Below are 71,598 nucleotides of genomic sequence, written 5' to 3' on the forward strand. Positions count from 1 at the left end.
TGTATATTTTATTCTATTTATTGTACTGTATATAGTATTTTATTTTATTCTATAATTAATGGGAGGTGAAGAGGGACAGCAGACATTAGTCAGGTACAGACGCAGCAGCTCAGTGCTCTGTTATGTTGTTATTTTAAAAAGGTAGATGTGCCCTCTGATCATGGATAATCAGTCTAATGAAAGAAGTTTTATTCTGTCAGGATTTAATGAGACGATGAATTTCACAGTACCCCTCTTCTCAGTTACTTTACTGTATTACTGTGTGATTTTGTTCTTCAATATTTCTCTTGTGCTGCTCATTGTCTTGGATGAAAGCCTCCATGAACCTATGTACATTTTCCTGAGTAGCCTTTGCATTAATGCACTTTATGGAACCACAGGTTTCTACCCCAAATTCCTTTCAGATTTACTGTCGTCTTCTCACAGAATCTCCTATGAAGGGTGCCTTTTACAAGCTTTTATCGCGTATTCATTTTCTTTTTGTGATTTGTCTATTTTAACTGTCATGGCCTTTGACAGGTATCTGGCTATATGTCGACCTCTGCACTACTACTCTTTCATGACTAAGAGGAGGCTTTCACAGCTGGTGTGTTTCTCCTGGCTGACACCTTTCTGTCTTTTTTCCATTAATGTCCTGCTTACAGCAAGACTCAAGTTATGTGGTATAAACATTCAGAGAGCCTTATGTCTAAACTGGTTAATTTTTAAACTTGCTTGTCCTGAAGCTGACACTTTTCCAAATAACATCAGTGCATATGTGATAATTGCCATTTGTTATTTTCATTATGTTTTCATAATTTGGACTTACATATATCTTATTAAAACATGTGTGAGGTCCAGAGAGGACAGAGTAATGTTTATGCAGACCTGTGTGGCCCATCTGACTTCTGTGATCATAAATGTCACTGTAATGGCTGTTGATTGGATGTACTTGCGCTTTGGCTCCAGAGATTTACCCCAAAGCCTCCAAAACTTCATCACTCTTGAATTTCTCATCATCCCTCCAGTTATGAATCCTCTCATGTATGGATTTAAACTCAGCAAAATACGAAACAGAATCTTGAGTTTAATTTATTTGAAAGGGAAATGATTTCCATTAAGGTTAGATTTCCTTATTTAAAATAATTCAAAAATATTCAAAACAGATGCAGCAATATAAATACAAGTCTTTCTGAAGACACATGATTCAGAAACATTTAGTCATGTTTGCCTTGTCTAAGGCAAACATATATTTGGACTAGACTAATTTTACTAATATTCTTTGTTATATTTATCATAATATGACATAAATTTGTCATGTGTCATATTTGCTCAATCCAGCACGAACATTAAATGAAAACAACATTTTTTTCATGTTTTTGACTAGGAATTTCATTTGAAAAGGATTCTGCATGAGTTTTTAAGTACTGTTGTAAAATTCATCTATATACCATTCAGAAATCATCACAAATTGACATTTCATTTCTTTGCCTTGCTGTGTCTTGATGTTCAAGGTATATTAGCTGATATATGTGCAAGTTGATTAAACAGGTTTATTTCAAAGTGTTTTAGGTTTAAAGTAAACAAAATATTGTATGAAATATTCTGTTGTAAAGGGCTGGTTAGTGCAGGAATCCCTGTGTGTTACATCTCAGTTTATCACAAAGGTTAGTTAACAACGCTTAATGTTTCTTTTTTTTTTTTCCTATAAACACGTTCCATATATAAATATAAGGATCAGTGTTATTAGGTTGTATTTTTTCAGTAGTATTTATTTATTTATATATAAAGGTTTTTTTTATTATTATTTTGGAAAAATAGTAATTGAACTGTTACCTACTTTTATTTTGCATTTTTTTTGTTTTTAAATTTATATGTAAATTTCTCTCTGTACATTAATTAATGACACCATAATTCTGTACTTTTTGAAATCTGATCATATATCCCCATTGCTTGACATACTGTAGTATTTACTACTTTAAAAATTAAAGTTTTGTTTAGCATATCAAGCATAAAATTGTGCTGTTGTTGTTTTTTGAAGTTTTTCAATCCCATAGCATAAAAAAAACCCCAACAAAAAACAATGCAATAATAGTATTTCAACAGTAACTCCCTTCTCTTCTACTCCTTCCTCGCCTTAACTAGGAAGGAGGCTCTCTCAGCTGGTGTGTTTCTCCAGGCTAACACCTTTCTGCTTTTTCTCCATCAATGTCCTGCTAACATCAAGTTGTGTGATATAAACATTCTGTCACGGCTGTCGAGGCGAGCCATGTGGTATTGACGGGAGAAAGGACCCAAATCGCAGGCAGTAGATGATAATGCTGGTGATGTTATATTTACACAGTGGTGAGATGACAAAACAGGCAAGAGGGAAGACAAAACTAAAGACCTAAACTGGGAAAGCTAAATGACAAACCTGAGAGGGTACCAGAATGGGGTGAGAGGCAGAGAGACACTGACAAGGGACAGGAACGCAGACTGACACGGCGTAACGCAGACGAACCGGCAACAGGCAGGAGAACACACAGGGCTTAAATACACACACCAGTAATCAGGGGATGAGAGACAGAAGGGCAACACAGCTGGGAGAAATCAGAGCTGACGGGACAGAGGAAACGTAAACTGAACACACTCACATCAGACAGAGACCTTCACAATAAGACAGGAAACTCAGACACAGGGAACCAAACAAGACACAGAACTAAACAGACAGATTCGCATAAAGACGGGGTGACACCATAGACAGACAGACCGAATATAACACATAGAACTCGAACAATAATAATCATCATAATAATAAACTAAAAGCGCTGGGTCACCGACCCAGGACCATGACAGTACCCCCCCTCAAGGGCTGGCACCAGACAGCCCAACACAAGAAAACGAAAGAAAAACACAAAAACCGCCCAAAACAGAAAACAACCCGAACAGGGCGGGCAGCGGGGGTCCAGGAAGGAGGGCTCGAAACAAAAAACCGAAGCACAAGAAAGTCCCAAAACAAAAGAGGAGTCCAAAAAAGAACAGTTCAGGGGGCCGGCCGTGCGGACGGCAACGGCGGCGACGTGGAAACAGTTCAGGGGGCCGGCCATGCGGACGGCAACGGCGGCGACGTGGAAACAGTTCAGGGGGCCGTCTGTGCGGAAGGCAGCGGCGGCGATCCGGGGGCCGGCCGTGCGGAAGGCAGCGGCGGCGACTCAGGCGAAAGGGGTCCAGGGGCCGGCCGTGCGGAAGGCAGCGGAAGGCAGCGGAAGGCAGCGGAAGGCAGCGGAAGGCAGCGGCGGCGATTCAGGCGAAGGGGGTCTGGGGGCCGCCTACGATGGAGATGACGCCCGACCAGTGGCCTGGAAGGCGGCCAATAAACCACAGACCCAGACGAGGCTGGACCAGGCGACGCCGAAGGCGAAGACACGGAGGCTGGGCCAGACGAGGATGAAGCAGCTGAAGCGGAGGCTGGGCCAGACGAAGGCGAAGCGGAGGCTGGGCCAGACGAGGATGAAGCAGCTGAAGCGGAGGATGAAGCCGGAGCTGGCGACGCTGACGATGCTCCTCGGGCCCCCCAGCTGACGAGGCAGGAGGCTGGACGGGCTCCTCGGGCCCTCCAGCTGACGAGGCAGGAGGTTGGATGGGCTCCTCGGGCCCTCCAGCTGACGAGGCAGGAGGTTGGATGGGCTCCTCGGGCCCTCCAGCGAGAACAGTCTCAGGACCAGTGGGCACAGGGACCTCTGGCAGGCACAGAAGAGAACCAGCAGGTGCACGGGCCCCTGGCAGGGACAGAACAGAACCAGCAGGCGCACGGGCCCCTGGCAGGGACAGAACAGAACCAGCAGGTGCACGGGCCCCTGGCAGGCACAGAACAGGACCAGCAGGCGCACGGGCCTCTTGCTGGCACAGAACAGAACCAGCAGGTGCACGGGCCCCTGGCAGGGACAGAACAGAACCAGCAGGCGCACGGGACTCTGGCAGGCACAGAACAGGACCAGCAGGTGCACGGGCCCCTGGCAGGGACAGAACAGAACCAGCAGGCACACGGGCCCCTGGCAGGCACAGAACAGGACCAGCAGGCGCACGGGCCTCTGGCAGGCACATAGCAGGCTGCAGCTGCACAGAGCATTGACTCTGCTCAGGCAGCAACAGCCGGGTGCAGTCCTCAGCTGGCTTCTTAACCTCCAGGGATCCAGAGTCAGCTGGGGGCTGAAACCCAGCCTCAATGGAGGCCCTGGAGTGCATCTCAGTCTCAGAACTGGCCAGCCTTTGAGGAATGTTGACATTATTAGATTTGTCTCTCTGCTTGGAATGGATGGGCGAAGAACAGTGTTTTTCAGGTTGAATTGACTTGTATTGTTGTACAGGTGGAGAAACTGACACAGGATGCAGGGCTGGTGGCTGCTGAACAGGAGGCTGAACTGAGAGTGACTGACATAATGGTTGTGATGACAATGGTGGTGGAGTGAGAGACTGAATGGATGATAAGGCTGATGATTCTTCTGCCAACTGGGCTACTGACTGGGCTAGGGATTGCAACATAGTTTGCAGTAAGTCTGGCTGTGACTGTAACTGAGCTATGGGTGGTGAGGCTGAATGTGGTGGAGGTGGCGACTGAGCTTCTGGCCGGGCGGCTAACCGAGCTTCTAGTAGATAGTCTTTTTTATTTTCAGATTCCGGATTAAAAGTCCTGGTTAGTATAACACAGGACTCGGAAGAGGCAGAATGAAAGCAGTCCTTTAAATCCTCAGAGCATGTGTTAACGGACCTTGGAGTATCTGACAAAGAATTAACCGTTTCTGAATTAATCTTTTCACATTTGAATAAACCTGAGTTGACTGGCATTGAATTACTAGACTCAGGATCAACTGACAGAGTGGTCATGAATGCAAGCTCAGATGGAACAGAAAAAACACTGTGTTCCTGACTCACAGAATCTGCCGGTAACTGACGGCCGCGTGGACGTCGCTTCCACCTGGGAGAAGGGGCAAGAGCGGCAGGGGAAGCGGGCGGTGATATGAGCCAGCTCTGAAGTGGCTGCTCCTGCTGTGGGGTGGATAGGCTGGGTGGAATGAGGATGATTCCCAGTGCTTTGTAAAAAGCCTGGGCTGGTGTGAGCTGGCCACTGGGGGGCTGCATGTAAATGAAACAGTCACTCTCACTGACCCCGAGGGCTTGCTTGGCGAGCGAAGGATGACGGCGGCGTGACCGCCGTTTTGCCCGGAAGGAGGGAGAAGCCGACTGAACGGGCGGCATTTTGTCCGGCTGAGAGTCCTCTGGTGGACTGGGGAGAGGATCTTCCAGTAAGCCAGGCAGGTCAGCTGTCGCAGTTGGGGGGTGAAGATGAAGTGTGTTGAGGATGAAGTCCTGTACGAGTGGGTGAAGTGAATCCAGCAGCCAGGGGTGATTGGAAACTAGCCGCTGTAGTCGGGCCTCCAGAGCATGACGAAGTTCCTCCCCCTCATGCTCTAGCCACAGATTAGTCCATCTTGAAACTGAATCGGTTAATTCCTCCCGAACCTCCTTGGAAGGTGCGAATGCCGCTGGGTCCATGTTTGGCCGGTTCGTACTGTCACGGCTGCCGAGGCGAGCCGTGTGGTATTGACGGGAGAAAGGACCCAAATCGCAGGCAGTAGATGATAATGCTGGTGATGTTATATTTACACAGTGGTGAGATGACAAAACAGGCAAGAGGGAAGACAAAACTAAAGACCTAAACTGGGAAAGCTAAATGACAAACCTGAGAGGGTACCAGAATGGGGTGAGAGGCAGAGAGACACGGACGAGGAACAGGACACCATGGACCACAGAGTAACGCAGACTGACACGGCGTAACGCAGACGAACCAGCAACAGGCAGGAGAACACACAGGGCTTAAATACACACACCAGTAATCAGGGGATGAGAGACAGAAGGGCAACACAGCTGGGAGAAATCAGAGCTGACGGGACAGAGGAAACGTAAACTGAACACACTCACATCAGACAGAGACCTTCACAATAAGACAGGAAACTCAGACACAGGGAACCAAACAAGACACAGAACTAAACAGACAGATTCGCATAAAGACGGGGTGACACCATAGACAGACAGAGACACAGACCGGATATAACACATAGAACTCGAACAATAATCATCATCATAATAAACTAAAAGCGCTGGGTCACCGACCCAGGACCATGACACATTCAGAGAGTCTTGTATCTAAACTGGTTAATAATTAAACTTGCTTGTCCTGATGTTGACACCTTTAGAAAAAACATCAGTGCAAATGTAACACTTATTGTTTATCTGTGTCATTGGCTTTTTATAATTTGGACTTACATATATCTTATTAAAACATGTGTGAGGTCCAGAGAGGACAGGTTAAAGTTTACGCAGACCTGTGTGCCCCACCTGATCTCTTTGATGACTTTCCTGTTTTTTCTTGATCCAGTGTACATGATATTTGGCTCTACACGTTTACCTCAAAGCCTCCAAAACTTCATCACTATTGAATTTCTCATCATCCCTCCAGTTATGAATCCTCTCATATATGGATTTAAACTCACCAAAATACGAAACAGGATATTGGGTTTATTTTATTTTAAAAGAACTTCAAAATTAAGAGTTTCTTGTTCACCAAATAAAAATGGAGCAAAATAAAATTTCAAAAATGTACATTATTCTCTTGTACATGACAGCAAATGAAGGTCTCATAACATTAACTATAAATGCACCAAGACAACCAAGTCTCAGTAAAAAGCATTATTGTTTACTTAAATTTGACCTTTAGACTATCAAAGATCTAAAGACAGCTAACACATATTTTACCTTTTAAAAATTTATCATTATTGTTTTTTGTTTTTTACATTTTTTCAGATGTAAACTAAAATGCATTTCCACTTCTGGTTTTAGCTTTAATCCAGGTCATCTTATCGTTTGAACTTAAGGTGTCATAATGCCATATCTCTAACATGTTCCACTGAGATGTAAATTGGTAAATTTATTGTCATTTACAGTAAATAGGTTTATGTTTCTCAAATAACAGACTCATATTTATATCCTTTTTTCAAGCATAAAATGTTTGAGTCTCAAGAGTGACGTGTTTACTGTGGCTCAAAGTTTAGCCAGTTTTTCGGGTGCCTCTGTAGTCTCGCTCATTGTACACTTATATCACAAGGCTAATTCAGAAAATATAACTGACATGATGATGTCTATATTTAACAGAATATCAGTTTCACAGTTTGCAAATTAATTCAAAGACAGGGGAAGAAAGAAGTGATTGCTTAGTAGGTTATAGATTCATGCTGCTTTAAAACTACCTTCTTTCCACAGAGCTGCTGTTAAAAAATAAAGGCCTGACAGTACTATATACACAGCAAGTGTGTTTTTGTTTATGAGTTGGCACCACACATTGTACAAGGTTCATGTTAGCACAGAATTCTGGGCCCTATGTATAAACAGTCTCTATATATGTGACACAATGTAATGTGTGGAAGGAAGAGAGGACTCAAAAACAGGACTCGCAGGCTGGTGAAGGATGTGGATGATGTTTGTTGTGAAGCCAGGATGAACAGAACATGAGAAGACGGACTGACTATACCAATTGAATAAATGAATGAATGAGTGAGGGAGTGAGTGAGTGAATTAATAAATTAATGGTTGGCTGGCTGACTGGATGGACTGAACTGAAAACACACATGAGGAATGGACGGAATGACAAGACTGGGAACTGAGGGCTTAGATACACAGTGTGGAGTTGTGATATGATGTGATAACATTAGGTGGCTGCATTATAATGTGAATGTATGATATTGTTGTCAGGCCTCTGTGTAACTGTAGGAGAAAAATAGTTTGATAGAAACAGCATTAGAATAGAATAGAATAATCCTTTAATTGTCCCACAAGGGGAAATTTGCTTGTAACAGCAGCCAGAAAGACACATATAGAAACAAACAGGACACAGAACAGAAACATACACTCATCCCTGCTGGACAACCTCTCCCACCCCATGCAGGAGACTGTGACAGCACTGAGCAGCTCCTTCAGTGGCAGGCTGCGGCACACACGGTGTGGGACGGAGAGATTTTGCAGGTCTTTCCTCCTCACTGCTGTCAGACTCCACAACAAAGACTTTAACTGATCAAACACACACATCCACACACTCTGAGTGCAATACTCTTTTTCTGACAAAGTTGTATTTTTACTCAGTTGTATAAAGCATTTGCATTCTATTTCTACCCTAATGTATATTTTATTCTATTTATTGTACTGTATATAGTATTTTATTTTATTCTATAATTAATGGGAGGTGAAGAGGGACAGCAGACATTAGTCAGGTACAGACGCAGCAGCTCAGTGCTCTGTTATGTTGTTATTTTAAAAAGGTAGATGTGCCCTCTGATCATGGATAATCAGTCTAATGAAAGAAGTTTCATTCTGTCAGGATTTAATGAGACGATGAATTTCACAGTACCCCTCTTCTCAGTTACTTTACTGTATTACTGTGTGATTTTGTTCTTCAATATTTCTCTTGTGCTGCTCATTGTCTTGGATGAAAGCCTCCATGAACCTATGTACATTTTCCTGAGTAGCCTTTGCATTAATGCACTTTATGGAACCACAGGTTTCTACCCCAAATTCCTTTCAGATTTACTGTCGTCTTCTCACAGAATCTCCTATGAAGGGTGCCTTTTACAAGCTTTTATCGCGTATTCATTTTCTTTTTGTGATTTGTCTATTTTAACTGTCATGGCCTTTGACAGGTATCTGGCAATATGTCGACCTCTGCACTACCACTCTTTCATGACTAAGAGGAGGCTTTCACAGCTGGTGTGTTTCTCCTGGCTGACACCTTTCTGTCTTTTTTCCATTAATGTCCTGTTTACAGCAAGACTCAAGTTATGTGGTATAAACATTCAGAGAGCCTTATGTCTAACCCGGTTAATTCTTAAACTTGCTTGTCCTGAAGCTGACACTTTTCCAAATAACATCAGTGCATATGTGATAATTGCTATTTGTTATTTTCATTATGTTTTCATAATTTGGACTTACATATATCTTATTAAAACATGTGTGAGGTCCAGAGAGGACAGAGTAATGTTTATGCAGACCTGTGTGGCCCATCTGACTTCTGTGATCATAAATGCCATTGTAATGGCTGTTGATGTGATGTACTTGCGCTTTGGCTCCAGAGATTTACCCCAAAGCCTCCAAAACTTCATCACTCTTGAATTTCTCATCATCCCTCCAGTTATGAATCCTCTCGTGTATGGATTTAAACTCACCAAAATACGAAACAGAATCTTGAGTTTAATTTATTTGAAAGGGAAATGATTTCCATTAAGGTTAGATTTCCTTATTTAAAACAATTCAAAAATATTCAAAACAGATGCAGCAATATAAATACAAGTCTTTCTGAAGGCACTTGATTCAGAAACATTTAGTCATGTTTGCCTTGTCTAAGGCAAACATATATTTGGACTAGACTAATTTTACTAATATTCTTTGTTATATTTGTCATAATATGACACATATTTGTCATATATGACATATTTGCTCAATCCAGCACGAACATTAAATGAAAACAACATTTTTTTCATGTTTTTGACTAGGAATTTCATTTGAAAAGGATTCTGCATGAGTTTTTAAGTACTGTTGTAAAATTCATCTATATACCATTCAGAAATCATCACAAATTGACATTTCATTTCTTTGCCTTGCTGTGTCTTGATGTTCAAGGTATATTAGCTGATATATGTGCAAGTTGATTAAACAGGTTTATTTCAAAGTGTTTTAGGTTTAAAGTAAACAAAATATTGTATGAAATATTCTGTTGTAAAGGGCTGGTTAGTGCAGGAATCCCTGTGTGTTACATCTCAGTTTATCACAAAGGTCAGTTAACAATGCTTAATGTTTCTTTTTTTTTTTCCCTATAAACACGTTCCATATATAAATATAAGGATCAGTGTTATTAGGTTGTATTTTTTCAGTAGTATTTATTTATATATATATAAAGGTTTTTTTATTATTATTTTGGAAAAATAGTAATTGAACTGTTACCTACTTTTATTTTGCATTTTTTTTGTTTTTAAATTTATATGTATATTTCTCTCTGTACATTAATTAATGACACCATAATTCTGTACTTTTTGAAATCTGATCATATATCCCCATTGCTTGACATACTGTAGTATTTACTACTTTAAGAATTAAAGTTTTGTTTAGCATATCAAGCATAAAATTGTGCTGTTGTTGTTTTTTGAAGTTTTTCAATCCCATAGCATAAAAAAAAACCCCAACAAAAAACAATGCAATAATAGTATTTCAACAGTAACTCCCTTCTCTTCTACTCCTTCCTCGCCTTAACTAGGAAGGAGGCTCTCTCAGCTGGTGTGTTTCTCCAGGCTAACACCTTTCTGCTTTTTCTCCATCAATGTCCTGCTAACATCAAGTTGTGTGATATAAACATTCTGTCACGGCTGTCGAGGCGAGCCATGTGGTATTGACGGGAGAAAGGACCCAAATCGCAGGCAGTAGATGATAATGCTGGTGATGTTATATTTACACAGTGGTGAGATGACAAAACAGGCAAGAGGGAAGACAAAACTAAAGACCTAAACTGGGAAAGCTAAATGACAAACCTGAGAGGGTACCAGAATGGGGTGAGAGGCAGAGAGACACGGACGAGGGACAGGACACCGTGGACCACAGAGTAACGCAGACTGACACGGCGTAACGCAGACGAACCGGCAACAGGCAGGAGAACACACAGGGCTTAAATACACACACCAGTAATCAGGGGATGAGAGACAGAAGGGCAACACAGCTGGGAGAAATCAGAGCTGACGGGACAGAGGAAACGTAAACTGAACACACTCACATCAGACAGAGACCTTCACAATAAGACAGGAAACTCAGACACAGGGAACCAAACAAGACACAGAACTAAACAGACAGATTCGCAAACAGACGGGTTGACACCATAGACAGACAGACCGAATATAACACATAGAACTCGAACAATAATAATCATCATAATTATAAACTAAAAGCGCTGGGTCACCGACCCAGGACCATGACAGTACCCCCCCTCAAGGGCTGGCACCAGACAGCCCAACACAAGAAAACGAAAGAAAAACACAAAAACCGCCCAAAACAGAAAACAACCCAAACAGGGCGGGCAGCGGGGGTCCAGGAAGGAGGGCTCGAAACAAAACACCGAAGCACAAGAAAGCCCCAAAACAAAAGAGGAGTCCAAAAAAGAACAGTTCAGGCGGCCGGCCGTGCGGACGGCAACGGCGGCGACGTGGAAACAGTTCAGGGGGCCGGCCGTGCGGAAGGCAGCGGTGGCGATCCGGGGGCCGGCCGTGCGGAAGGCAGCGGTGGCGACTCAGGCGAAAGGGGTCCAGGGGCCGGCCGTGCGGAAGGCAGCGGAAGGCAGCGGAAGGCAGCGGAAGGCAGCGGCGGCGATTCAGGCGAAGGGGGTCTGGGGGCCGCCCACGACGGAGATGACGCACGACCAGTGGCCTGGAAGGCGGCCAATAAACCACAGACCCAGACGAGGCTGGACCAGGCGACGCCGAAGGCGAAGACACGGAGGCTGGGCCAGACGAGGATGAAGCAGCTGAAGCGGAGGCTGGGCCAGACGAAGGCGAAGCGGAGGCTGGGCCAGACGAGGATGAAGCAGCTGAAGCGGAGGATGAAGCCGGAGCTGGCGACGCTGACGATGCTCCTCGGGCCCCCCAGCTGACGAGGCAGGAGGCTGGACGGGCTCCTCGGGCCCTCCAGCTGACGAGGCAGGAGGTTGGATGGGCTCCTCGGGCCCTCCAGCGAGAACAGTCTCAGGACCAGTGGGCACAGGGACCTCTGGCAGGCACAGAAGAGAACCAGCAGGTGCACGGGCCCCTGGCAGGGACAGAACAGAACCAGCAGGCGCACGGGCCCCTGGCAGGGACAGAACAGAACCAGCAGGTGCACGGGCCCCTGGCAGGCACAGAACAGGACCAGCAGGTGCACGGGCCCCTGGCAGGCACAGAACAGAACCAGCAGGTGCACAGGCCCCTGGCAGGGACAGAACAGAACCAGCAGGCACACGGGCCCCTGGCAGGCACAGAACAGGACCAGCAGGCGCATGGGCCTCTGGCAGGCACATAGCAGGCTGCAGCTGCACAGAGCATTGACTCTGCTCAGGCAGCAACAGCCGGGTGCAGTCCTCAGCTGGCTTCTTAACCTCCAGGGGTCCAGAGTCAGCTGGGGGCTGAAACCCAGTGTGGAGTTGTGATATGATGTGATAACATTAGGTGGCTGCATTATAATGTGAATGTATAATATTGTTGTCAGGCCTCTGTGTAACTGTAGGAGAAAAATAGTTTGATAGAAACAGCATTAGAATAGAATAATCCTTTAATTGTCCCACAAGGGGAAATTTGGTTGTAACAGCAGCCAGAAAGACACATATAGAAACAAACAGGACACAGAACAAAAACATACACTCATCCCTGTTGGACAACATCTCCCACCCCATGCAGGAGACTGTGACAGCACTGAGCAGCTCCTTCAGTGGCAGGCTGCGGCACACACGGTGTGGGACGGAGAGATTTCGCAGGTCTTTCCTCCTCACTGCTGTCAGGCTCCACAACAAAGACTTTAACTGATCAAACACACACATTCACACACTCTGAGTGCAATACTCTTTTTCTGACAAAGTTGTATTTTTACTCAGTTGTATAAAGCATTTGCATTCTATTTCTATCCTATTGTATATTTTATTCTATTTATTGTACTGTATATATAGTATTTTATTTTATTCTATAATTAATGGGAGGTGAAGAGGGACAGCAGACATTAGTCAGGTACAGAAGCAGCAGCTCAGTGCTCTGTTATGTTGTTATTTTAAAAAGGTAGATGTGCCCTCTGATCATGGATAATCAGTCTAATGAAAGAAGTTTTATTCTGTCAGGATTTAATGAGACGATGAATTTCACAGTACCCCTCTTCTCAGTTACTTTACTGTATTACTGTGTGATTTTGTTCTTCAATATTTCTCTTGTGCTGCTCATTGTCTTGGATGAAAGCCTCCACGAACCTATGTACATTTTCCTGAGTAGCCTTTGCATTAATGCCCTTTATGGAACCACAGGTTTCTACCCCAAATTCCTTTCAGATTTACTGTCGTCTTCTCACAGAATCTCCTATGAAGGGTGCCTTTTACAAGCTTTTATCATGTATTCATTTGTGTGCTGTAATTTGTCTATTTTAACTGTCATGGCCTTTGACAGGTATATGGCTATATGTCGACCTCTGCACTACCACTCTTTCATGACTAAGAGGAGGCTTTCACAGCTGGTGTGTTTCTCCTGGCTGACACCTTTCTGCATTTTTGCCATCAATGTTGTGCTTACAGCAAGACTCAAGTTATGTGGTATAAAGATTCAGAGAGCCTTATGTCTAAACTGGTTAATTGTTAAACTTGCTTGTCCTGAAGCTGACACTTTTTCAAATAACATAAGTGCATATGTGATACTTGTCGTTTATCTGTCTCATTGGCTTTTCATAATTTGGACTTACATATATCTTATTAAAACATGTGTGAGGTCCAGAGAGGACAGAGTAAAGTTTACGCAGACCTGTGTGCCCCATCTGACTTCTGTGATCATAAATTTCACTGTAATGGTTTTTGATTCGATGTACTTGCGCTTTGTCTCCAGAGATTTACCCCAAAGCCTCCAAAACTTCATCACTCTTGAATTTCTCATCATCCGTCCAGTTATGTATCCTCTCATGTATGGATTTAATCTCACCAAAATACGAAACAGAATCTCGAGTTTAATTTATTTGAAAGGGAAATGATTTGAATTCAAAAATATTCAAAACAGATGCAGCAATATAAATACAAGTCTTTCTGAAGGCACTTGATTCAGAAACATTTAGTCATGTTTGCCTTGTCTAAGGCAAACATATATTTGGACTAGACTAATTTTACTAATATTCTTTGTTATATTTGTCATAATATTACATATATTTGTTATATATGTCATATTTGCTCAATCCAGCACGAACGTTAAATGAAAACAACATTTTTTTTTTCATTTTTTTGACTTCATTTTAAAAAGGATTCTGCATGAGTTTTTAAGTACTGTTGTAAAATTCATCTATATACCATTCAGAAATCATCACAAATTGACATTTCATTACCTTGCCTTGCTGTGTCTTCATGTTCAAGGTAGATTAGCTGATATATGTGCAAGTTGATTAAACAGGTTTATTTCAAAGTGTTTTAGGTTTAAAGTAAACAAAATATTGTATGAAATATTCTGTTGTAAAGGGCTGGTTAGTGCAGGCATCCCTGTGTGTTACATCTCAGTTTATCACAAAGGTCAGTTAACAATGCTTAATGTTTCTTTTTTTCCTATAAACACGTTACATGTATAAATATAAGGATCAGTGTTATTAGGCTGTATTTTTTCAGTAGTATTTATTTATTTATATAGTGTTTTTTTTTATTATTATTTTGGAAAAATAGTAATAGTAATTGAACTGTTACCTACTTTTATTTGGCTTTTTTTTTGTTTTTAAATTTATATGTAAATTTCTCTCTGTACATTAATTAATGACACCATAATTCTGTACTTTTTGAAATCTGATCATATATCCCCATTGCTTGACATACTGTAGTATTTACTACTTTAAAAATTAAAGTTTTGTTTAGCATATCAAGCATAAAATTGTGCTGTTGTTGTTTTTTTGAAGTTTTTCAATCCCATAGCATAAAATTAAAAAAAAAAACAACAACAAAAAACAATGCAATAATAGTATTTTAACAGTAACTCCCTTCTCTTCTATTCCTTCCTCGCCTTAACTAGGAAGGAGGCTCTCTCAGCTGGTGTGTTTCTCCAGGCTAACACCTTTCTGCCTTTTCTCCATCAATGTCCTGCTAACATCAAGACTCAAGTTGTGTGATATAAACATTCAGAGAGTCTTGTATCTAAACTGGTTAATAATTAAACTTGCTTGTCCTGATGTTGACACCTTTAGAAAAAACATCAGTGCAAATGTAACACTTATTGTTTATCTGTGTCATTGGCTTTTTATAATTTGGACTTACATATATCTTATTAAAACATGTGCGAGGTCCAGAGAGGACAGGTTAATGTTTATGCAGACCTGTGTGCCCCACCTGATCTCTTTGATGACTTTCCTGTTTTTTCTTGATCCAGTGTACATGATATCTGGCTCTACACGTTTACCTCAAAGCCTCCAAAACTTCATCACTATTGAATTTCTCATCATCCCTCCAGTTATGAATCCTCTCATATATGGATTTAAACTCACCAAAATACGAAACAGGATATTGGGTTTATTTTATTTTAAAAGAACTTCAAAATTAAGAGTTTCTTGTTCACCAAATAAAAATAGACCAAACTAAAATTTCAAAAATGTATATTATTATCTTGTACATGACAGCAAATGAAGGCATCATAACATTAACTATAAATGCACCAAGACAACCAAGTCTCAGTAAAAAGCATTATTGTTTACTTAAATTTGACCTTTAGACTATCAAAGATCTAGACAGCTTACACATATTTTACCTTTTAAAAATTATTGTTTTTTGTTTTTTACATTTTTTCAGATGTAAACTAAAATGCATTTCCACTTCTGGTTTTAGGTTTAATCCAGGTCATCTTATCGTTTGAACTTAAGGTGTCATAATGCCATATCTCTAACACGTTCCATTAAGATGTAAATTGGTCAATTTATTGTCATTTACAGTAAATAGGTTTATGTTTCTCAAGTAACAGACTCATATTTATATCCTTTTTTCAAGCATAAAATGTCTGAGTCTCATGAGTGACGTGTTTACTGTGGCTCAAAGCTTAGCCAGTTTTTCGGGTGCCTCTGTAGTCTCGCTCATTGTACACTTATATCACAAGGCTAATTCAGAAAATGTAAATCAAATCAAATCAAATCACTTTTATTGTCACATCACATGTGCAGGTACATTGGTACAGCACATGTGAGTGAAATTCTTGTGTGCGAGCTTCACAAGCAACAGAGTTGTGCAAAATACAATAATGTAAACAAGCAAAATACAAGAATGGCTACATCTGAAACTAATAAATATATGTACAATATATAATAGTATATGCATTTTTGGATGTGTATACTAAATATTTTTCTACGTGTGTGTGTGTGTGTACACATATTTTACAAATTAAATAGAGTAAACAATAAATACAATATATAAAAATATACAAAGTTGAGACATGTGCAAAACAGTGGCATTACTGTACAGTATGGAGTGCATAATGTTAAAGTTCCAGTAGTGAAGCTGAGGTGTCTATGACGTGTTCAGCAGTCTGATGGCCTGGAGGAAGAAGCTGTCTCTCAGTCTGCTGGTACGGGACCGGATGCTGCAGAACCTCCTTCCTGATGGAAGTAGTCTGAACAGTTTATGGCTGAGGTGACTGGAGTCCTTGATGATCCTCCCCGCTTTCCTCAGGCAGCGCTTCCTGTAGATGTCTTGGAGGGAGGGAAGCTCACCTCCAATTATCCGTTCAGAGCACCGCACTACTCGCTGGAGAGCTTTGCAGTTGTAGGCGGTGCTGTTGCCATACCAGGTGGTGATGCATCCAGTGAGGATGCTCTCAATGGCACAGTGATAGAAGGTCCTGAGGATGTGGGGGCTCATGCCGAATCTTTTCAGTCTCCTGAGAAAGAAGAGGTGCTGCTGCGCCTTCTTCACTGTTTTGTTTGTGTGTACTGACCACGTAAGATCCTCAGCCAGATGTACACCAAGGAACCGGAAGCTGCTCACTCTCTCCACAGCAGCGCCGTTGATGGTGATGGGGGTGTGTACTTCTCTGCACCTCCGGAAGTCCACTATCAACTCCTTTGTCTTTGCGACGTTGAGGGTGAGATGGTTGTCTTGACACCAGTGGGTCAGGGCGCTGACCTCCTCCCTGTAAGCCATCTCATCACCATTGGTGATAAGACCCACCACTGTAGTGTCGTCCGCAAACTTCACAATGATGTTGGAGTTGTTAGTGGCCGTGCAGTCGTAGGTGTAGAGTGAGTACAGGAGAGGGCTCAGTACACACCCCTGTGGAGCACCAGTGTTCAGTGTGATGGGGGATGAGGTGATGCTGCCCAGTCTGACCACTTGGCGTCTGTCAGACAGGAAGCTAAGGATCCAGCTGCAGAGGGAGCTACTCAGTCCTAGATCCTGCAGTTTCCTGTCCAGCTTCGAGGGAACGATGGTATTGAATGCTGAGCTGTAATCTACAAACAGCATCCTCACATACGTGTCTCTCTTCTCCAGGTGTGACAGGGCAGTGTGTAGTGTCAGGGCTATGGCATCATCAGTGGACCGGTTGTGGCGGTACGCGAACTGTAGAGGGTCTAGTGAGTCGGGTAGTGCAGAGCAGATGAAGTCCCTGACCAGCTTCTCGAAGCATTTGCTCACGATGGGGGTCAGGGCTACAGGTCGCCAGTCGTTCAGTGAGGAGATGGTGGAGGATTTGGGTACAGGGACGACGGTGGCCATTTTGAAGCAGGCTGGGACTACAGACAGAGAGAGGGAAAGGTTGAAGATGTGCGTGAACACTCCAGCCAGCTGAGCCGCGCATGACTTGAGGATGCGGCCGGGAATCCCGTCCGAACCTGTAGCTTTGCGTGCATTCACCTTCCTGAAGCACTTCCGCACATCCTTCTCAGACACAGTGTGCGCACTGATGTCATCCGTGGTGCGCACACTGTCCGGTCTCATGGTGTTCGCTGTGTCGAATCTAGCGTAGAATACGTTTAGATCCTCACACAGAGAGGCCGTGGTCTGCGGTGTGCTGGTTTTCCCTCTAAAGTCTGTGATCGTGTTTAGTCTCTGCCACATACTCCGAGAGTTGTCAAACTGTTGCTCCACCCTGTCCCTGTACTCACGTTTGGCTGCTTTGATCGTCTTCCGGAGTTGGTAATGTGCGTGTTTGTAGTCCGATGTGTTCGCGGAGGCAAAGGCGGTGCTCCGTGCCGTGCGAACATCTCCGTTAATCCAGGGTTTTTGATTTGGGAAGGATTTAACTGTTCTGGATGGGACGACATCTTCCACGCATTTCCTGATAAATCCGCAGACTGAGTCTGTGTACTCATCAATGTCCCTAGCAGCCACGTGAAACATTTCCCAGTCCGCGTGATCAAAACAGTCCCGCAGCGCAGACTCTGATTGGTCCGTCCAACAGTGCACCGCCCTCCGGGTTGGAGCTTCCTGTTTCAGCTTCTGCCTGTAGGCGGGCAGGAGCAGGATGGAGCGGTGATCTGATTGGCCGAATGGGGCGTGGGGGAGGGCTTTGTACGCATCCCGGAAAGAGGTGTAGCAGTGGTCAAGTAGCTGGTCTCCATGAGTGTTAAAATGGATGTGTTGGTGGAGTTTGGGTGAGACTTTCTTCAGGTTTCCCTTATTAAAGTCTCCGGCTGTGATAAACGCTGCCTCTGGGTGTGCGGTTTCCTCGCTGCTGATCGTGCTGTACAGTTCCCTGAGTGCTCGGTCAGTGTCGGCTTGTGGGGGAATGTAAACAGGCGTAATAATCACTGCTGTAAATTCCCTCGGTAGCCAGAATGGCCGGCACTTAATCATCAGGTACTCCAGGTCCGGTGAGCAGAAGGATTTGACCGGGTGCACGTTCGCATAATCACACCAGCTGTTGTTGATCATGAAACATACACCACCGCCTCTGCTTTTCCCAGTAAGATCCTGTGACCTGTCCGTGCGATGCACGGAGAACCCCGGTAGTTGTATTGCGGAGTCCGGTACCTTGTCCGATAGCCAGGTTTCTGTGAGGCAGATCACGCAGCAGTCCCGCATATCTCGCTGGAATGAGATCCGTGCCCGAAGCTCGCACAGCTTGTTCTCCAGAGACTGCACATTAGCCAGTAATAAACTGGGTAACGGTGGTCTGTTAGTGCGCCGTCTCAGTCGAACCAGAACGCCAGATCTTCTCCCTCTGCGTCGGCGTTTGCGGCCTCCAGGGCCAGAGAACAAAGGCGTCTCAGGTGAGATGAATGGGGGGTCTGCAAACGGAGCGTCCGTGTTGCAAAACTTGAACTACGGAAAGTTATAAGAAAGACCGTCTTTTATGTCCAGTAAGGTTTGTCGGTCGTACACAAGGAGACATGTGCTACTCGCGAAAAAATGAAGGAAAAGTAAAATTAAACACAGAAAAAAGCTGTTGCTTGGGGGAGCTCGCGACGAGGCTGCCATACTCGGCGCCATCTTGACTCAAAAAAAAAAAAAAAAAACCTGACATGATGTCTATATTTAACAGAATATCAGTTTCACAGTTTGCAAATTAATTCAAAGACAGGGGAAGAAAGAAGTGATTGCTTAGTAGGTTATAGATTCATGCTGCTTTAAAACTACCTTTTTTCCACAGAGCTGCTGTTAAAAAATAAAGGCCTGACAGTCAAGGCTGGACTGGGACAAAAAATCAGCCCGGGCATTTTGACTAGAGACCGGCCCACCAGGATAAAGATTGAAAATGTGACGTCATTCAGGGGTAAAACCGCAAAGGATTCTGGGAACTTGTGGCAAGAGGTACTAGCGCACGCAGGCTTTCAATTGAACTCAGTTACACAGCGATAAAAAGAAACACAAAAAATGGCAAGAAGCTGTTGTATTATTAACTGCAATAGCCGGTCGCATGACAGCCACGGGAAGCCGATCGTTTTTGTTTTTTTTTATCGGATTACATCGTTGAAGAGAAATTTTTTAAGCCATGTTTCCGAAGTAAGAGCCGACGGATGGTCTGGATATACCAAATATAACATCCCAGAACACTCCAGCTCACATGTTAGTCTGCTCCAAGCATTCCCACAAAGGTCAGAGTTTTGTAGTAGTTAATACGTCATTTTTCTTAACATAATTGGTGATATAAGTTACAAGCAAGTCTGGTGCTGAACAGAAATTGTCGCTCTATGCTCCTTTATTTATTGTGCATAAATAGTGAATTGTCCTGACACAATATTGCGTTTCGCTTCTGTTATTATGGTACATTGACAAAAACATATACTTTTATTCACAGGATAAAAAAGTTGTTTTGTATCACTAACTGTCCAGTGCGATTACAGCATACAATATTATTGCCACTACTAATTAATTACCGTTGAGCTCAAAGGTTATATTAATAAACGGTTAACGAATGTGTATTAATGACGACGATTTGTGAGACTGGTAAACTTACCTTTGTTCGTACGATGGTCTGTCGTTCTACACGGTGCGTTTCAAGGTCCTGTACCCATCCATCGGTAAACTGTACCTGGGCTTGTTGCAGTGACATGAAGTTACTAAACTTCATGAGTGTATGCACTCACTCCAAGAACCGTATAATTATAAATCTGCGCGTGGTGAAAGTTGGGCAGCACGCTAACGTATTTTGTCCCTCTGCGTGCTCGTAAGGGTCTGACCCAGTGGCGGCTGGCCCATAGGGGGCGCTCGGGCTCCGCCCCCCCAAATGTGGAGGAGTAAAAATATATATTTTTAAAAAATTCATCAATGATAGTTTTACTATGTGTGTGCCCATATACAGCCAGGCGTATTTTAACATTTTCACCAGCTGACTCATTAAAGTTCAACCAACAAACGGTGTTTTTCTTCTTCTGGGGCGCTCGTCAAAGCGCCCTTGATATGCAGCGAAATAGCCTATCATTAAATGGTTGCCAGGGGAAAATAATAAATATTTGACCTATCAGCGTCGCTGAATTAAATGGTTTGGGGGCGCTTAAAATTGCGCCCCTGCAGAAAACGCGCGAAGATTTGCTGTTCTAGAATTTTACCTCAGTCAGTAGCCTAAGTGAGCTATAAGGTCAGAGAGAGACGATGGCAGCGGTATTGTTAACGGTTGAGGCACAGCCTCCCCCAAATTCGGTTAGATCGCTTCTAACCTACCCTTTTGCCAGAAGGACAATGGCAGAAAAACCTCAAATCAGTCACTTTTTTTCCGACATAGCAGGATTCGCTTCTTTTTTTACTAAATCGAGCAAGAGGACTGCAGTGCTTGACGAGGTGGTGGCGCACCGACTTCCAAGTGCATCGGCAACCCGTTGGAACTTCAACAGTCGTGCTGTGAATACAGTGTATGAACATAAAGACGATCTGGTGAGGTGTTTTCAGACCATCCGTAACAGTGAAGGATTTGATGCCCCTACAAAGAGAGATGCCGGTGGTTTCGTGAGAATGCTGGAAGACGAAGCTTTCTGTTTTTTCCTGGCCTTGTTTCACAAGATAATGCCACATGTAGACATGCTGTATAACCACCTACAGAAGAGAAACATCGATTCTGTCACCATCGCAGGGATCACCCAGACATTCATCAGCCGCATGCAGGCTATCAGGTAGGCATAAAAGCATAAATATGTAACCTAGAATAAATGTTAATTATCTATGCATAGATTCTATCAAATTCTCTGCATATATTCTGTGTTCTGTGACTTAAATGTTTAATGGAATTCAGATAATTTTGATTTATATCAGCCTTTGAAGTAATTTTATGAAAAATATTTGATTAAGTATATTTGATGAAGTATATTCCCAGTAATGATTTGATGTAGCCTATACCATAGGCTATTTCCTGAAATTATGGCCAGGGCCTTTATTTACTTGCACTGGTTTTCCCCCAGCCATTAAACCAGGTCCGGTTATTAATTAAATCCGGTAATTCCCGGTAATTAGAACACAACCTTTGTTTGGTTTGTGTTTGGTTAATATATCCCTATTCAGTTTTCAGAAGCCATTAATGAAACTTATGTATTGGATCAGGGAGGCACTTCCTAATCTGGTTGTGGATGAGGAGTACAGGGGACCTGTTCAAGACCCACCCACAAAGAGACGGAGAACATTGGGGGAAGACAGGCAACACCATTTGGCACTGGAGGTAAGCACTAGCTGCTTGGTCTGATTTAAATCGGATCATCAGATAAAATCTAATGACGATGCTGTCAGATGTCATTTGATATAGTGGTCATGACTGTTTTGTTTTGTTATGGACAGATTTTTTTTTTCAGAATAATGATTAACATGAGACATGTGCCAAAGTCTTACCACTGAATCTAACTCTTACCAATTATATATTATTGGATAGGTGTGCGACACCATTATGAGCCATGCCAAGGAGAGGTTTTCTTTCACCAAGCACCTTGTCAGCGCCACTCTGTTGCAAGGAGACTTGTTCCAACAACACAGCAAAAATTTTCCAGATGCAGCACTACAAACCACAGTGGAAGCCTATCCCTCATTGGACAAAGCCAGACTTAAAACAGAACTGTCCCTGATCTACGACAACGAGGAGTTTCAGAGTTGTAGTGGTGCGCTGGCGCTCTATCAGGTTCTGATGGAAAACAACCTTCAAGACACATTCACCGAAACTGTAAGTCTTCTTAACATCCTCATCACCACACCAATGACAACATCAGAATCGGAGAGGTGTTTCTCTACTTTAAAGAGGATAAAAACTTTCCTGAGAAACAATATGGCTCAGGATCGGCTCAACGCTCTGGCTATGCTGTCCATAGAGAAAAAACTCACACAAGAACTTCCTGATTTCAACACCAGGGTCATCGAGAAATTTGCCACTCAGAAAGACAGACGAGCAAAGTTCTTGTACAAATAAGAACCCTTAACCATATTTACTCTCTTTCTCCATCCCTCTCTCTTTCTCTCTTTAGCCCACCCCCCCAATCAGTTTACAGTTGTTGTTTTCAATAGTTATTTTTCATTCATTCAAAAAAAAAAAAAAAAATCTGTTCATGTTCATTTTTACAAATCTATACAAATGGCCAGAATATGGTTGTTCATTTTTACAAATCTATACAAATGGCCAGAATATGGTTGTTCATTTTAAATTTAAATTAAAATTGTGTTGTTTGATGTACTCATTAAATGGGTCATTTTAGTCGATATCATAAAAATTGCCCCCCCTGAGATTTTTTTCAGGAGCCGCCACTGGTCTGACCCTTTCACTCCTTTGATTTTTTCCTCGTATCTTTTCTTTGTCTTTTCGTCGAGTCTGTCTTTGTACGGACCGGCATTGTTCTCCTTTTGTTTTGTACATTCCTTTTTTGTGCGGCAAAGAAAAAACAAGAAGGTATTGGAACCGGAGAATGAACGTTTTGCGGTGCTGCAAATGCTTGCATTTGATGCGGTACTTGGATTGTTTTGCCACTAATTCCCGGCATGCAATGCGCGAAAATCACGTGATTGCTAAACAAGGGGGCGGGTGCATTCAGCCTCCTCGGCTGTAATTGGTCCAGCCCAGAGTCGATCATGACCAATTGGCCAATCCAACACCTTTCATTATATATACCCTTCCTTAAAAAAAAAAAATCGCGAGCGGCCCACCGGGCAAGTGCCCGGTATGCCCGATGGCCAGTCCAGCTATGCTGACAGTACTATATACACAGCAAGTGTGTTTTTGTTTATGAGTTGGCACCACAGATTGTGCAAGGTTCATGTTAGCACAGAATTCTGGGCCCTATGTATAAACAGTCTCTATATATGTGACACAATGTGATGTGTGGAAGGAAGAGAGGACTCAAACTCAGGACTCGCAGGCTGGTGAAGGATGTGGATGATGTTTGTTGTGAAGCCAGGATGAACAGAACATGAGAAGACGGACTGACTATACCAATTGAATAAATGAATGAAGGAGTGAGGGAGTGAGTGAATTAATAAATTAATGGTTGGCTGGCTGACCGGTGTAGGAGTGTTTAGCTTATTTTAGAGTTTAGAAATGTGTTAACATAGAATGTAGAACTATTGTAGAGATACTGACACTGCCGTCAATATAATAAAGGCCTCACTGTGTCGTGAACTTAGGAGTAGATTGTAGGAGACCCCTCCCCCACTTGAACTGTGAAAGTAAAACAGAGAGGAGTGAATGCTGAGTGGAAATTCCCCAGAGAATGTTTGGGTGGGGGTCTCAACATTTGTAACTGGATAACTGTGGTCTGGAAGGGAGATGGTTTTATGACCTAGGGAGTCACCTACACCCACAGTGTTTTAACTGTCACGCACACACATCCACACGCACACTCACTCATGTGCACTCACACATCCACACGCACACTCACTCATGTGCACTCACACATACACACAGGTATGCGTACACAGTCACACACGAGCACTCACATAGACACGTGGGAACGCGCACATGTAGGCATTCATGTGCTCGTGCACATAGACACAGACACAGAGTTTGCAGCACACCGTGGGGGGTTTTATGATAGGGTCGCCCCTACAAAACTGTGTTTCACAGACAAAGGAGTGAAGATTTTTTGCAGAGGGACACACGGGCCTCGTCTTCCCTTCTAGAAGTGCATGCTTAAATGAAGATGAATAAAGATGAATAAAGGTTTTGTAAAATGACTACTGAGTTCCGGTGGCGTCTCTGGAAGTTTCGATGAATAAAAGAACTGGGGTAAAACTAATTTCGTAACAGTTTTGGTGCCGAAACCCGGGATTCGTTCGAGGCCCAGAGAGGATGAATTGGCAGAGCTGAGATCGTGAAACGAGGCGAACAGGTAAGCACGACCTAATTATTTTCGAACCGTGCATATTGTCCATCCATCCATCCATCCATTCGCTTCCGCTTATCCTTTTCAGGGTCGCGGGGGGCGCTGGAGCCTATCCCAGCTGTCATAGGGCGAAAGGCGGGGTACACCCTGGACAGGTCGCCAGTCTGTCGCAGGGCTAACACATAGGGACAGACAACCATTCACACTCACATTCACTCGCACATTCACACCTAGTGGCAATTTGGATTATCCAATTAACCTATCCCCACAAGCTGCATGTCTTTGGACGGTGGGAGGAAGCCGGAGTACCCGGAGAGAACCCACGCAAACACAGGGAGAACATGCAAACTCCACACAGAAAGACCCCGGCCTGATGGTGGAATTGAACTCAGGACCTTCTTGCTGTGCGGCAACAGTGCTAACCACCGTGCCACCGTGCTGCCCTGTGCATATTGTTTAAAGCCTAAATTATCTGTTCGCTAAGTTGAATGTATCTCAGTGTAAATAATAGCATCTGTGTTTCATCCGTGGCGGTGTGTGACCCGTCTTTAGTTATTAGGAAAAAGTGGCAGTGTGTGATCCGTCCCCGTGCGTTAAAGCAGGAAACTTGTGTTACTATTAGTTAGAAAGCGGGGCTGAAAGGTCTCGTCGCCAGCTGAGGGCTGTGTGTGTCACGGGTTTGGTTACCCCACCTAGTCTCGGACGTGGGGCTAGGACCTGAAGGCAGGAGATCCAGGGTGGTGACCTGGGGATTCGTGGCTCCTTAAATAACTAAGTCGGGGAGAGTTCCCTGTCACAGTCTGAAGTATGCATAAAAGCAGGATCGGTTGCTTTCGCCGGTTAGATTCCGAGCTGAGTGTAACCAGTGCCTGATGCAGAAGGAGGACGGTGTAGTGTGTGTGAAAGTGCCGTTAGAGTCGGCGTCTTGTCTGAAGTACGGGAGTCAATTAAAGTAACAAAAAGAATTTGTGTCTAAAAGTGTGTATGGTGTGCAGAAATTGCGGCAGGAGACCGTGTCGCGAATTGTTGCAAACTGTGAAGTCAATTGGGGGGTTTAATTTGGTTTTATTTTTATGGGGAAGAGAAACTGCGGTATCCAGTCTGTGGCGCATTTTGAATAATTCGTGAGGAAAATGTGGCGCGATCTGAAGATCGTGAGCCTAAATTATCCTAGTTAGGTTGAGGTGTATAAGAGCGGACGGCACCCGCTCTTTTTTCTGATTAGGGCGTTGTCCTGAATCAGCAGAAGTGTCTCGCAGAAAGTTTGAATGGGACTGCTAGAAGCATGAGGTGTGTGTGAGCCAGCCTCGAGGGGCGGGTTCACAGGTAGAACGAACGAAGAGTAAAATGTGCGTGTGTGTGAGAGAGAAAGAAAAGGTGAGGGCTAGTGACCAGCCTGTGAGTGTGTGTGAATTGATGACAAAGAGGGAGACAAAGTACATTAGTTGATTTTTTGTGAAATAATAAATAGTCAAGAAATCATAGTGATCAAATAGGAGAAAAATGAACTAAAGTAAATAAAAAATAAACAGTGGATTACTGTTAAAGTAATGATAAATAAATTGATAAAATTAACAGTGCCATTTAAAGGTGATCAAGTACTCAAGGATGAATGGAGAATTTGATTGTTGACGGTATGAGAGCTGTTGGGGTGAAAGGAAAATGAGGTTGGAGGAGTGAGTTAACAGGTTAATGTGTGGGTGTAAAACAATGGGGTAATAAAAAAAGAGAAAGAAAATTGTGAAAACAAAGAAAATAAAAAGTGTGGAAGTGTGAGTGGGAAATTGTCTCCAACTGGGGGAAGCAGTGACACTACAGGTCACCTTCTTCCCCTGCTGGACACAAAAGAAAACATAATTTGGAGTGTTGTGGATGAAAATAATTAACAGCAACATCAAGAAGGTTTTTGTGTTTGCGGTTAAGACCAAATAAAAATTTCATTTTTGGGGTTTAAAGTCAGTAGAGTTCAAAACAAAATAAGTAGAGATGTGTTGCTTTAGGAGTGATGAAAACATATGCAGTCACAGTGAATAATGAAAGTCTCTCAGTCTGTCGATTACAGGTGGGGAACGGACCTGGATCAATTCTCCATGGGCAGCAGTCGGAAGAAAATTATAGGTTAAAATTATTAGAAAAAAAATAGAAACACCCAGCCAGAATTTTTGGCTGAATTGTTTTGTAGCTTCCCGTTCTCATCCTGAACGAGCAAGCTCCAGGGAAGCTAATCTCTCCCTGAAGACACAGAGTGCAGTTTCAGAAGCACGAGCATGAACATCAACAGTGGGCAGGAGTCCAAGACACAATACCAGAGTTCTGAGCAGAGAGTTCCAGCAGCACTATGGGCAAACGGCATCAGAAAGAGAAGACCCACCATCTAGATTGGATGGAGATGCGTTTCCAGCAAGCTGCAACCTCACTGTGTGTGAAGGACTTTTGAGAAGACTGTCTGAGTTTGACATTTGCCATGTTTGGAGTGAGATGGCAATGAAAGAGATAGTGGGACAAAGAGATACATGGGACAAAGCTGAAGAAAACTGACTGCCATTGGACTGAAAAGTGGGAGAGAAGAAAAGGAGCAGAAGAGGGCTGAGGCTGCGGTTTTAGTGTGGGGAATCAAATTGGGTTAAAGCATCCGGGGAGACAAGCGACTGCCTGGAAGTGGAGGATTGACACAGTGTCCAGACCACCACAAAAGGGGGAGGAAGACAAGCACTGAGGTATGCAAGTGTACTGTTAGAAAAATGGAAAGGTGACACCACACATGCAGATAATATGCACCAGAGATAAGAAAAAATCATACACAAAGTGTTACACATTAAAAGATGGTATTTGTAGAAGGGGTTGACAACACTCAGCGTGGTTGCCTATGGTAACCTGCAAGCATTTGGGGTTTAGCTGTGCCTGCCTATGACAGAGTTTTTCATTTAGATGTTTCTGAAACAAAATTTGGAGTGAACGGAGTTTTGTTTCAGAAAAAAGGGGGAAGGTACATAAAAGGATACATAAAAACAGAAAATGTATTAACCCGACTAACACACAGACACACACACACGTAATGAAGATCAAACACAATTTTAAGTAGGTGACACTGTTACCGTCATCCTGTCTGGTTTATTGAGTGGGTTGAGAACTGATACATAGATGACTGAATTTGTATTATTTTGGGGAACATGATAGCAGGGGTGAACAGAATCCTGCAGCCAGAGTTTAAATGAGTGAAACTAGCAGATTTTTTGGGGGGTTTTTTGTTTTGTTTTGTTTTGTTTTTGTTTCTGAAGTATGGGGAAGGTTTTACCATGGCACCATGTTTTAGATTTGGTGTTTTCTCACCTATAAGAGAAAGAATATTCTGTGACAAGTCTTAAGACCGGGCTTCTGTATTTTTTATTTTCTTTTGTTTTTCAGTTTTATTTGTCATTTTTCAGTTTATTTTTATTTTTTGAACAGTGCACTGATTTCTGTTTGTGAATCTCTTTTCTTTAAGCAGATCTGCATGTCGAGAATTAAAAGTGCCACACGTCGTCGAGAAAATTGTTGCAAGTGAGTTTCTCCACATTAAAATGGGCTCTGGAGAAAGCCACTTATTTGGGACAATTAGAAAATGAGAGTCCCTGCCTAAAAAGGATTCAGCGTAGTAATCCGATCTAAAGTTCTTTTCTTTTGAAATGACGTCATTTTGCTGAGAGTGGAAACTAAATGCGACGATAGGTTCCACTATCAGCAAAGAAAGAAAGAATGGATGAATGAATGAATGGAAATAAAAACAAACTGACTGACTGGTAAAATCTGACAAGACTTGACCACGACTCAAGGTTAACCTCCACCTAGACAGGATAAAAGGGTGGATAAATTTATCTGTTTCCTTTTACAGGAGCAGAAAGATGACAGCAACATCTGAGGTTGTGTGACGGTTTAACCTTTTAAATTTTCTATGTTTGTGAATCTACCAGGGGTGTGTTGCTCACAGAAGTTACTGTGAGAAAGTGTGTACACACCTGCGCAGCGCTAACATTTGCATTCTCTTTTCTACAGCATTACAGTTCTTCATGTGATTTGATGATGTGATTTCTAACAGAACAATTGGTGGATGTTTGTTTCTCTACTACAGGTTATGAGTTGGTGATGCTGTTACACTGTGTTGTTGGGAAAATGTTGAAAGTTACTTTGACGATGTGAATAATGTGAGAAATTTCCTGTCTTGAAACCAGTGTCATTCTTTTTACAGCAGGCTTAATTTTATGGCCTTTTACAGCACCTCTGGAATGTGGATGGCCGACGCCTGCCCACCACACGATCCATGTGTGTTGCTAATGTTTGTTTTTTCTTTAAGAGTGCATGTGGAGGATTCAGCAGAAGCGGACAAGTGACATGAGAAAAACAAATAAGGGATGCAGTGTTTATGGAATAGTTGAATATGGGCTCATTAGCCTGCCACTATTGAACTCATAGTGATAAAATGGGTGGAGTGACATTGTTTAAGGAAAGTCACAGATTAAATTATGGAATAAATTGGGATGATTCATGATTTGGGACAAATTATGGTAATAATAGTGATTTAATGATTGGAGAAAACCTGCACATGATACTTGTCTGTTATGCTGAGTACTTTATCACTCTTATGATCTATAGTTGGTTGCAAATGTGAAGTTTGATTTAACAGATTTGTCTTCCAGGTTATAGGCTCCAGGTGGAGCTGGGAATTAAACAAGCTTAACATGTGACCGCTGGTTAATGTTTTTACACAGGGTTACAGGTTGGAGTATGGCTGCTCCAAGTGGGAAACCCTGGAGATTGTTTTAGAGAGAATGTGCAACATTCTTGTGCATGTCTCATTGGGGAGTTGACACATGGTGAAAGCCATGAGACAAGAGGAGTGTTATTTTTTCATCTGTAGATGTCGTGAGGTGCCATGACGAGAAGGAGTGGCTGAGAGGATCGTCCAAAAGATGGGAGCTGAGGCCAGGAGAGAGGCTTCAGGAGGATCAGAGATCATCTTCAGCACAGCAGACATCACACAGAGAGCTGTGCTGCTGAGCTTCCAGGAGATCAAGAGGAGACTTCCCACAGCAAGATTTTAAATAAAATGAAAGATTCAATGTTGACGCTGAGGAAGACAACTAAGGTGTATGACGTGCTCTGCCTTAAATCTTCAGCAGCGTTGGAACATGAGAACCTGAGGGATGGAGAGAGCGTGCCAAGCTCTAAAAGTGACAGCGCAGAGGAACTCCAGCGATGGAATTGTGATTCTGTGTGAGGCACAAATACTAGGAGACTGGGAAATAGTTGACACCACTTTTCCCAAGGATGAAGATTACCTAAAGTGTGTCACTTTGCCATGCAGATTTGATGCTCTGCAGAGAAGCCTTCTGTGAGGGAGAGATGTAAACAGACGAGCCTTTTATCTACATTTAATTTATGTCAACTTCTCTAGGCTGGTTGAGGCGGAATTGGAGAGAAACGGTAGTGTTAGGTGTGACTGTGGTTATTGTAACTATGATTTTTTTTTATAAGTGAATTGCCCAGAGACAGACCTGAATCCATTCCAGCGACTCCAACGTCACAGGCCACGGTGAAGCAAACCAAACGTAGTGAAACAGGTAAATCAGATGAGTGTTTTGATTATTATGGCGGTATAGAGTTGGACTACGTTAAAGGGTCCACAATCTCGTATACATTTGATCTTTGTGCTGTCATTAAATGCAAGTGCTTGCTGAACAGTTGAGTCCAACATCTTTAATGGCAGTACAAAATCGGATGGCGTTAGATATGTTGTTGGGAGAAAAAGGGGGCGTTTGTGCGATGTTTGGGGATATGTATTGTACTTTCATTCCAAATAACACAGTTCCCGACGGCTCTGTGACCCGAGTTCTGGAAGGCCTAAAGATTTTGTCCACCGCAATGTATGAGCATTCGGGATTAGATGACCCGCTGGAAGCGTGGATGACCTCTGTCTTTGGGCAATGGAAAGATTTCATTATGTCAATTATGGTTTCTTTGTCTGTTTTTATTGCAGTATTAGTGACGTGTGGGTGTTGTGTGCTTTGTATCAGAGCCTTGTTCGTGAGACTCATCAATCGTGCTGTGGGAGAATCTGATACAAAGGCAGACACCATGATGCCACTTTTGGGAAATGGGGAGTCACAGTATGAAAACATTATGGTGAGAGATTTAGTTTAGTTTTATCTGCCATATGGCAGATAAAAAGGGGGATTTGTAGGAGTGTTTAACTTATTTTAGAGTTTAGAAATGTGTTAACATAGAATGTAGAACTATTGTAGAGATACTGACACTGCCGTCAATATAATAAAGGCCTCACTTTGTCGTGAACTTAGGAGTAGATTGTAGGAGACCCCTCCCCCACTTGAACTGTGAAAGTAAAACAGAGAGGAGTGAATGCTGAGTGGAAATTCCCCAGAGAATGTTTGGGTGGGGGTCTCAACATTTGTAACTGGATAACTGTGGTCTGGAAGGGAGATGGTTTTATGACCTAGGGAGTCACCTACACCCACAGTGTTTTAACTGTCACGCACACACATCCACACGCACACTCACTCATGTGCACTCAGACATCCACACGCACACTCACTCATGTGCACTCACACATACACACAGGTATGCGTACACAGTCACACACGAGCACTCACATAGACACGTGGGAACGCGCACATTCATGTGCTCGTGCACATAGACAAAGACACAGAGTTTGCAGCACACCGTGGGGGGTTTTATGATAGGGTCGCCCCTACAAAACTGTGTTTCACAGACAAAGGAGTGAAGATTTCTTGCAGAGGGACACACGGGCCTCGTCTTCCCTTCTAGAAATGCATGCTTGAAGATGAATAAAGATGAATAAAGGTTTTGTGAAATGACTACTGAGTTCCGGTGGCGTCTCTGGAAGTTTCGATTAATAAAAGAACCGGGGTAAAACTGATTTCATAACACTGGATGGACTGAACTGAAAACACACATGAGGAATGGACGGAATGACAAGACTGGGAACTGAGGGCTTAAATACACAGTGTGGAGTTGTGATATGATGTGATAACATTAGGTTGCTGCATTATAATTTGAATGTATAATATTGTTGTCAGGCCTCTGTGTAACTGTAGGAGAAAAATAGTTTGATAGAAACAGCATTAGAATAGAATAGAATAATCCTTTAATTGTCCCACAAGGGGAAATTTGCTTGTAACAGCAGCCAGAAAGACACATATAGAAACAAACAGGACACAGAACAGAAACATACACTCATCCCTGCTGGACAACATCTCCCACCCCATGCAGGAGACTGTGACAGCACTGAGCAGCTCCTTCAGTGGCAGGCTGCGGCACACACGGTGTGGGACGGAGAGATATCGCAGGTCTTTCGTCCTCACTGCTGTCAGACTCCACAACAAAGACTTTAACTGATCAAACACACACATCCACACACTCTGAGTGCAATACTCTTTTTCTGACAAAGTTGTATTTTTACTCAGTTGTATAAAGCATTTGCATTCTATTTCTATCCTATTGTATATTTTATTCTATTTATTGTACTGTATATAGTATTTTATTTTATTCTATAATTAATGGGAGGTGAAGAGGGACAGCAGACATTAGTCAGGTACAGACGCAGCAGCTCAGTGCTCTGTTATGTTGTTATTTTAAAAAGGTAGATGTGCCCTCTGATCATGGATAATCAGTCTAATGAAAGAAGTTTCATTCTGTCAGGATTTAATGAGACGATGAATTTCACAGTACCCCTCTTCTCAGTTACTTTACTGTATTACTGTGTGATTTTGTTCTTCAATATTTCTCTTGTGCTGCTCATTGTCTTGGATGAAAGCCTCCATGAACCTATGTACATTTTACTGAGCAGCTTCTGCATTAATGCACTTTATGGGACCACAGGTTTCTACCCAAAATTCCTTTCAGATTTACTGTCGTCTTCTCACAGAATCTCCTATGAAGGGTGCCTTTTACAAGGTTTTATCATGTATTCATTTGCTTGCTGTGATTTGTCTATTTTAACTGTCATGGCCTTTGACAGGTATATGGCTATATGTCGACCTCTGCACTACCACTCTTTCATGACTAAGAGGAGGCTTTCACAGCTGGTGTGTTTCTCCTGGCTGACACCTTTCTGTGTTTTTGCCATTAATGTCCTGTTTACAGCAAGACTCAAGTTATGTGGTATAAACATTCAGAGAGCCTTATGTCTAACCCGGTTAATTCTTAAACTTGCTTGTCCTGAAGCTGACACTTTTCCAAATAACATCAGTGCATATGTGATAATTGCCATTTGTTATTTTCATTATGTTTTCATAATTTGGACTTACATATATCTTATTAAAACATGTGTGAGGTCCAGAGAGGACAGAGTAATGTTTATGCAGACCTGTGTGGCCCATCTGACTTCTGTGATCATAAATGTCACTGTAATGGCTTTTGATGTGATGTACTTGCGCTTTGGCTCCAGAGATTTATCCCAAAGCCTCAAAAACTTCATCACTCTTGAATTTCTCATCATCCCTCCAGTTATGAATCCTCTCATGTATGGATTTAAACTCAGCAAAATACGAAACAGAATCTTGAGTTTAATTTATTTGAAAGGGAAATGATTTCCATTAAGGTTAGATTTCCTTATTTAAAACAATTCAAAAATATTCAAAGCAGATGCAGCAATATAAATACAAGTCTTTCTGAAGGCACTTGATTCAGAAACATTTAGTCATGTTTGCCTTGTCTAAGGCAAACATATATTTGGACTAGACTAATTTTTCTAATATTCTTTGTTATATTTATCATAATATGACATAAATTTGTCATATGTGTCATATTTGCTCAATCAGGGCACGAACATTAAATGAAAACAACATTTTTTTCATGTTTTTGACTAGGAATTTCATTTGAAAAAGTATTCTGCATGAGTTTTTAAGTACTGTTGTAAAATTCATCTATATACCATTCAGAAATCATCACAAATTGACATTTCATTTCTTTGCCTTGCTGTGTCTTGATGTTCAAGGTATATTAGCTGATATATGTGCAAGTTGATTAAACAGGTTTATTTCAAAGTGTTTTAGGTTTAAAGTAAACAAAATATTGTATGAAATATTCTGTTGTAAAGGGCTGGTTAGTGCAGGCATCCCTGTGTGTTACATCTCAGTTTATCACAAAGGTCAGTTAACAATGCTTAATGTTTCTTTTTTTTTTTCAATAAACACGTTACATGTATAAATATAAGGATCAGTGTTATTAGTTTGTATTTTTTCAGTAGTATTTATGTATTTATATAGGGTTTTTTATTATTATTTTGGAAAAATAGTAATAGTAATTGAACTGTTACCTACTTTTATTTGGCATTTTTTTTGTTTTTAAATTTATATGTAAATTTCTCTCTGTACATTAATTAATGACACCATAATTCTGTACTTTTTGAAATCTGATCATATATCCCCATTGCTTGACATACTGTAGTATTTACTACTTTAAAAATTAAAGTTTTGTTTAGCATATCAAGCATAAAATTGTGCTGTTGTTGTTTTTTGAAGTTTTTCAATCCCATAACATAAAATAAAAAAACAAAAAAACAACAAAAAACAATGCAATAATAGTATTTCAACAGTAACTCCCTTCTCTTCTACTCCTTCCTCGCCTTAACTAGGAAGGAGGCTCTCTCAGCTGGTGTGTTTCTCCAGGCTAACACCTTTCTGCCTTTTCTCCATCAATGTCCTGCTAACATCAAGACTCAAGTTGTGTGATATAAACATTCAGAGAGTCTTGTATCTAAACTGGTTAATAATTAAACTTGCTTGTCCTGATGTTGACACTTTTAGAAAAAACATCAGTGCAAATGTAACACTTATTGTTTATCTGTGTCATTGGCTTTTTATAATTTGGACTTACATATATCTTATTAAAACATGTGCGAGGTCCAGAGAGGACAGGTTAAAGTTTACGCAGACCTGTGTGCCCCACCTGATCTCTTTGATGACTTTCCTGTTTTTTCTTGATCCAGTGTACATGATATCTGGCTCTACACGTTTACCTCAAAGCCTCCAAAACTTCATCACTATTGAATTTCTCATCATCCCTCCAGTTATGAATCCTCTCATATATGGATTTAAACTCACCAAAATACGAAACAGGATATTGGGTTTATTTTATTTTAAAAGAACTTCAAAATTAAGAGTTTCTTGTTCACCAAATAAAAATGGAGCAAAATAAAATTTCAAAAAATGTACATTATTCTCTTGTACATGACAGCAAATGAAGGCCTCATAACATTAACTATAAATGCACCAAGACAACCAAGTCTCAGTAAAAAGCATTATTGTTTACTTAAATTTGACCTTTAGACTATCAAAGATCTAAAGACAACTAACACATATTTTACCTTTTAAAAATTTATTATTATTGTTTTTTGTTTTTTACATTTTTTCAGATGTAAACTAAAATGCATTTCCACTTCTGGTTTTAGGTTTAATCCAGGTCATCTTATCGTTTGAACTTAAGGTGTCATAATGCCATATCTCTAACACGTTCCATTAAGATGTAAATTGGTCAATTTATTGTCATTTACAGTAAATAGTAGGGGTGCAACGATATTCGTATCGATATTGAACCGTTCGATACAGTGGTTTCGGTTCGGTACGCATATGTATCGAACAATACAAAATTTTTAATTTATTTTATCAACTTTCCTTCTGACGATGCTGTCTGTGTTGAGCGCTCAGTGAATCTGCGTTCGACTACTCCGCCTAGGGTCAACAGTGCAGCCTAGGCGGAGTAGTCGAACGCAGATTCACTGAGCGCTCAACACAGACAGCGTCGTCAGAAGGAAGAGCGCAGGGCAAGCTAGCGAGACAGAAGTTAAGCTCTCCTTACAACATGGACCTCCCCCACCCTCATTCAGATCTGGCGTTTGGAATTATTTTTCATGTGACGTATGACCCTGAAGGTAAGCGAGTCATGGACTAAAGTAAAACAGTATGTTGGATGTGCCATGCAATGCTCAATTACATGGGTGGGAACTAGTGTGTTAGCGCAGTTAGCTCGTTAACGTGTTGGCCGTCTAGCCCCATGCACGGGGCGATCGGCGGTAGCTCGTTAACGGAGATTTGCCGTGTTGTGGCGTTAAGGTCATTTCAACGAGATTAACCTGAAAGCACTAGTGGGAACACAACGAATATGACTGCACATTTACGCCGACATCATCCTAGTGCAAAGACAAGTGGAAGCAGAAAAGAAACAAGCAAGCATGCTACTAACTTTAGCCGAGTCATTTAGACAGCTGTTAGCACAGGATTCTCCTTATGCTGCTGAGAATATAGCCCAGAAGAAGCGTATAGTATAGCTTTTATTTTGGAAAGAGACATTTCTCTGTAATAAACTCTCTTTTCCAAAGATGAGTGATTCCTCAATCAGATACAGGGCTCGCAATATCGCTAGCCCGACGTCCCGGAGCTAGCGATTTTTTCAGTCGGGGTACCAAAATCTATCTCTGCCCTGCCCGTCGGGCTATCGTAGGAAGGAAAAATATATGTCAATGCTTTTGCATTCTTTCGGAAATGTAGCTGGGTAATTATGTCATTGGCATCGGTGAGCCACTGTCAATATGTGACATATTGAAATCGCGTTTGAATTTGCGCTTGTTTTTTTGCTTTCACTTTGCAATCGCGAGAGCGACAGCACTGATCTGTGAGTGATGATAATTTGTGCACCAATTCCTATGACATCGCCTTATTAATTGTTAGCTTACTATGCAAACATGACAAGTGAAATCTCCCGCAGCTTAAACATGTGAGAGGTTGATCGCGCAGAGCATCGCTGAGCTTATGTGAGTGCGTGTGTAAAAGCAACAGGATATATATTTCAGTTCTGCTGAGCCAAATAAGACAGGTCAGGGTGAAGAAGTGACAGCCAAAGAAAAGCTTACCACAAAACGGAGAAGTTATGACAAATCAGACTATAAGGCAAAAAGAAAGTGCAGCTTTATGGTTTCATGGACAAAAGAATTTCTGTGGCTGCAATATGACGAGCTAAATAACCAGGGCTGCACATAAGTGGTCGGCAGGTGCGTATTCGCTGTCAAAATAAAAAACACGCACAAGGGTTAGGGTTAAATTTAAAAACTGTACTTTTGAGTTAAAATATATATTTATAATTTTAATAAATGACAAATTAAAAAGGCATGAACATTTTTTTTGTATCGAAAAATATCGAACCGTGACACCAAAGTATCGAACCGAACCGAACCGTGAATTTTGTGTGTCGTTGCACCCCTAGTAAATAGGTTTATGTTTCTCAAATAACAGACTCATATTTATATCCTTTTTTCAAGCATAAAATGTTTGAGTCTCATGAGTGACGTGTTTACTGTGGCTCAAAGTTTAGCCAGTTTTTCGGGTGCCTCTGTAGTCTCGCTCATTGTACACTTATATCACAAGGCTAATTCAGAAAATATAACTGACATGATGATGTCTATATTTAAGAGCATATCAGTTTCACAGTTTGCAAATTAATTCAAAGACAGGGGAAGAAAGAAGTGATTGCTTAGTATGTTATAGATTCATGCTGCTTTAAAACTACCTTCTTTCCACAGAGCTGCTGTTAAAAAATAAAGGCCTGACAGTACTATATATACAGCAAGTGTGTTTTTGTTTATGAGTTGGCACCACACATTGTACAAGGTTCAGGGATGTTAGCACAGAATTCTGGGCCCTATGTATAAACAGTCTCTATATATGTGACACAATGTGATGTGTGGAAGGGAGAGAGGACTCAAACACAGGACTCGCAGGCTGGTGAAGGATGTGGATGATGTTTGTTGTGAAGCCAGGATGAACAGAACATGAGAAGACGGACTGACTATACCAATTGAATAAATGAATGAATGAGTGAGGGAGTGAGTGAATTAATAAATTAATGGTTGGCTGGCTGACTGGATGGACTGAACTGAAAACACACATGAGGAATGGACGGAATGACAAGACTGGGAACTGAGGGCTTCGATACACAGTGTGGAGTTGTGATATGATGTGATAACATTAGGTGGCTGCATTATAATGTGAATGTATAATATTGTTGTCAGGCCTCTGTGTAACTGTAGGAGAAAAATAGTTTGATAGAAACAGCATTAGAATAGAATAATCCTTTAATTGTCCCACAAGGGGAAATTTGCTTGTAACAGCAGCCAGAAAGACACATATAGAAACAAACAGGACACAGAACAAAAACATACACTCATCCCTGCTGGACAACATCTCCCACCCCATGCAGGAGACTGTGACAGCACTGAGCAGCTCCTTCAGTGGCAGGCTGCGGCACACACGGTGTGGGACGGAGAGATTTCGCAGGTCTTTCCTCCTCACTGCTGTCAGACTCCACAACAAAGACTTTAACTGATCAAACACACACATTCACACACTCTGAGTGCAATACTCTTTTTCTGACAAAGTTGTATTTTTACTCAGTTGTATAAAGCATTTGCATTCTATTTCTATCCTAATGTATATTTTATTCTATTTATTGTACTGTATATAGTATTTTATTTTATTCTATAATTAATGGGAGGTGAAGAGGGACAGCAGACATTAGTCAGGTACAGACGCAGCAGCTCAGTGCTCTGTTATGTTGTTATTTTAAAAAGGTAGATGTGCCCTCTGATCATGGATAATCAGTCTAATGAAAGAAGTTTCATTCTGTCAGGATTTAATGAGACGATGAATTTCACAGTACCCCTCTTCTCAGTTACTTTACTGTATTACTGTGTGATTTTGTTCTTCAATATTTCTCTTGTGCTGCTCATTGTCTTGGATGAAAGCCTCCATGAACCTATGTACATTTTCGTGAGTAGCCTTTGCATTAATGCCCTTTATGGAACCACAGGTTTCTACCCAAAATTCCTTTCAGATTTACTGTCATCTTCTCACAGAATCTCCTATGAAGGGTGCCTTTTACAAGGTTTTGTCATGTATTCATTTGCTTGCTGTGATTTGTCTATTTTAACTGTCATGGCCTTTGACAGGTATATGGCTATATGTCGACCTCTGCACTACCACTCTTTCATGACTAAGAGGAGGCTTTCACAGCTGGTGTGTTTCTCCTGGCTGACACCTTTCTGTGTTTTTGCCATTAATGTCCTGCTTACAGCAAGACTCAAGTTATGTGGTATAAAGATTCAGAGAGTCTTATGTCTAAACTGGTTAATTGTTCAACTTGCTTGTCCTGAAGCTGACACTTTTCCAAATAACATCAGTGCAAATGTGATAATTGTCATTTATCTGTCTCATTGGCTTTTCATAATTTGGACTTACATATATATTATTAAAACATGTGTGAGGTCCAGAGAGGACAGAGTAAAGTTTACGCAGACCTGTGTGCCCCATCTGACTTCTGTGATCATAAATGCCATTGTAATGGCTTTTGATGCGATGTACTTGCGCTTTGGCTCCAGAGATTTATCCCAAAGCCTCAAAAACTTCATCGCTCTTGAATTTCTCATCATCCCTCCAGTTATGAATCCTCTCATGTATGGATTTAAACTCAGCAAAATACGAAACAGAATCTTGAGTTTAATTTATTTGAAAGGGAAATGATTTCCATTAAGGTTAGGTTTCCTTATTTAAAATAATTCAAAAATATTCAAAACAGATGCAGCAATATAAATACAAGTCTTTCTGAAGGCACTTGATTCAGAAACATTTAGTCATGTTTGCCTTGTCTAAGGAAAAAGGATTCTGCATGAGTTTTTAAGTACTGTTGTAAAATTCATCTATATACCATTCAGAAATCATCACAAATTGATATTTCATTTCTTTGCCTTGCTGTGTCTTGATGTTCAAGGTATATTAGCTGATATATGTGCAAGTTGATTAAACAGGTTTATTTCAAAGTGTTTTAGGTTTAAAGTAAACAAAATATTGTATGAAATATTCTGTTGTAAAGGGCTGGTTAGTGCAGGCATCCCTGTGTGTTACATCTCAGTTTATCACAAAGGTCAGTTAACAATGCTTAATCTTTCTTTTTTTTAATAAACACGTTACATGTATAAATATAAGGATCAGTGTTATTAGGTTGTATTTTTTCAGTATTAAAAGTATTTATGTATTTATATAGGGTTTTTTATTATTATTATTTTGGAAAAATAGTAATAGTAATTGAACTGTTACCTACTTTTATTTGGCTTTTTTTTTGTTTTTAAATTTATATGTAAATTTCTCTCTGTACATTAATTAATGACACCATAATTCTGAATTTTTTTAAATCTGATCAAATATCCCCATTGCTTGACATACTGTAGTATTTACTACTTTAAAAATTAAAGTTTTGTTTAGCATATCAAGCATAAAATTGTGCTGTTGTTTTTTGAAGTTTTTCAATCCCATAGCATAAAAAACCCCCAACAAAAACCAATGCAATAATAGTATTTCAACAGTAACTCCCTTCTCTTCTACTCCTTCCTCGCCTTAACTAGGAAGGAGGCTCTCTCAGCTGGTGTGTTTCTCCTGGCTAACACCTTTCTGCCTTTTCTCCATCAATGTCCTGCTAACATCAAGACTCAAGTTGTGTGATATAAACATTCAGAGAGTCTTGTATCTAAACTGGTTAATAATTAAACTTGCTCGTCCTGATGTTGACACCTTTAGAAAAAACATCAGTGCAAATGTAACACTTATTGTTTATCTGTGTCATTGGCTTTTTAGAATTTGGATTTGGATAAAATAACTTCAAAATTAAGAGTTTCTTGTTCACCAAATAAAAAAAGAGCAAAATAAAATTTCAAAAATGTACATTATTCTCTTGTACATGACAGCAAATGAAGGCCTCATAACATTAACTATAAATGCACCAAGACAACCAAGTCTCAGTAAAAAGCATTATTGTTTACTTAAATTTGACCTTTAGACTATCAAAGATCTAAAGACAACTAACACATATTTTACCTTTTAAAAATTTATTATTATTGTTTTTTGTTTTTTACATTTTTTCAGATGTAAACTAAAATGCATTTCCACTTCTGGTTTTAGGTTTAATCCAGGTCATCTTATCGTTTGAACTTAAGGTGTCATAATGCCATATCTCTAACACGTTCCATTGAGATGTAAATTGTTCAATTTATTGTCATTTACAGTAAATAGGTTTTTGTTTCTCTTTTTTTTTTTTTTTTTTTTGTTAAATGACATCAGAAACAGCAGTATGCGACATTACGTGATGGCAGAGCTTCAGTTCATCCTTTGTCATTTTTTTTTTTTTTTTTTTTTTTTTTTAAATAAATAGGACAGGGGGAATGAATGAGAGAAAGAGGGGGAGAGAAAGAAAGAAAACCAAAGGGGAGAAGAGACGGTGAGAAGGGGGGGGAAGAGAGAGAAAAAAAAAAAAAGAACTCCTGGGTCACCTGTATGGAGAAAAAAAAAAAACAAACAAAAAAAACAAACAGAGGAGACAGCAAACAACAAAGAGCAACATAATAATAGAGAAAACAAAGCACCATCACAATAAACTAGCTAGTCATAGATATCAATATTTACTAAATAATAAACGATATTGTGCAGCACGCAAGATAGACAGCGCACAGTGTGCTTTGAGGCAGCAGCCAAGAAAGCTTTAGTCCGCGTCTGTGAATACCCATGTGTGCATACCTGTGTGGATCAGCATGCTTGCATTCCAAAGGTTTCTCCATGTAATGATCTGCTAGGGAGTGTGGGGGGGCCACAGCCCCGTCCTCCAGGGTGTGAAGTGGGTATGGAGGAGATCAAAACTCCAGACATCCAGAGGCCCCCAGAACTCAAGAGACCATGGAAGACCAACAGAGGGGCAGCCGCGCCACTGTTCCAGTAAGAGCTGAGGAGAGTCCCAGATGAGGGCTCGCCCAGCAGCCGCGGAGCAGAAGTCAGGGGGAGTTGCAGTGACGCGCCCGTGAGCTCCGCCGGCCCCCAGCTGTGCCTGAGTGACCGAGCCCCAGGCCGAGAGGCCGGGGGCACCCCACCTCCAAAGGGGCCCGAGCAGGCCCCAGGCCCCGACAAGCGGCCGCCAAGGAGTGAGCCGGTGTGTACCCGGACGCCCATCCCCAGACACAAAGAACCACCAACACACCGACACCTGAGGGAGTCCGCCACCGGCAGGGGAAGTGGTGGTGGGTGGAGATAGGCCTCCAAACCTTGGAGGGCCTGAGGTGTCCCCAGAGAGGTGGAGTCTGATACCCAACCTGACATATAGACACAGACATACGGGCACACACAGACACAAACATCCATTCCCACCCTCATGCTCTCATATGCACTCACTCCACACTCAACCAACGTGGAGACAGACATAAAGAGACGCTGTACACACAATCACACTCCCCAAGCGTACTCTACAAACCGGGTCTAGGTACCCTTGCCCCTGGAGGGGGGAATTGCACCCAGACCCAGGTGGTGTTACCCTTTTCCCTGCGGTGGGGAGAGGCAGACCACCCCGACTCCGCAGCAGCAGGGAGGCCCCACACCCCAGACCGCAGTCGGACGGCCAACTCCTCCTACTAGCCCTCCCGCTCCAGCAGGCCGCAGAGAATGGGGGTGGGAGAAGACTCCAAACCTCCCTCCACCCGCTCATTGTAGTGTTGATGCATATGTGTTCTAAGGTGCAATTAAAACCCAGGAGGGCATGGAGCTACCTGCCAAGGAGCAGCAGGTAAGCGCATAGTCCCTCCTGCTAGCCCTCAATGACTAAGTGTATTTAAAATTGAGAGGTGGGCAACGACGTCAGGGGTGAGGTATACACCCTGATGGTAATTTGGACTCCGTGATTGTGCCCACCCCCAAGATCCTATATGTATGTGTAATGAGAGTGTGAATAATGTGAATGTCTAAGTTGTGGGATAAAATTGAGGCAGAGGCAGCCAGAAGGGGACAGGGGGGGGGGGGGGGTAGCCTCCTCTGCACCCTGGTGACATACCCCCACTCCAAGGCCCTGCATGTGTGGGTGGTTGTGGAGGAGCGGGAAGAGGGAGGCAGCTGGAGATGGGGAGGGAAGGAAGGGAGGGGCAGGTAACCCCTCCCTGGGGCCAGCTCCCCCGCTGACCCCAGTAGGCACTCCCACCCTCCGCGACCCGCCAGGGAAGGGGGGCCCAGGCCCATCAGACCGGGGCCCAGTGCAGTAGCGCCCTCCGGCTCCACAGAGCCCTGGACAGTCCACCCAACCCCACCACAGAGAAAACTGCACCCACCCCACCATCCACACATCTTCCAGACTACATAAGACGGTAAACGCCCAGGCTGAGATCTTCCTCCACCTCTCCTGTATCTCCCCCTCCTGCAGAGAGTTCCTGAAGAGAAGAAAGCTCCTGCAAGATGTGACCATCCCCCCCACCAGTTGAAGAGCCCCCCAGGCGGCTCGACGCACCGGCGGCACCCTGCTCCAGGGCCGGGCCCCCATGCACCCACCCGCCCACAACCCCGGCAACACACCAACCAGGACTCAAGCCCCCGAGGCCCGGCCCGGGCCCCAGCCCAGAGACGGAGCGCCCCCAGAACCTCACGCCCATCCCGGACCCACCCAGGGGCAGCCAGGTTGCCAGGTCAGTAACCCACGTCCGTCAGCACAGACCCTCCCCTAGCCCCGCTGCACGCAGCCGCGAGGAAACAGTCACCTGAGAGCCAACAGAGCCCCCAACCGGACGTGACCGCTACCCCGGGTTGAGCCCCCCAAGGAAGATGCCTCCGGGGAACCCCCCGACGCCCTAAGCCTGTCCCTACCCCCACACCAATCACAGCAGTGAAGGCGGGACCAAACTATGACCCCCCACCCCCACTAGGTGATGGAGCTGATAAAAGGGGCCCAGAGCAATTGATCTAATGTGGTGGCAGAGGCTGTGTCAAGACTAATGTAATCTAATAGATAATTTCTATATTGGTTAGAATTAAGATTATTTTTATTTTTCCAGTTCATGAGGACTGTTTTCTTGGCTATGCATAGGGCAGTGAAGATCATATGGGCTATATTCTTTTCTGAAGTGACATTATCTAAGCTGCCCAGTAGACACACTAAGGGGGAAGTTGGAATGTTACATTTCAGACACTTTGATAAGTCTTCACATATCTCGCGCCAAAACTTTTGCACTGGTGGACAGAACCAAAGAGCGTGGATGTAATTGTCTGGTGTATTGCCTTGACAGTGTGAGCAGTTGTTGGAAGATGTAAAGCCCATCTTGAACATCCGATGACCTGTATAGTGCACTCTATGAAGTATTTTGTATTGTATTAATTGCAGACTGGGATTTTTAATTAATTTGAAAGTTTTTAAGCAAATCTGAGACCAGAAGTTTTGGTCTAGGTTGACTGATAAATCTGCTTCCCACTTTGCAGTAGGAAGGGATATTGATTCATCTAATTTAGAAAGTGTTCTGTATATTTTAGATAATAATTTGGGGGATTTAAGAGTAAAAAAATGTGCCGCACTTAGTGGTGTTTGTAATTCAACTTGACTGAGGTTAAATTTCTTTTTTACTATGGATTTAATTTGTTGATATTCTAAAAACCTTGTCTTGTTGATCCCATATTGTTCAACTAGTCTGTCAAATGGAATAAATTCTGTTCCCTCTAATATATGTTCTAAGTATTTAATTCCTTTACAACTCCATTCTGGGAAATTAATCATATTATTGTTTTGTAATATGTCAGGGTTATTCCAGATAGGTGTACGTTTGCATGGGATTAATGAAGACTCCGTTATTTTTAGAAACTCCCACCATGCTGTTAGAGAAAAGCTGATGTTGATACTTTTAAAGCATTCATGTCTTTTGATGTTTGAGCTAATAAATGGTAGGTCTGAAATCTCTAGATCCTTGCATAGTGCCTGTTCAACATCTAGCCAGGGCTCAACTAAGAAGGTATGTTTTAACCATTCTGAGATGAACTGAAGCCTGTTGGCTAAGAAGTATTGGTGAAAATTAGGCAGATCTAATCCTCCTCTATCCTTGGTTCTTTGTAGCGTTTTTAAGCTAATACGCGGGGGTTTATCTTTCCAAAGGAATTTGGAAATATATGAATCCAGAGATCTGAACCAATCTTGTGATGGTTTGTTAGGGATCATCAAAAATAAGTAATTTATTTTTGGCAAGATCATCATTTTTATAGTGGCGACCCTTCCCATGAGTGATATGGGTAAAGATTTCCATCTAGTCAGATCGCCTTCTACTTTCTTTAGAAGTGGGATGTGGTTTAGTTTAGTTAAGTCTGAAAGCTTAGGAGAGACATTAATACCTAAATATTTAATATTTCCGGATTGCAGTGGGGCAGAGGAAGAATTATGGAAGGAGCAGTTAATGGGGAGAACTGTAGATTTTGGCCAGTTAATTGAATAATCTGAAACTCTTGAAAACCAGTTTATTAAAGTAATTACCTCAGAGAGGTTGGTTTGTGTGTTTTGCAGAAAAAGCAACACATCATCCGCATAGAGACTGATTTTATGTTCTATGTTCTTACATTTTATGCCCTTAATTGTTGTAGCCTGTCTAAATGCTGCTGCTAGAGGTTCGATAAAAATTGCAAAAAGTGAAGGGGAGAGTGGGCATCCCTGTCTGGTGCCCCTCAGGAGACAGAAGCTGGAGGATGTCTGGTCATTTGTTCTGATACGAGCCGTTGGGGAATTGTATAATATTCTTATCCAGTTTATGAAAGAGTTTCCAAAACCAAATTTGTGTAAAGTTGCGAATAAAAATTTCCAATTAACTCTGTCAAATGCTTTTTCTGCATCTAGAGATAATATTATGGTTTCGATGTTTTTATCGTATGAGTAGTCTATTAAATTAAGTAATCTACGAGTGTTTGTTGAGGAGTGCCGACCTTTTATGAAACCAGTTTGGTCAGGATGAATTAAGAGGGGGGTCATTTTCTCTAATCTCTTTGAGAGAGCTTTGCAGATTATTTTAAGGTCTACATTTAAAAGAGAAATTGGACGATAGCTTGAGGGAAATAAAGGGTCTTTGCCTGGTTTTAGCAGGAGACTAATGTTGGCAGAATTCATATTTGGTGGTAGTCTGCCCTTTTCCTCGATTTCCTGCAACATGCTGTGGAATACTGGTGCCAAAATTGTCCAGAATTCTTTGTAGAATTCTGCAGGGAAGCCGTCTGGACCTGGAACCTTATTATTATAGGTTTTTGTTTCTCAAGTAACAGACTCATATTTATATCCTTTTTCAAGCATAAAATGTTTGAGTCTCAAGAGTGACGTGTTTACTGTGGCTCAAAGTTTAGCCAGTTTTTCGGGTGCCTCTGTAGTCTCGCTCATTGTACACTTATATCACAAGGCTAATTCAGAAAATATAACTGACATGATGTCTATATTTAAGAGAATATCAGTTTCACAGTTTGCAAATTAATTCAAAGACAGGGGAAGAAAGAAGTGATTGCTTAGTAGGTTATAGATTCATGCTGCTTTAAAACTACCTTCTTTCCACAGAGCTGCTGTTAAAAAATAAAGGCCTGACAGTACTATATACACAGCAAGTGTGTTTTTGTTTATGAGTTGGCACCACAGATTGTACAAGGTTCATGTTAGCACAGAATTCTGGGCCCTATGTATAAACAGTCTCTATATATGTGACACAATGTGATGCGTGGAAGGAAGAGAGGACTCAAACTCAGGACTCGCAGGCTGGTGAAGGATGTGGATGATGTTTGTTGTGAAGCCAGGATGAACAGAACATGAGAAGACGGACTGACTATACCAATTGAATAAATGAATGAATGAGTGAGGGAGTGAGTGAATTAATAAATTAATGGTTGGCTGGCTGACTGGATGGACTGAACTGAAAACACACATGAGGAATGGACGGAATGACAAGACTGGGAACTGAGGGCTTCGATACACAGTGTGGAGTTCAAGGTTCAAGGTTCAAGGTTCTTTATTTGTCACATGCATAGTTATACAAGTATAACACACAGTGAAATGTAGCCTGACACGCTCCTCGACATGTGCAAAAATTGGGGGGGGGGGGTGTAGAGGAAGAACATTATATATATATATATATATATATATATATACATATAGTATATACACTGGGTGAATGTGCAGTAGTAGCAGCAAGCAGGTGAATTCTGTACATTAATATGAATAGACATCTGACTATTTTGCAGGAGACAATATAAACTAGAGATGGACCGATCCGATATTACGTATCGGTATCGGTCCGATACTGACCTAAATTACTGGATCGGATATCGGAGAAAAATAAAAAATGTAATCCGATCCATTAAATATCACGAAAGCACCTCACAAAACTTGCAACACGCCGTAACTCACCTCAGAACGTTAGCACGTCGGAGCAGTATGCATCACGTGATAGAGCGGCTGTGGCATGCGGGTCTTGTCGGTGGTCTGGATAGCATGTGGAGCTTCGCTAGCAACCCGGCATTTCATCTCCGACAAAGTTATCCCCGAGAGAAGTAAAGCAAGTGTGTAAGTCCATCTCTGAATGTTTGTAAAGCATTCCTGCGTTAAGCTTACCAAACGATATATGGAGCGACTGCCTCTTCTGGCTGCTGCTTCAATCATGAAACTGCTTAATGATCAGCGGATCGGCTTTTCTGTCGCGAGTCCGTCTCTCTGGTTTGTTTTTGGCCCACTTTGCACCAGAAAGAGGAAACCAGCGGCTGAACAACAGCAGCACGTTTAAGCTTGATCAGCTGTTGTTAGAATTTATTTATTATTACTTTCTACTCGAGGATCTTTTTCTACGTAGCTGACGGCTGGTAACTGTGCAGGGGTGGATCTAGCAAAGTTTAGCCAGGGGGGCCGATAGGGCATGAACAGGGAAAAGGGGGCACAAAGACATACTTTTCTTTCTTATTCTCATTTAAAATGTCTAGCTTTTAATAAAAAATTATCCGAATTTTACACCCAAAGTTTTAATTTGATGTAAAATGAATAGAAGTCAATTACTGTATATAGTGACTATTAAGTCTAATATATATACCCTAGTAAGCTATAGTACTTTTTCCTTTGGGAAGGTACCATCTGTGCAGTCTGCAATTTTGTTGAAGAAAGATGTTGAATCTATTTAATATTTCTTGAAAAATAATTGATTTCTGTGCTTTTTTTTTCACACTGCATCAAATTAAGGTTGATTACGTTGATTAAGCATCATGAGGTGGAGCGTGAGGGGTGGTTCCCTATTTTTTATTTATTTATTTTTGTTGTTGCTGGGAGTTGGAACCCTATTAGTTAGGTTGCTTAATATTTACGCTAAGTACTCTTTAAAATACCAGAATAGGGAGGATGGTGTAGGTTTAAGTTTATTAGATTGATCAGTATTGCTGAACTATGAAATTTTTTTTTTTTGCATACAGGTATAACAGAATAGCTTTAGTGTAGTTGTTGTTTTAAACTTGAGTATGAACTTATACAAAATGCAGCAAGATATTAAAAAAAAACAGTTTTGTTGATTAAAAAACACTATATCGGATTCATATCGGTATCGGCAGATATCCAAATTCATGATATCGGTATCGGTATCGGACATAAAAAAGTGGTATCGTGCCATCTCTAATATAAACATATTTAAATTTAAAGGAATTTGAAATGTGCATTGTGCCTTGGTTTAGAGTGTCTGGAAGTTGTGATATGATGTGATAACATTAGGTGGCTGCATTATAATGTGAATGTATAATATTGTTGTCAGGCCTCTGTGTAACTGTAGGAGAAAAATAGTTTGATAGAAACAGCATTAGAATAGAATAGAATAGAATAATCCTTTAATTGTCCCACAAGGGGAAATTTGCTTGTAACAGCAGCCAGAAAGACACATATAGAAACAAACAGGACACAGAACAGAAACATACACTCATCCCTGTTGGACAACATCTCCCACCCCATGCAGGAGACTGTGACAGCACTGAGCAGCTCCTTCAGTGGCAGGCTGCGGCACACACGGTGTGGGACGGAGAGATTTCGCAGGTCTTTCCTCCTCACTGCTGTCAGACTCCACAACAAAGACTTTAACTGATCAAACACACACATTCACACACTCTGAGTGCAATACTCTTTTTCTGACAAAGTTGTATTTTTACTCAGTTGTATAAAGCATTTGCATTCTATTTCTATCCTATTGTATATTTTATTCTATTTATTGTACTGTATATAGTATTTTATTTTATTCTATAATTAATGGGAGGTGAAGAGGGACAGCAGACATTAGTCAGGTACAGACGCAGCAGCTCAGTGCTCTGTTATGTTGTTATTTTAAAAAGGTAGATGTGCCCTCTGATCATGGATAATCAGTCTAATGAAAGAAGTTTCATTCTGTCAGGATTTAATGAGACGATGAATTTCACAGTACCCCTCTTCTCAGTTACTTTACTGTATTACTGTGTGATTTTGTTCTTCAATATTTCTCTTGTGCTGCTCATTGTCTTGGATGAAAGCCTCCATGAACCTATGTACATTTTACTGAGCAGCTTCTGCATTAATGCACTTTATGGAACCACAGGTTTCTACCCAAAATTCCTTTCAGATTTACTGTCATCTTCTCACAGAATCTCCTATGAAGGGTGCCTTTTACAAGGTTTTGTCATGTATTCATTTGCTTGCTGTGATTTGTCTATTTTAACTGTCATGGCCTTTGACAGGTATATGGCTATATGTCGACCTCTGCACTACCACTCTTTCATGACTAAGAGGAGGCTTTCACAGCTGGTGTGTTTCTCCTGGCTGACACCTTTCTGTGTTTTTGCCATTAATGTCCTGCTTACAGCAAGACTCAAGTTATGTGGTATAAAGATTCAGAGAGCCTTGTGTTTAAACTGGTTAATTGTTCAACTTGCTTGTCCTGAAGCTGACACTTTTTCAAATAACATCAGTGCAAATGTGATAATTGTCATTTATCATTTTCATTGGCTTTTCATAATTTGGACTTACATATATATTATTAAAACATGTGTGAGGTCCAGAGAGGACAGAGTAATGTTTATGCAGACCTGTGTGGCCCATCTGACTTCTGTGATCATAAATGCCACTGTACTGGCTTTTGATGCGATGTACTTGCGCTTTGGCTCCAGAGATTTATCCCAAAGCCTCCAAAACTTCATCGCTCTTGAATTTCTCATCATCCCTCCAGTTATGAATCCTCTCATGTATGGATTTAAACTCACCAAAATACGAAACAGAATCTTGAGTTTAATTTATTTGAAAGGGAAATGATTTCCATTAAGGTTAGATTTCCTTTTTTAAAATAATTCAAAAATATTCAAAACAGATGCAGCAATATAAATACAAGTCTTTCTGAAGGCACTTGATTCAGAAACATTTAGTCATGTTTGCCTTGTCTAAGGCAAACATATATTTGGACTAGACTAATTTTACTAATATTCTTTGTTATATTTGTCATAATATTACATATATTTGTTATATATGTCATATTTGCTCAATCCAGCACGAACGTTAAATGAAAACTTTTTTTTTTCATTTTTTTGACTAAGAATTTCATTTTAAAAAGGATTCTGCATGAGTTTTTAAGTACTGTTGTAAAATTCATCTATATACCATTCAGAAATCATCACAAATTGACTTTTCATTTCTTTGCCTTGCTGTGTCTTGATGTTCAAGGTATATTAGCTGATATATGTGCAAGTTGATTAAACAGGTTTATTTCAAAGTGTTTTAGGTTTAAAGTAAACAAAATATTGTATGAAATATTCTGTTGTAAAGGGCTGGTTAGTGCAGGCATCCCTGTGTGTTACATCTCAGTTTATCACAAAGGTCAGTTAACAATGCTTAATCTTTCTTTTTTTTCAATAAACACGTTACATGTATAAATATAAGGATCACTGTTATTAGGCTGTATTTTTTCAGTAGTATTTATTTATTTATATAGTGTTTTTTTTATTATTATTTTGGAAAAATAGTAATAGTAATTGAACTGTTACCTACTTTTATTTGGCTTTTTTTTTGTTTCTAAATTTATATGTATATTTCTCTCTGTACATTAATTAATGACACCATAATTCTGTACTTTTTGAAATCTGATCATATATCCCCATTGCTTGACATACTGTAGTATTTACTACTTTAAAAATTAAAGTTTTGTTTAGCATATCAAGCATAAAATTGTGCTGTTGTTGTTTTTTTGAAGTTTTTCAATCCCATAGCATAAAATTAAAAAAAAAAAAAACAACAACAAAAAACAATGCAATAATAGTATTTCAACAGTAACTCCCTTCTCTTCTACTCCTTCCTCGCCTTAACTAGGAAGGAGGCTCTCTCAGCTGGTGTGTTTCTCCAGGCTAACACCTTTCTGCCTTTTCTCCATCAATGTCCTGCTAACATCAAGACTCAAGTTGTGTGATATAAACATTCACAGAGTCTTGTATCTAAACTGGTTAATAATTAAACTTGCTTGTCCTGATGTTGACACCTTTAGAAAAAACATCAGTGCAAATGTAACACTTATTGTTTATCTGTGTCATTGGCTTTTTATAATTTGGACTTACATATATCTTATTAAAACATGTGCGAGGTCCAGAGAGGACAGGTTAATGTTTATGCAGACCTGTGTGCCCCACCTGATCTCTTTGATGACTTTCCTGTTTTTTCTTGATCCAGTGTACATGATATCTGGCTCTACACGTTTACCTCAAAGCCTCCAAAACTTCATCACTATTGAATTTCTCATCATCCCTCCAGTTATGAATCCTCTCATATATGGATTTAAACTCACCAAAATACGAAACAGGATATTGGGTTTATTTTATTTTAAAAGAACTTCAAAATTAAGACTTTCTTGTTCACCAAATAAAAATAGACCAAACTAAAATTTCAAAAATGTACATTATTATCTTGTACATGACAGCAAATGAAGGCATCATAACATTAACTATAAATGCACCAAGACAACCAAGTCTCAGTAAAAAGCATTATTGTTTACTTAAATTTGACCTTTAGACTATCAAAGATCTAGACAGCTTACACATATTTTACCTTTTAAAAATTATTGTTTTTTGTTTTTTACATTTTTTCAGATGTAAACTAAAATGCATTTCCACTTCTGGTTTTAGGTTTAATCCAGGTCATCTTATCGTTTGAACTTAAGGTGTCATAATGCCATATCTCTAACACGTTCCATTAAGATGTAAATTGTTCAATTTATTGTCATTTACAGTAAATAGGTTTATGTTTCTCAAGTAACAGACTCATATTTATATCCTTTTTTCAAGCATAAAATGTTTGAGTCTCAAGAGTGACGTGTTTACTGTGGCTCAAAGTTTAGCCAGTTTTTCGGGTGCCTCTGTAGTCTCGCTCATTGTACACTTATATCACAAGGCTAATTCAGAAAATATAACTGACATGATGATGTCTATATTTAAGAGAATATCAGTTTCACAGTTTGCAAATTAATTCAAAGACAGGGGAAGAAAGAAGTGATTGCTTAGTAGGTTATAGATTCATGCTGCTTTAAAACTACCTTCTTTCCACAGAGCTGCTGTTAAAAAATAAAGGCCTGACAGTACTATATACACAGCAAGTGTGTTTTTGTTTATGAGTTGGCACCACACATTGTACAAGGTTCATGTTAGCACAGAATTCTGGGCCCTATTTATAAACAGTCTCTATATATGTGACACAATGTGATGTGTGGAAGGAAGAGAGGACTCAAACTCAGGACTCGCAGGCTGGTGAAGGATGTGGATGATGTTTGTTGTGAAGCCAGGATGAACAGAACATGAGAAGACGGACTGACTATACCAATTGAATAAATGAATGAATGAGTGAGGGAGTGAGTGAGTGAATTAATAAATTAATGGTTGGCTGGCTGACTGGATGGACTGAACTGAAAACACACATGAGGAATGGACGGAATGACAAGACTGGGAACTGAGGGCTTAAATACACAGTGTGGAGTTCAAGGTTCAAGGTTCAAGGTTCTTTATTTGTCACATGCATAGTTATACAAGTATAACACACAGTGAAATGTAGCCTGACACGCTCCTCGACATGTGCAAAAATTGGGGGGGGGGGGGGTAGAGGAAGAACATTATATATATATATATATATATATATATATATACATATAGTATATACACTGGGTGAATGTGCAGTAGTAGCAGCAAGCAGGTGAATTCTGTACATTAATATGAATAGACATCTGACTATTTTACAGGAGACAATATAAACTAGAGATGGACCGATCCGATATTACGTATCGGTATCGGTCCGATACTGACCTAAATTACTGGATCGGATATCGGAGAAAAATAAAAAATGTAATCCGATCCATTAAATATCACGAAAGCACCTCACAAAACTTGCAACACGCCGTAACTCACCTCAGAACGTTAGCACGTCGGAGCAGTATGCATCACGTGATAGAGCGGCTGTGGCATGCGGGACCTGTCGGTGGTCTGGATAGCATGTGGAGCTTCGCTAGCAACCCGGCATTTCATCTCCGACAAAGTTATCCCGAGAGAAGTAAAGCAAGTGTGTAAGTCCATCTCTGAATGTTTGTAAAGCATTCCTGCGTTAAGCTTACCAAACGATATATGGAGCGACTGCCTCTTCTGGCTGCTACTTCAATCATGAAACTGCTTAATGATCAGCTGATCGGCTTTTCTGTCGTGAGTCTGTCTCTCTGGTTTGTTTTTGGCCCACTTTGCACCAGAAAGAGGAAACCAGCGGCTGAACAACAGCAGCACGTTTAAGCTTGATCAGCTGTTGTTAGAATTTATTTATTATTACTTTCTACTCGAGGATCTTTTTCTACGTAGCTGACGGCTGGTAACTGTGCAGGGGTGGATCTAGCAAAGTTTAGCCAGGGGGGCCGATAGGGCATGAACAGGGAAAAGGGGGCACAAAGACATACTTTTCTTTCTTATTCTCATTTAAAATGTCTAGCTTTTAATAAATAATTATCCGAATCTTACACCCAAAGTTTTAATTTGATGTAAAATGAATAGAAGTCAATTACTGTATATAGTGACTATTAAGTCTAATATATATACCCTAGTAAGCTATAGTACTTTTTCCTTTGGGAAGGTACCATCTGTGCAGTCTGCAATTTTGTTGAAGAAAGATGTTGAATCTATTTAATATTTCTTGAAAAATAATTGATTTCTGTGCTTTTTTTTTCACACTGCATCAAATTAAGGTTGATTACGTTGATTAAGCATCATGAGGTGGAGCGTGAGGGGTGGTTCCCTATTTTTTATTTATTTATTTTTGTTGTTGCTGGGAGTTGGAACCCTATTAGTTAGGTTGCTTAATATTTACGCTAAGTACTCTTTAAAATACCAGAATAGGGAGGATGGTGTAGGTTTAAGTTTATTAGATTGATCAGTATTGCTGAACTATGAAATTTTTTTTTTTTGCATACAGGTATAACAGAATAGCTTTAGTGTAGTTGTTGTTTTAAACTTGAGTATGAACTTATACAAAATGCAGCAAGATATTAAAAAAAAAAAACAGTTTTGTTGATTAAAAAACACTATATCGGATTCATATCGGTATCGGCAGATATCCAAATTCATGATATCGGTATCGGTATCGGACATAAAAAAGTGGTATCGTGCCATCTCTAATATAAACATATTTAAATTTAAAGGAATTTGAAATGTGCATTGTGCCTTGGTTTAGAGTGTCTGGAAGTTGTGATATGATGTGATAACATTAGGTGGCTGCATTATAATGTGAATGTATAATATTGTTGTCAGGCCTCTGTGTAACTGTAGGAGAAAAATAGTTTGATAGAAACAGCATTAGAATAGAATAGAATAGAATAATCCTTTAATTGTCCCACAAGGGGAAATTTGCTTGTAACAGCAGCCAGAAAGACACATATAGAAACAAACAGGACACAGAACAGAAACATACACTCATCCCTGCTGGACAACATCTCCCACCCCATGCAGGAGACTGTGACAGCACTGAGCAGCTCCTTCAGTGGCAGGCTGCGGCACACACGGTGTGGGACGGAGAGATTTCGCAGGTCTTTCCTCCTCACTGCTGTCAGACTCCACAACAAAGACTTTAACTGATCAAACACACACATTCACACACTCTGAGTGCAATACTCTTTTTCTGACAAAGTTGTATTTTTACTCAGTTGTATAAAGCATTTGCATTCTATTTCTATCCTATTGTATATTTTATTCTATTTATTGTACTGTATATAGTATTTTATTTTATTCTATAATTAATGGGAGGTGAAGAGGGACAGCAGACATTAGTCAGGTACAGACGCAGCAGCTCAGTGCTCTGTTATGTTGTTATTTTAAAAAGGTAGATGTGCCCTCTGATCATGGTTAATCAGTCTAATGAAAGAAGTTTCATTCTGTCAGGATTTAATGAGACGATGAATTTCACAGTACCCCTCTTCTCAGTTACTTTACTGTATTACTGTGTGATTTTGTTCTTCAATATTTCTCTTGTGCTGCTCATTGTCTTGGATGAAAGCCTCCATGAACCTATGTACATTTTACTGAGCAGCTTCTGCATTAATGCACTTTATGGAACCACAGGTTTCTACCCAAAATTCCTTTCAGATTTACTGTCATCTTCTCACAGAATCTCCTATGAAGGGTGCCTTTTACAAGGTTTTGTCATGTATTCATTTGCTTGCTGTGATTTGTCTATTTTAACTGTCATGGCCTTTGACAGGTATATGGCTATATGTCGACCTCTGCACTACCACTCTTTCATGACTAAGAGGAGGCTTTCACAGCTGGTGTGTTTCTCCTGGCTGACACCTTTCTGTGTTTTTGCCATTAATGTCCTGCTTACAGCAAGACTCAAGTTATGTGGTATAAACATTCAGAGAGCCTTGTGTCTAAACTGGTTAATTGTTCAACTTGCTTGTCCTGAAGCTGACACTTTTTCAAATAACATCAGTGCATATGTGATAATTGTCATTTATCATTTTCATTGGCTTTTCATAATTTGGACTTACATATATATTATTAAAACATGTGTGAGGTCCAGAGAGGACAGAGTAAAGTTTACGCAGACCTGTGTGGCCCATCTGACTTCTGTGATCATAAATGCCACTGTAATGGCTTTTGATGCGATGTACTTGCGCTTTGGCTCCAGAGATTTATCCCAAAGCCTCAAAAACTTCATCGCTCTTGAATTTCTCATCATCCCTCCAGTTATGAATCCTCTCATGTATGGATTTAAACTCACCAAAATACGAAACAGAATCTTGAGTTTAATTTATTTGAAAGGGAAATGATTTCCATTAAGGTTAGATTTCCTTTTTTAAAATAATTCAAAAATATTCAAAACAGATGCAGCAATATAAATACAAGTCTTTCTGAAGGCACTTGATTCAGAAACATTTAGTCATGTTTGCCTTGTCTAAGGCAAACATATATTTGGACTAGACTAATTTTACTAATATTCTTTGTTATATTTGTCATAATATGACACATATTTGTCATATATGACATATTTGCTCAATCCAGCACGAATGTTAAATGAAAACAACATTTTTTTCATGTTTTTGACTAAGAATTTCATTTTAAAAAGGATTCTGTGTTACGGTTGGAAGGAGGACTCAAGCGCAGGACTCCGGTACTGATGCTTACAAGAAGAGTTTATTTACAAGTCACCAGGTGTATATACAAGAATGTGCAGGGGGGTGTTATATACAGCTGAGTGGGGGAAGAAGGGGTCTCCAGGGAAGTCCAAGGGAAAGCATACGTTCTTCAGAATATCCACTCACACGATCACAGGTTCACACTCCAACACTGCCACACGGGAAACACACAGGGAAAAATCCAAGAGGTTCTGTAGACAGGGAGACAGGGTTAAGGACGATGCACAGAGGAAAACACTCTTCACTAAACTTGCTGTAGCTTTGACTTTACTAACGCGTGGTAGACAACGATCCAGCGACGAACAGCAGTCACCTCCTGGCTTAAATGCTGCTCCCCTTAATGAGACACCTGGGTCTCATCTCCCGAGGGCGTGGACCAAGGGCATGAACCCACAGTGAGTTCCGCCCCGGCGAGAGAGAAGAGGAAGAGAAACAGAGAGGGCTGATCAGCGTGCAGCTGATCCGCCTGGCCGTGACAGTACCCCCCCCCTGACGGGAGCCTCCCGGCGACCCCCAGGCTTGTCAGGGTGAGCCGCATGGAACACCCGCACCATACCCCGATCCAAGAGGGCCGCCCGCGGGATCCAAGAACGCTCCTCCATCCCGTAGCCCTCCCAATCCACGAGATACTGCAGACCGCGCCCCCGGCGCCGGACATCCATGATCCGCGAAACGGTGAAAGCCGGGTGGCCATCAATGACCCGGGCGGGTGGAGGGGGTCCGGAAGGAGGGCACAGAGGACTAGAGAGACACGGCTTCACTTGCGACACGTGGAAGGAGTTATGGATCCTCATATTCCAGGGCAGGCGAAGGCGGACAGAGACAGGGTTAATCACAGAGTCGACCTCAAAGGGACCGATGAAAGTGGGAGACAGTTTCTTGGACTCAGACCTGAGGGGGATGAATCTGGTAGACAGCCAAACCTTTTGTCCAGGTGTGTAGGTGGGAGCAGGGGTCCGGTGGCGATCCGCCAGGCGCTTATTGCGTTCCACCGTGCGGAGAAGGGAGGCCCGAGTCGCTCTCCAGGCGCGCCGACACCTCCGAAGATGCTGTCGGACAGAGGGAACAAAGTGCTCACCCTCGACGGCTGGGAAGAGTGGCGGTTGATAGCCCAAGGACGCCTCGAAAGGGGACACACCGGTGGCAGAGGAGGTAAGGCTGTTATGAGCATACTCAATCCATGACAGTTGCTCGCTCCAAGTTGACTGGTTAGTGGAGACCAGGCACCGGAGAGCTGCTTCGAGCTCCTGGTTGGCACGCTCCGTTTGGCCATTCGTCTGCGGGTGGAAACCAGAGGAGAGACTGACCTGAGCTCCGAGGGCACTGCAGAACTCCTTCCATACACGCGACGTGAACTGCGGTCCTCTGTCTGACACAATGTCCGTGGGGATGCCATGGAGGCGAAACACGTGGTCAGCTAGCAGCCGGGCGGTCTCTAGAGCAGTGGGGAGCTTAGGGAGGGCGACAAAATGAGCAGCTTTGGAGAAGCGGTCCACAATGGTGAGAATCACAGAGTTACCTGACGAGACGGGCAGACCAGTGATGAAGTCAACAGCGATGTGCGACCAAGGGCGGCTCGGAGTCGGCAGAGGGTAAAGGAGGCCAGAGGGTGGTTGATGGACACTCTTGTTTTGAGCGTAGGTCGAGCATGCGGAAATATACTCGCGGACGTCTTTGGCAAGGGAAGGCCACCAGGCGAAACGTTGGAGGAAGGTAATAGTGCGGTGGACCCCCGGGTGGCAGGTGAATCTGGCAGTATGAGCCCAATGTAACACTCGTGACCTTACTGAGGGGGGGACGAAGAGCAACCCTGGAGGGCCCGTTCCGGGGTCCGGTTCTGTCCGCTGAGCCTCTCGAATAGCCGACTCGATCTCCCAGGTCAGGGCCCCGACTACACAGGTGGGCGGTAGAATGGGAGAGTCCCGAGTTGCGTCTTCGGAGGCGGCGAATTGGCGTGAGAGGGCGTCTGGCTTGACATTACGGGAACCGGGTCTGTAAGTGATCGTAAACTGGAATCTAGTGAAAAACAGGGCCCACCTGGCTTGCCTGGCGTTGAGGCGTTTTGCCGATCGAATGTACTCCAAGTTCTTGTGATCGGTCCAGACCACAAACGGCTGGGCAGCACCCTCTAACCAATGGCGCCACTCCTCCAGGGCTAGCTTGATGGCTAGTAGCTCTCGATCTCCCACATCATAGTTGCTCTCTGCAGAGGTGAGACGGCGTGAAATGTAGGCACAGGGATGCAGCTTACCTCCTTGCTGCTGGGAAAGCACCGCCCCCACTCCAGCGTCCGAGGCATCCACCTCCACAACGAACTGCCGGTCGAGATCGGGTTGGACGAGAATGGGCGCCGAGGCAAAGCGGTCCTTCAGATGGGCAAACGCACGTTGAGCCAGCCCATCCCAGCAGAAGGGAACCTTGGGAGAAGTAAGACGGGTCAGAGGCAGGACCAGTTTACTATAGTTGCGAACAAAGCGCCGATAAAAGTTCGCGAACCCCAGAAAGCTTTGAAGCTGTTTACGGTTAGAGGGGGTCGGCCAGTCAACAACGGCTTGAACCTTTGCGGGATCAGTCTTGAGGTTACCCCAATCGATGACGTGGCCCAGGAAGGAAACAGTTGAGACATGAAACTCACACTTCTCCCCTTTAACAAAGAGACGATTTTCGAGGAGACGCTGAAGCACTTGCCTGACATGGCGTCAGTGGTCGGCGACAGACTGGGAGAAGATGAGGATGTCATCCAAGTAAATGAAAACGAAATGGTCGATGAAATCTCGGAGCACGTCATTCACGAGAGCCTGAAACACAGCTGGAGCATTGGTGAGACCAAAAGGCATCACAAGATATTCGAAATGGCCCAGGTGAGTATTGAAAGCCGTCTTCCACTCGTCTCCCTCCCTAATCCTCACCAGATGGTAGGCGTTGCGCAGGTCCAACTTTGTGAAGATGGTGGCACCCTGAAGCAGCTCGAACGCGGAACTCAGCAGAGGGAGGGGATACTTGTTTTTAACTGTGATGGCGTTGAGGCCGCGATAGTCAATACAGGGCCGTAAACTTTTATCTTTTTTGGTGACAAAAAAGAAACCAGCAGCAACAGGTGAGGACGAGGGGCGAATGAGACCAGCGGCAAGTGACTCATTGATGTAATTTTCCATGCTTTCCCGCTCCGGTCGAGACAGGCTATACAACCTACTGGTCGGAAGCGGCGCGCCTGGGAGGAGGTCAATCCCACAATCGTACGGCCGGTGAGGGGGAAGAGAGCGTGCCTTATCTTTACAAAACACTTGCGCCAGGTCGTGATAGTCAGACGGTATGGAGGACAGATCAGGCGGTTCTGAAATAGTTTTATTGGGTGGTAGGTTCATGGCGGGGGTGGCGGCTTTTAAACAGGACATGTGACACTCCTCCCCCCACCCCGAAATACTCTTTTTCCTCCAATCAATCACAGGGTTATGTTGACACAGCCAGGGATAGCCCAAGACTAGTGGAGTGAGTGGGGCCTTAAAGACGTACAACTGTATGGTTTCAACATGATTGCCGGAAAGAGACAGGGAAATCGGTTCTGTGACATGAGTAATGTCTGGAAGACGCTGGCCACTAAGGGCTGTGACTTGGAGTGAATGAGACAGAGGCTCCGTGCTAAAACCTAACTTCAGTGCCAGCGAGGCATCAATAAAATTCTGTTCTGCCCCGGAATCAATCAGAGCGTCGAGAGAATGAGTCCTGAGACGAACCGTTAGCTTAGCCGCAATCATGAGACGAGGAGGAGACTGAGAACATGAGACCTCGCCCACCCGTACACTCCTCACTACCGGCGGGCGCTGTCTTTTAGCCGCGCCTGGCAATCCATGGCAATATGGCCCTTGCGGCCACAATAATAGCACTCACCGGCCCTCCAGCGACGATACCGCTCCTCGGGCGACAGACTGGAGCGGCCCAGTTGCATGGGCTGTTCACTTTCTTCCGTGCTGTCCAACGAGTGACTGCCGCTAGGCGCGCCCCCACCTGACGTCTCCATGCGCCCCGGGGGCCTCTGGGAAATGTAGTTTCCGATTCCCCGACGCGCCCGTAGGTGCTCATCCAACTTCACACACAGCGTAATCACATCAGACAAGGTCTTAGGAACATCTCTCATCATCAGTTCTCTCTTTAACTCATCACAAACATTATTCAGGAGAGTACTTATCAATGCCGACTGCCCCCAGCCAATCTCTTCGGCCAAGGTCCAGAATTCGACCGAAAAATCCGCCATACTCCGCCTCCCCTGCTTCAAATTTAACAGTCTGTGGGCAGCCGCCTCCGCTCCGGTGCCTCTTTCAAAAACACTCTTAAATTTGGTGAGGAAGTCCTCATAAGAAATGTCCGGGGCTGTTCTCAAAACAGCTTGCGCCCAGTTTAATGCGTGCCCGCGTAATAGTTGAACCATAAAGGCGATTTTGGCCCCATCTGTCTCATATGTTCTTCGTAACTGACGGAATTGTAGTGTGATCTGAGTCAAAAATCCACCACATTTATCGAACTCACCCGAGAAAGGCTCCGGCGCTGGTAACGATCGCTCCGGTGGTTCTGTGGGGGCCGGCGTGGGGGAAACAGGCGGAGCGGCTGCAGAGGGACTGGGAGCCGATAGCTGAGGAGAAACAGACGGAGGGGGTGAGGGTGGGCTTACCGACGGTAGACGTTGAGCGAGGGCTTGAGTGAGTGCGGCCAGTTGTTGATTTATGTGCCGAAGCATGTGTTCGTGGCGTTCCAGAATTGCCTCCGGGGTGAGGACGGGTTGCTGGGTGGGGTTTGAGTCCGCTGAGTCCATGATGGCTGGATCGTTATTGTTACGGTTGGAAGGAGGACTCAAGCGCAGGACTCCGGTACTGATGCTTACAAGAAGAGTTTATTTACAAGTCACCAGGTGTATATACAAGAATGTGCAGGGGGGTGTTATATACAGCTGAGTGGGGGAAGAAGGGGTCTCCAGGGAAGTCCAAGGGAAAGCATACGTTCTTCAGAATATCCACTCACACGATCACAGGTTCACACTCCAACACTGTCACACGGGAAACACACGGGGAAAAATCCAAGAGGTTCTGTAGACAGGGAGACAGGGTTAAGGACGATGCACAGAGGAAAACACTCTTCACTAAACTTGCTGTAGCTTTGACTTTACTAACGCGTGGTAGACAACGATCCAGCGACGAACAGCAGTCACCTCCTGGCTTAAATGCTGCTCCCCTTAATGAGACACCTGGGTCTCATCTCCCGAGGGCGTGGACCAAGGGCATGAACCCACAGTGAGTTCCGCCCCGGCGAGAGAGAGGAGGAAGAGAAACAGAGAGGGCTGATCAGCGTGCAGCTGATCCGCCTGGCCGTGACATTCTGCATGAGTTTTTAAGTACTGTTGTAAAATTCATCTATATACCATTCAGAAATCATCACAAATTGACTTTTCATTTCTTTGCCTTGCTGTGTCTTGATGTTCAAGGTATATTAGCTGATATATGTGCAAGTTGATTAAACAGGTTTATTTCAAAGTGTTTTAGGTTTAAAGTAAACAAAATATTGTATGAAATATTCTGTTGTAAAGGGCTGGTTAGTGCAGGCATCCCTGTGTGTTACATCTCAGTTTATCACAAAGGTCAGTTAACAATGCTTAATGTTTCTTTTTTTCAATAAACACGTTACATGTATAAATATAAGGATCAGTGTTATTAGGTTGTATTTTTTCAGTAGTATTTATGTATTTATATAGGGTTTTTGTTATTATTATTTTGGAAAAATAGTAATAGTAATTGAACTGTTACCTACTTTTATTTGGCATTTTTTTTGTTTTTAAATTTATATGTAAATTTCTCTCTGTACATTAATTAAAGACACCATAATTCTGAATTTTTTAAATCTGATCAAATATCCCCATTGCTTGACATACTGTAGTATTTACTACTTTAAAAATTAAAGTTTTGTTTAGCATATCAAACATAAAATTGTGCTGTTGTTTTTTGAAGTTTTTCAATCCCATAGCATAAAAAAAACAAAAACAAAAAACAATGCAATAATAGTATTTCAACAGTAACTCCCTTCTCTTCTACTCCTTCCTCGCCTTAACTAGGAAGGAGGCTCTCCTGGCTAACACCTTTCTGCCTTTTCTCCATCAATGTCCTGCTAACATCAAGACTCAAGTTGTGTGATATAAACATTCAGAGAGTCTTGTATCTAAACTGGTTAATAATTAAACTTGCTTGTCCTGATGTTGACACCTTTAGAAAAAACATCAGTGCAAATGTAACACTTATTGTTTATCTGTGTCATTGGCTTTTTAGAATTTGGATTTGGATAAAATAACTTCAAAATTAAGAGTTTCTTGTTCACCAAATAAAAAAAGAGCAAAATAAAATTTCAAAAATGTACATTATTCTCTTGTACATGACAGCAAATGAAGGCCTCATAACATTAACTATAAATGCACCAAGACAACCAAGTCTCATTTAAAAGCATTATTGTTTACTTAAATTTGACCTTTAGACTATCAAAGATCTAAAGACAACTAACACATATTTTACCTTTTAAAAATTTATTATTATTGTTTTTTGTTTTTTACATTTTTTCAGATGTAAACTAAAATGCATTTCCACTTCTGGTTTTAGGTTTAATCCAGGTCATCTTATCGTTTGAACTTAAGGTGTCATAATGCCATATCTCTAACACGTTCCATTAAGATGTAAATTGTTCAATTTATTGTCATTTACAGTAAATAGGTTTATGTTTCTCAAATAACAGACTCATATTTATATCCTTTTTTCAAGCATAAAATGTTTGAGTCTCAAGAGTGACGTGTTTACTGTGGCTCAAAGTTTAGCCAGTTTTTCGGGTGCCTCTGTAGTCTCGCTCATTGTACACTTATATCACAAGGCTAATTCAGAAAATATAACTGACATGATGATGTCTATATTTAAGAGCAGAGGTGTGGACTCGAGTCACATGACTTGGACTCGAGTCAGACTCGAGTCATTAATTTTATGACTTTAGACTTGACTTGAAAAAATGTTCTAAGACTTGTGACTTGACTTGGACTATTACACCAATGACTTGGGACTTGAATTGGACTTGAACCGGTTTACTTGAAAAGACTTGATATTTTACCCCAAATATAAAATCTAACATGCATATTATATAGAGATTGAAAATGTGACGTCATTCACGGGTAGAACCGCAAAGGATTCTGGGAACTCGTGGCAAGCGGTACTAGCGCACGCAGACTTTCAATTAAAATCAGTTATACAGCGATAAAAAGAAACACAAAAATGTCAAGAAGCTGTTGTATTATTAACTGCAACAGCCGGTCGCATGACAGCCACGGGAAGCCGACGGATAAAGAGATCGGTTGTTATCGGATTACGTCGTTGAAGAGAAATTGTTTTGAGCCATGTTTCCGAAGTAACAAAGACGCGACGGGTGGCCTGGATTGCAACCATTCAAAGACCAAATATAACGTCCCAGAACACTCCAGCTCACAGGTTAGTCTGCTCCAAGCATTTACACGAAGGTCAGTGTTTTTTAGTAGTTAATGCGTCATTTTTCTTAACATAATTGGTGATATAGGTTACAAGCAAGTCTGGCGCTGAACAGAAATTGTCGCGCTATGCTCCTTTATTTATTGTGCATAAATAGTGAATTGTCCTGACACAATATTGCGTTTCGCTTCTGTTATTATGGTACATTGACAAAAACATATACTTTTATTCACAGGATAAAACAGGTTTTTGTATCACTAATTGCCCAGTACGATTACAGCATACAATATTGTTGTCACTGCTACATTTCTGTGATGCTACCAGAAATTATTTCCACTACTAATTAATTACCGTTGAGCTCAAAGGTCCTATTAATAAACTGTTAAGGAATGTGTATTTATGATGACAATTTGTGAGACTGGTAAACTTATGATACGTACGATGGTCTTTCGTTCTACACGGTGCATTTCAAGGTCCTGCACCCATCCGTCGGTAAACTGTACCTGGGCTTGTTGCAGTGACCTGAAGTTACTAAACTTCATGAGTGTATGCACTCACTCCAAGAACCGTATGATAATAAATATGCATATAAATATGCTAAGATGAGATAGCTGACTTCATCTAACTAGCAAATGTTGTCCAGGCTACGTTGGTGATACAGTTTTTTTTAATGTGTATGATATTTTTGTCATGCGATTTTAAAGCCAGTCCTACAACCGCATCCAAGAATAAAATGCAGCTTATCTCAGAACTGTCGGTGAAAATTATTCTTGGAGCTAGGTTTAATTGACCTGCATTTTAAAGAGGTGCAATTTCACAATTTGTGTATATTTTCTAAGTTCACTATTTTGTCATGTGTTGAGAAAAACACAGATTTTAAAATTACATGGTCTAATGTTTACATTTAGCATATAACTGCAACATTATTTTTTCGTTGTTTTTTTTTTAAAGACTCGAAAGGACTTGAAATTCAAAGTTTCAGACTTGTGACTTGACTCGGACTTTTACACCAGTGACTTGAGACTCGACTCTGACTTGCCTGACATTACTTGAGACTTGACTTGAGACTTGAGGATAAAGACTTGAGACTTACTTGAAACTTGCAAAACAATGACTTGGTCCCACCTCTGTTTAAGAGAATATCAGTTTCACAGTTTGCAAATTAATTCAAAGACAGGGGAAGAAAGAAGTGATTGCTTAGTAGGTTATAGATTCATGCTGCTTTAAAACTACCTTCTTTCCACAGAGCTGCTGTTAAAAAATAAAGGCCTGACAGTACTATATACACAGCAAGTGTGTTTTTGTTTATGAGTTGGCACCACAGATTGTACAAGGTTCATGTTAGCACAGAATTCTGGGCCCTATGTATAAACAGTCTCTATATATGTGACACAATGTGATGTGTGGAAGGAAGAGAGGACTCAAACACAGGACTCGCAGGCTGGTGAAGGATGTGGATGATGTTTGTTGTGAAGTCAGGATGAACAGAACATGAGAAGACGGACTGACTATACCAATTGAATAAATGAATGAATGAGTGAGGGAGTGAGTGAGTGAATTAATAAATTAATGGTTGGCTGGCTGACTGGATGGACTGAACTGAAAACACACATGAGGAATGGACGGAATGACAAGACTGGGAACTGAGGGCTTAAATACACAGTGTGGAGTTGTGATATGATGTGATGACATTAGGTTGCTGCATTATAATGTGAATGTATAATATTGTTGTCAGGCCTCTGTGTAACTGTAGGAGAAAAATAGTTTAATAGAAACAGCATTAGAATAGAATAGAATAATCCTTTAATTGTCCCACAAGGGGAAATTTGCTTGTAACAGCAGCCAGAAAGACACATATAGAAACAAACAGGACACAGAACAGAAACATACACTTATCCCTGCTGGACAACATCTCCCACCCCATGCAGGAGACTGTGACAGCACTGAGCAGCTCCTTCAGTGGCAGGCTGCGGCACACACGGTGTGGGACGGAGAGATTTCGCAGGTCTTTCCTCCTCACTGCTGTCAGACTCCACAACAAAGACTTTAACTGATCAAACACACACATTCACACACTCTGAGTGCAATACTCTTTTTCTGACAAAGTTGTATTTTTACTCAGTTGTATAAAGCATTTGCATTCTATTTCTATCCTATTGTATATTTTATTCTATTTATTGTACTGTATATAGTATTTTATTTTATTCTATAATTAATGGGAGGTGAAGAGGGACAGCAGACATTAGTCAGGTACAGACGCAGCAGCTCAGTGCTCTGTTATGTTGTTATTTTAAAAAGGTAGATGTGCCCTCTGATCATGGATAATCAGTCTAATGAAAGAAGTTTCATTCTGTCAGGATTTAATGAGATAATGAATTTCACAGTACCCCTCTTCTCAGTTACTTTACTGTATTACTGTGTGATTTTGTTCTTCAATATTTCTCTTGTGCTGCTCATTGTCTTGGATGAAAGCCTCCATGAACCTATGTACATTTTCCTGAGTAGCCTTTGCATTAATGCACTTTATGGAACCACAGGTTTCTACCCAAAATTCCTTTCAGATTTACTGTCGTCTTCTCACAGAATCTCCTATGAAGGGTGCCTTTTACAAGGTTTTGTCATGTATTCATTTGCTTGCTGTGATTTGTCTATTTTAACTGTCATGGCCTTTGACAGGTATATGGCTATATGTCGACCTCTGCACTACCACTCTTTCATGACTAAGAGGAGGCTTTCACAGCTGGTGTGTTTCTCCTGGCTGACACCTTTCTGTGTTTTTGCCATTAATGTCCTGCTTACAGCAAGACTCAAGTTATGTGGTATAAAGATTCAGAGAGCCTTATGTCTAAACTGGTTAATTGTTCAACTTGCTTGTCCTGAAGCTGACACTTTTTCAAATAACATCAGTGCATATGTGATACTTGTCATTTATCTGTCTCATTGGCTTTTCATAATTTGGACTTACATATATATTATTAAAACATGTGTGAGGTCCAGAGAGGACAGAGTAAAGTTTACGCAGACCTGTGTGCCCCATCTGACTTCTGTGATCATAAATGCCACTGTACTGGCTTTTGATGTGATGTACTTGCGCTTTGGCTCCAGAGATTTACCCCAAAGCCTCAAAAACTTCATCGCTCTTGAATTTCTCATCATCCCTCCAGTTATGAATCCTCTCATATATGGATTTAAACTCAGCAAAATACGAAACAGAATCTTGAGTTTAATTTATTTGAAAGGGAAATGATTTCCATTAAGGTTAGATTTCCTTATATAAAATAATTCAAAAATATTCAAAACAGATGCAGCAATATAAATACAAGTCTTTCTGAAGGCACTTGATTCAGAAACATTTAGTCATGTTTGCCTTGTCTAAGGAAAAAGGATTCTGCATGAGTTTTTAAGTACTGTTGTAAAATTCATCTATATACCATTCAGAAATCATCACAAATTGATATTTCATTTTGTTGCCTTGCTGTGTCTTAATGTTCAAGGTATATTAGCTGATATATGTGCAAGTTGATTAAACAGGTTTATTTCAAAGTGTTTTAGGTTTAAAGTAAACAAAATATTGTATGAAATATTCTGTTGTAAAGGGCTGGTTAGTGCAGGCATCCCTGTGTGTTACATCTCAGTTTATCACAAAGGTCAGTTAACAATGCTTAATGTTTCTTTTTTTCAATAAACACGTTCCATGTATAAATATAAGGATCAGTGTTATTAGGTTGTATTTTTTCAGTAGTATTTATGTCTTTATATAGGGTTTTTGTTATTATTATTTTGGAAAAATAGTAATAGTAATTGAACTGTTACCTACTTTTATTTGGCTTTTTTTTTTGTTTTTAAATTTATATGTAAATTTCTCTCTGTACATTAATTAATGACACCATAATTCTGAATTTTTTAAATCTGATCATATATCCCCATTGCTTGACATACTGTAGTATTTACTACTTTAAAAATTAAAGTTTTGTTTAGCATATCAAGCATAAAATTGTGCTTTTGTTTTTTGAAGTTTTTCAATCCCATAGCATAAAATAAAAAAACAAAAAAACAAAAGTATTTTAACAGTAACTCCCTTCTCTTCTACTCCTTCCTCGCCTTAACTAGGAAGGAGGCTCTCTCAGCTGGTGTGTTTCTCCAGGCTAACACCTTTCTGCCTTTTCTCCATCAATGTCCTGCTGACATCAAGACTCAAGTTGTGTGATATAAACATTCAGAGAGTCTTGTATCTAAACTGGTTAATAATTAAACTTGCTTGTCCTGATGTTGACACCTTTAGAAAAAACATCAGTGCAAATGTAACACTTATTGTTTATCTGTGTCATTGGCTTTTTATAATTTGGATTTACATATATCTTATTAAAACATGTGCGAGGTCCAGAGAGGACAGGTTAAAGTTTACGCAGACCTGTGTGCCCCACCTGATCTCTTTGATGACTTTCCTGTTTTTTCTTGATCCAGTGTACATGATATCTGGCTCTACACGTTTACCTCAAAGCCTCCAAAACTTCATCACTATTGAATTTCTCATCATCCCTCCAGTTATGAATCCTCTCATATATGGATTTAAACTCACCAAAATACGAAACAGGATATTGGGTTTATTTTATTTTAAAAGAACTTCAAAATTAAGAGTTTTTTGTTCACCAAATAAAAATAGAGCAAAATAAAATTTCAAAAATGTACATTATTCTCTTGTACATGACAGCAAATGAAGGCCTCATAACATTAACTATAAATGCACCAAGACAACCAAGTCTCAGTAAAAAGCATTATTGTTTACTTAAATTTGACCTTTAGACTATCAAAGATCTAAAGACAGCTAACACATATTTTACCTTTTGAAAATTTATTATTATTGTTTCTTGTTTTTACATTTTTTCAGATGTAAACTAAAATGCATTTCCACTTCTGGTTTTAGGTTTAATCCAGGTCATCTTATCGTTTGAACTTGAGGTGTCATAATGCCATATCTCTAACACGTTCCATTAAGATGTAAATTGGTCAATTTATTGTCATTTACAGTAAATAGGTTTTTGTTTCTCAAGTAACAGACTCATATTTATATCCTTTTTTCAAGCATAAAATGTTTGAGTCTCAAGAGTGACGTGTTTACTGTGGCTCAAAGTTTAGCCAGTTTTTCGGGTGCCTCTGTAGTCTCGCTCATTGTACACTTATATCACAAGGCTAATTCAGAAAATGTAAATCAAATCAAATCAAATCACTTTTATTGTCACATCACATGTGCAGGTACATTGGTACAGCACATGTGAGTGAAATTCTTGTGTGCGAGCTTCACAAGCAACAGAGTTGTGCAAAATACAATAATGTAAACAAGCAAAATACAAGAATGGCTACATCTGAAACTAATAAATATATGTACAATATATAATAGTATATGCATTTTTGGATGTGTATACTAAATATTTTTCTACGTGTGTGTGTGTGTGTACACATATTTTACAAATTAAATAGAGTAAACAATAAATACAATATATAAAAATATACAAAGTTGAGACATGTGCAAAACAGTGGCATTACTGTACAGTATGGAGTGCATAATGTTAAAGTTCCAGTAGTGAAGCTGAGGTGTCTATGACGTGTTCAGCAGTCTGATGGCCTGGTGGAAGAAGCTGTCTCTCAGTCTGCTGGTACGGGACCGGATGCTGCAGAACCTCCTTCCTGATGGAAGTAGTCTGAACAGTTTATGGCTGGGGTGACTGGAGTCCTTGATGATCCTCCCCGCTTTCCTCAGGCAGCGCTTCCTGTAGATGTCTTGGAGGGAGGGAAGCTCACCTCCAATTATCCGTTCAGAGCACCGCACTACTCGCTGGAGAGCTTTGCAGTTGTAGGCGGTGCTGTTGCCATACCAGGTGGTGATGCATCCAGTGAGGATGCTCTCAATGGCACAGTGATAGAAGGTCCTGAGGATGTGGGGGCTCATGCCGAATCTTTTCAGTCTCCTGAGAAAGAAGAGGTGCTGCTGCGCCTTCTTCACTGTTTTGTTTGTGTGTACTGACCACGTAAGATCCTCAGCCAGATGTACACAAAGGAACCGGAAGCTGCTCACTCTCTCCACAGCAACGCCGTTGATGGTGATGGGGGTGTGTACTTCTCTGCACCTCCGGAAGTCCACTATCAACTCCTTTGTCTTTGCGACGTTGAGGGTGAGATGGTTGTCTTGACACCAGTGGGTCAGGGCGCTGACCTCCTCCCTGTAAGCCGTCTCATCACCATTGGTGATAAGACCCACCACTGTAGTGTCGTCCGCAAACTTCACAATGATGTTGGAGTTGTTAGTGGCTGTGCAGTCGTAGGTGTAGAGTGAGTACAGGAGAGGGCTCAGTACACACCCCTGTGGAGCACCAGTGTTCAGTGTGATGGGGGATGAGGTGATGCTGCCCAGTCTGACCACTTGGCGTCTGTCAGACAGGAAGCTAAGGATCCAGCTGCAGAGGGAGCTACTCAGTCCTAGATCCTGCAGTTTCCTGTCCAGCTTCGAGGGAACGATGGTATTGAATGCTGAGCTGTAATCTACAAACAGCATCCTCACATACGTGTCTCTCTTCTCCAGGTGTGACAGGGCAGTGTGTAGTGTCAGGGCTATGGCATCATCAGTGGACCGGTTGTGGCGGTACGCGAACTGTAGAGGGTCTAGTGAGTCGGGTAGTGCAGAGCAGATGAAGTCCCTGACCAGCTTCTCGAAGCATTTGCTCACGATGGGGGTCAGGGCTACAGGTCGCCAGTCGTTCAGTGAGGAGATGGTGGAGGATTTGGGTACAGGGACGACGGTGGCCATTTTGAAGCAGGCTGGGACTACAGACAGAGAGAGGGAAAGGTTGAAGATGTGCGTGAACACTCCAGCCAGCTGAGCCGCGCATGACTTGAGGACGCGGCCGGGAATCCCGTCCGGACCTGTAGCTTTGCGTGCATTCACCTTCCTGAAGCACTTCCGCACATCCTCCTCAGACACAGTGTGCGCACTGATGTCATCCGTGGTGCGCACACTGTCCGGTCTCATGGTGTTCGCTGTGTCGAATCTAGCGTAGAATACGTTTAGATCCTCACACAGAGAGGCCGTGGTCTGCGGTGTGCTGGTTTTCCCTCTAAAGTCTGTGATCGTGTTTAGTCCCTGCCACATACTCCGAGAGTTGTCAAACTGTTGCTCCACCCTGTCCCTGTACTCACGTTTGGCTGCTTTGATCGTCTTCCGGAGTTGGTAATGTGCGTGTTTGTAGTCCGATGTGTTCGCGGAGGCAAAGGCGGTGCTCCGTGCCGTGCGAACATCTCCGTTAATCCAGGGTTTTTGATTTGGGAAGGATTTAACTGTTCTGGATGGGACGACATCTTCCACGCATTTCCTGATAAATCCGCAGACTGAGTCTGTGTACTCATCAATGTCCCTAGCAGCCACGTGAAACATTTCCCAGTCCGCGTGATCAAAACAGTCCCGCAGCGCAGACTCTGATTGGTCCGTCCAACAGTGCACCGCCCTCCGGGTTGGAGCTTCCTGTTTCAGCTTCTGCCTGTAGGCGGGCAGGAGCAGGATGGAGCGGTGATCTGATTGGCCGAATGGGGCGTGGGGGAGGGCTTTGTACGCATCCCGGAAAGAGGTGTAGCAGTGGTCAAGTAGCTGGTCTCCATGAGTGTTAAAATGGATGTGTTGGTGGAGTTTGGGTGAGACTTTCTTCAGGTTTCCCTTATTAAAGTCTCCGGCTGTGATAAACGCTGCCTCTGGGTGTGCGGTTTCCTCGCTGCTGATCGCGCTGTACAGTTCCCTGAGTGCTCGGTCAGTGTCGGCTTGTGGGGGAATGTAAACAGGCGTAATAATCACTGCTGTAAATTCCCTCGGTAGCCAGAATGGCCGGCACTTAATCATCAGGTACTCCAGGTCCGGTGAGCAGAAGGATTTGACCGGGTGCACGTTCGCATAATCACACCAGCTGTTGTTGATCATGAAACATACACCACCGCCTCTGCTTTTCCCAGTAAGATCCTGTGACCTGTCCGTGCGATGCACGGAGAACCCCGGTAGTTGTATTG

At 41.8% G+C, this 71,598-nt stretch overlaps 8 protein-coding genes and 1 long non-coding RNA gene across 9 annotated transcripts; all 9 read left to right on the forward strand.

Annotated features, from left to right (window-relative positions):
• The first annotated feature begins 328 nt into the window (after nucleotides 1–328).
• LOC106676930 (olfactory receptor 4B13-like) lies at nucleotides 329–1,090 on the forward strand. Its single transcript, XM_024805379.2, has one exon. The coding sequence runs from the start codon at nucleotides 329–331 to the stop codon at nucleotides 1,088–1,090; it is 762 nt and encodes a 253-aa protein (XP_024661147.2).
• Nucleotides 1,091–13,032: 11,942 nt separating this feature from the next.
• Nucleotides 13,033–13,794, forward strand: LOC112436131 (olfactory receptor 4B13-like). The gene has a single exon (XM_076874708.1). It carries the CDS (start codon nucleotides 13,033–13,035, stop codon nucleotides 13,792–13,794), a length of 762 nt encoding a protein of 253 aa, XP_076730823.1.
• Nucleotides 13,795–20,915: 7,121 nt separating this feature from the next.
• Nucleotides 20,916–22,920, forward strand: LOC143413036 (uncharacterized). The gene is made up of 3 exons (XM_076875182.1): nucleotides 20,916–21,324; nucleotides 21,749–21,863; nucleotides 22,071–22,920. Exons 1-3 carry the CDS (start codon nucleotides 21,167–21,169, stop codon nucleotides 22,596–22,598), a joined length of 801 nt encoding a protein of 266 aa, XP_076731297.1. The 5' UTR covers nucleotides 20,916–21,166; the 3' UTR covers nucleotides 22,599–22,920.
• A 3,972-nt stretch (nucleotides 22,921–26,892) lies between these two features.
• Nucleotides 26,893–31,370, forward strand: LOC143413037 (uncharacterized). Its single transcript, XR_013093592.1, has 2 exons — nucleotides 26,893–27,218; nucleotides 29,396–31,370. It is a non-coding gene; the product is annotated as an uncharacterized LOC143413037 (long non-coding RNA).
• Nucleotides 31,371–32,174: 804 nt separating this feature from the next.
• Nucleotides 32,175–33,104, forward strand: LOC143412909 (olfactory receptor 10Z1-like). Its single transcript, XM_076874710.1, has one exon. The coding sequence runs from the start codon at nucleotides 32,175–32,177 to the stop codon at nucleotides 33,102–33,104; it is 930 nt and encodes a 309-aa protein (XP_076730825.1).
• A 5,052-nt stretch (nucleotides 33,105–38,156) lies between these two features.
• Nucleotides 38,157–39,086, forward strand: LOC112436130 (olfactory receptor 10Z1-like). The gene has a single exon (XM_076874711.1). The coding sequence runs from the start codon at nucleotides 38,157–38,159 to the stop codon at nucleotides 39,084–39,086; it is 930 nt and encodes a 309-aa protein (XP_076730826.1).
• A 9,652-nt stretch (nucleotides 39,087–48,738) lies between these two features.
• LOC143412910 (olfactory receptor 10Z1-like) lies at nucleotides 48,739–49,668 on the forward strand. Its single transcript, XM_076874712.1, has one exon. The coding sequence runs from the start codon at nucleotides 48,739–48,741 to the stop codon at nucleotides 49,666–49,668; it is 930 nt and encodes a 309-aa protein (XP_076730827.1).
• Nucleotides 49,669–54,811: 5,143 nt separating this feature from the next.
• On the forward strand, nucleotides 54,812–55,687 carry LOC112436128 (olfactory receptor 10Z1-like). Its single transcript, XM_024805373.2, has one exon. It carries the CDS (start codon nucleotides 54,812–54,814, stop codon nucleotides 55,685–55,687), a length of 876 nt encoding a protein of 291 aa, XP_024661141.2.
• A 10,182-nt stretch (nucleotides 55,688–65,869) lies between these two features.
• LOC143412911 (olfactory receptor 6F1-like) lies at nucleotides 65,870–66,799 on the forward strand. The gene has a single exon (XM_076874713.1). It carries the CDS (start codon nucleotides 65,870–65,872, stop codon nucleotides 66,797–66,799), a length of 930 nt encoding a protein of 309 aa, XP_076730828.1.
• Nucleotides 66,800–71,598: the final 4,799 nt, after the last annotated feature.

This window comes from Maylandia zebra, linkage group LG16, assembly GCF_041146795.1.
Source record: "Maylandia zebra isolate NMK-2024a linkage group LG16, Mzebra_GT3a, whole genome shotgun sequence".
Taxonomy (NCBI): Eukaryota; Metazoa; Chordata; class Actinopteri; order Cichliformes; family Cichlidae; genus Maylandia; species Maylandia zebra.

Coding starts and splice junctions, on each gene's coding strand:
- LOC106676930 (XM_024805379.2), top strand. CDS start 329: ATGTACATTTTCCTGAGTAGCCTTTGCATTAATGCACTTTATGGAACC.
- LOC112436131 (XM_076874708.1), top strand. CDS start 13,033: ATGTACATTTTCCTGAGTAGCCTTTGCATTAATGCCCTTTATGGAACC.
- LOC143413036 (XM_076875182.1), top strand. CDS start 21,167: ATGCTGGAAGACGAAGCTTTCTGTTTTTTCCTGGCCTTGTTTCACAAG. Junction 21,325..21,748: donor AGCCGCATGCAGGCTATCAG/GTAGGCATAAAA, acceptor GTATTGGATCAG/GGAGGCACTTCCTAATCTGG. Junction 21,864..22,070: donor AACACCATTTGGCACTGGAG/GTAAGCACTAGC, acceptor ATTATTGGATAG/GTGTGCGACACCATTATGAG.
- LOC143412909 (XM_076874710.1), top strand. CDS start 32,175: ATGGATAATCAGTCTAATGAAAGAAGTTTCATTCTGTCAGGATTTAAT.
- LOC112436130 (XM_076874711.1), top strand. CDS start 38,157: ATGGATAATCAGTCTAATGAAAGAAGTTTCATTCTGTCAGGATTTAAT.
- LOC143412910 (XM_076874712.1), top strand. CDS start 48,739: ATGGATAATCAGTCTAATGAAAGAAGTTTCATTCTGTCAGGATTTAAT.
- LOC112436128 (XM_024805373.2), top strand. CDS start 54,812: ATGAATTTCACAGTACCCCTCTTCTCAGTTACTTTACTGTATTACTGT.
- LOC143412911 (XM_076874713.1), top strand. CDS start 65,870: ATGGATAATCAGTCTAATGAAAGAAGTTTCATTCTGTCAGGATTTAAT.